General features: G+C 45.0%; 3 protein-coding genes across 4 annotated transcripts in view; 1 reads left to right on the top strand and 2 right to left on the bottom strand.

The window, feature by feature from the left end:
* The window catches only part of LOC139409560 (activating transcription factor 6), a 112,398-nt gene extending 79,991 nt beyond the window's left edge, over window positions 1–32,407 (top strand). The window contains exons 15-16 of the mRNA XM_071154892.1: window positions 14,703–14,787; window positions 29,773–32,407. Coding sequence (XP_071010993.1) covers window positions 14,703–14,787; window positions 29,773–29,969 — 282 coding nt within the window. The 3' untranslated portion in view covers window positions 29,970–32,407. The remainder of the gene's footprint in view (window positions 1–14,702; window positions 14,788–29,772) is intronic.
* A 6,185-nt stretch (window positions 32,408–38,592) lies between these two features.
* LOC139409559 (olfactomedin-like 2Ba) lies at window positions 38,593–54,847 on the bottom strand. The gene is made up of 8 exons (XM_071154891.1): window positions 54,392–54,847; window positions 53,799–54,062; window positions 53,397–53,504; window positions 52,210–52,377; window positions 43,285–43,549; window positions 40,425–41,366; window positions 39,987–40,163; window positions 38,593–39,772 (listed from the first exon to the last, which is right to left on the bottom strand). The coding sequence occupies exons 1-8, from the start codon at window positions 54,590–54,592 to the stop codon at window positions 39,156–39,158; spliced, it is 2,742 nt and encodes a 913-aa protein (XP_071010992.1). The 5' UTR covers window positions 54,593–54,847; the 3' UTR covers window positions 38,593–39,155.
* A 406-nt stretch (window positions 54,848–55,253) lies between these two features.
* On the bottom strand, window positions 55,254–67,946 carry LOC139409558 (torsin-1A-interacting protein 2-like). 2 transcript variants are annotated; one of them, XM_071154888.1, is made up of 5 exons: window positions 67,629–67,946; window positions 62,274–62,528; window positions 60,163–60,417; window positions 56,751–56,951; window positions 55,254–56,557 (listed from the first exon to the last, which is right to left on the bottom strand). In XM_071154888.1, the coding sequence occupies exons 2-5, from the start codon at window positions 62,488–62,490 to the stop codon at window positions 55,782–55,784; spliced, it is 1,449 nt and encodes a 482-aa protein (XP_071010989.1). In that variant the 5' UTR covers window positions 62,491–62,528; window positions 67,629–67,946; the 3' UTR covers window positions 55,254–55,781. The 2 variants fall into 2 exon arrangements, with proteins under 2 accessions (XP_071010989.1, XP_071010990.1); XM_071154889.1 differs by lacking the exon at window positions 62,274–62,528 and having other exon boundaries at window positions 55,535–56,557; window positions 67,629–67,725.
* Between the last annotated feature and the right edge of the window lie 4,143 nt (window positions 67,947–72,089).

Raw genomic sequence — 72,089 nt, 5'->3', positions numbered from 1 at the left:
CTACCACCACCATCATCATCATTACTACTACCACCACCATCATCATCATTACTACTACCACCACCATCATCATCATTACTACTACCACCACCATCATCATCATTACTACTACCACCATCATCATCATCATTACTACTACTACTACTACCACCACCATCATCATCATTACTACTACCACCACCATCATCATTACTACTACTACTCCCACCACTACCACCACCATCATCATTACTACTACCACCATCATCATCATCATTACTACTACTACTACCACCACCATCATCATTACTACTACTACCACCACCATCATCATTACTACTACCACCACCACCATCATCATTACTACTACCACCACCATCATCATTACTACTACTACTGCCACCATCATTACTACTACTACTACCACCACTACCACCACCATCATCATTACTACTACTACTACCACCACTACCACCACCATCATCATTACTACTACTACCACCACCATCATCATTACTACTACTACCACCACCATCATCATTACTACTACCACCACCACCATCATCATTACTACTACTACTGCCACCATCATTACTACTACCACTACTACCACCACTACCACCACCATCATTACTACTACTACTACCACCACTACCACCACCATCATCATTACTACTACCACCACCACCATCATCATTACTACTACCACCACCACCACCACCATCATTACTACTACTACTACCACCATCATCATTACTACTACCACCACCACCATCATTACTACTACTACTACCACCATCATCATTACTACTACCACCACCACCATCATTACTACTACTACTACTACCACCATCATCATTACTACTACTACTATTACTCCCACCACTACCACCACCATTACTACTACTACTACTACTACTACTACTACTACTACCACCATCACTACTACTACTACATCATTACTACTACTACCACTACCACCACCATCACTACTACTACTACCACCACCACCACCACCACCATCATCATTACTGCTACTACCACCACCATCATCATTACTACTACTACTACTACTACTACTACCACCATCACTACTACTACTACATCATTACTACTACTACCACTACCACCACCATCACTACTACTACTACCACCACCACCACCATCATCATTACTGCTACTACCACCACCATCATCATTACTACTACTACTACTTCTACTACTACTACTACCACCATCACTACTACTACTACATCATTACTACTACTACCACTACCATCACCATCACTACTACTACTACCACCACCACCACCATCATCATTACTGCTACTACCACCACCATCATCATCATTACTACTACTACTACTACTACTACTACTACTACCACCATCACTACTACTACTACATCATTACTACTACTACCACTACCACCACCATCATTACTGCTACTACCACCACCACCATCATCATCATTACTACTACCACCACCATCATCATCATTACTACTACCACCACCATCATCATCATTACTACTACCACCATCATCATCATCATTACTACTACTACTACCACCACCATCATCATCATTACTACTACCACCACCATCATCATCATTACTACTACTACTACCACCATCATCATTACTACTACTACTACTACTATTACTCCCACCACCACCACCATCATCATTACTACTACCACCACCATCATCATCATTACTACTACCACCACCATCATCATCATTACTACTACCACCACCACCACCATCATCATCATTACTACTACCACCACCATCATCATCATTACTACTACCACCACCATCATCATCATTACTACTACCACCACCATCATCATCATTACTACTACCACCACCATCATCATCATTACTACTACCACCACCATCATCATCATTACTACTACCACCACCATCATCATCATTACTACTACCACCACCATCATCATCATCATTACTACTACCACCACCATCATCATCATCATTACTACTACCACCACCACCATCATTACTACTACTACTACTACCACCATCATCATTACTACTACTACTACTACTATTACTCCCACCACTACCACCACCATTACTACTACCACCACCATCATCATTACTACTACTACTACTACCACCATCATCATCATCATCATTACTACTACCACCACCATCATCATTACTACTACCACCATCATCATCATCATTACTACTACTACTACTACCACCACCATCATCATCATTACTACTACCACCACCATCATCATTACTACTACTACTCCCACCACTACCACCACCATCATCATTACTGCTACCACCATCATCATCATCATTACTACTACTACGACCACCACCATCATCATTACTACTACTACCACCACCATCATCACTACTACTACCACCACCATCATCATTACTACTACCACCATCATCATCATTACTACTACTACTGCCACCATCATTACTACTACTACTACCACCACTACCACCACCATCATCATTACTACTACTACTACCACCACTACCACCACCATCATCATTACTACTACCACCACCACCATCATCATTACTACTACCACCACCATCATCATTACTACTACTACTGCCACCATCATTACTACTACTACTACCACCACTACCACCACCATCATTACTACTACTACTACCACCACTACCACCACCATCATCATTACTACTACCACCACCACCATCATCATTACTACTACCACCACCACCACCACCATCATTACTACTACTACTACCACCATCATCATTACTACTACCACCACCACCATCATTACTACTACTACTACCACCATCATCATTACTACTACTACTATTACTCCCACCACTACCACCACCATTACTACTACTACTACTACTACTACTACTACTACCACCATCACTACTACTACTACATCATTACTACTACTACCACTACCACCACCATCACTACTACTACTACCACCACCACCACCACCACCATCATCATTACTGCTACTACCACCACCATCATCATTACTACTACTACTACTACTACTACTACTACGTTACCATCACCTCGTACCACTACTATTTGGAGTAATAATCACAACAATAATAATGATTATGATGATAATAATGACACTAATAATAAGTAAGTTACTTCTTACTGTGCAGACATTATTATTCAGTGTCCCTCAGGCTTTGGCAGGCATCCAATGATTGCCAAGGTCAGGGGTCATGTCATGAACTCTTGTCACAAAGGAAATCACAAACAAACCCCCGTTGAGGAATTGTTGACATGGCGACGACAGAAACCATGACGACAGTCGTGTTCTCTTTGGTAATTACATGTTGTTGGTGGGAAGGAGGTCTTCTGACCTCAGTGAGACTCCCTTTTTAAATAAAAGTTAAGGGCTTGATTCAATCAGTAGAACAAAAGATCAGCATTATTGCGCGATTGACATTTAAAGGCAATGTTTCCGAGTTTGCTCAGACTGCATTCACGGTAAACGCTGCATATGTCGGCACAATCTAAAAATACTTTTACATTTAAACTGCGCTACTACAAAGCAGATTTTCTACGCCACGGATTGAAACAAACCCTGATTTGTAAAAAAAAATTATAATAATCTGAAGGTCAAGTGCCAATCTATCTGGTTAGAGAAGTAACTGAGCAGGACTGGACAGTGTAGTCTGGCCAGGGAAAGACCACTAACCTCTGCCCTGTCTAACCTTTGACCTCAGTGCTCACTCGTCAATAGTCTTAAGACTTTAAACCATACTTGATCTGTGTTGAGACACAGTCATATTGGATGTCTCTTCCTCCATGATCTCTGTTGAGACACAGCCATATTGAATGTGCCTTCTTCCATGATCTCTGTTGAGAGACAGCCATATTGGATGTCTCTTCCTCCATGATCTCTGTTGAGACACAGCCATATTGGATGTCTCTTCCTCCATGATCTCTGTTTATACACAGCCATATTGGATGTCTCTTCCTCCGTGATCTCTGTTGAGACACAGCCATATTGGATGTCTCTTCCTCTGTGATCTCTGTTGAGACACAGCCATATTGGATGTCTCTTCCGCCATGATCTCTGAGACACAGCCATATTGGATGTCCCTTCCTCCATGATCTCTGAGACACAGCCATATTGGATGTCCCTTCCTCCATGATCTCTGAGACACAGCCATATTGGATGTCTCTTCCTCCATGATCTCTGAGACACAGCCATATTGGATGTCCCTTCCGCCATGATCTCTGAGACACAGCCATATTGGATGTCCCTTCCTCCATGATCTCTGAGACACAGCCATATTGGATGTCCCTTCCTCCATGATCTCTGAGACACAGCCATATCGAATGAGCCTTCTTCCATGAATTCTGTTGAGACACAGCCATATTGGATGTCTCTTCCTCCATGATCTCTGTTGAGACACAGCCATATTGGATGTCTCTTCCTCCATGATCTCTGTTGAGACACAGCCATATTGGATGTCTCTTCCTCCATGATCTCTGATGAGACACAGCCATATTGGATGTCTCTTCCTCCATGATCTCTGTTGAGACACAGCCATATTGGATGTCTCTTCCTCCATGATCTCTGTTGAGACACAGCCATATTGGATGTCTCTTCCTCCATGATCTCTGATGAGACACAGCCATATTGGATGTCTCTTCCTCCATGATCTCTGATGAGACACAGCCATATTGGATGTCCCTTCCTCCATGATCTCTGTTGAGACACAGCCAATTTGGATGTCCCTTCCTCCATGATCTCTGTTGAGACACAGCCATATTGGATGTCTCTTCCTCCATGATCTCTGTTGAGACACAGCCATATTGGATGTCTCTTCCTCCATGATCTCTGTTGAGACACAGCCATATTGGATGTCTCTTCCTCCATGATCTCTGTTGAGACACAGCCATATTGGATGTCTCTTCCTCCATGATCTCTGAGACACAGCCATATTGGATGTCCCTTCCTCCATGATCTCTGAGACACAGCCATATTGGATGTCCCTTCCTCCATGATCTCTGAGACACAGCCATATTGGATGTCTCTTCCTCCATGGTCTCTGTTGAGACACAGCCATATTGGATGTCTCTTCCTCCATGATCTCTGTTGAGACACAGCCATATTGGATGTCTCTTCCTCCATGATCTCTGTTGAGACACAGCCATATTGAATGTGCCTTCTTCCATGATCTCTGTTGAGAGACAGCCATATTGGATGTCTCTTCCTCCATGATCTCTGTTGAGACACAGCCATATTGGATGTCTCTTCCGCCATGATCTCTGTTGAGACACAGCCATATTGGATGTCTCTTCCGCCATGATCTCTGTTGAGACACACCCATATTGAATGTGCCTTCTTCCATCATCTCTGTTGAGACACAGCCATATCGGATGTCTCTTCCTCCATGATCTCTGAGACACAGCCATATTGGATGTCTTTTCCTCCATGATCTCTGAGACACAGCCATATTCCTCATGGTCTCTGAGGGAAAAGGTGGATCAGAAGTCTTTATATTGGTATAGTTAATGGCTGACTTTTCCACCCTTGTTCAACAGCATCACGAGAGGCTTAAAAGGGATCAATTCTCTAATGATTTTATGAGAGAGGTGATGAAGGTAGAGATTGACGGAGGGAGTCTGAAACGGAGAAAGATGGAGAGACCGCTAAAGGAGAGAGGAAGGGAACTCCTCCAGCTCTGTAACGTGCAGAGCCCACAGCTCGTCACCCCGTTGCCCACGGTGATAGTTTAAGTTTTTTACAGTCCTTTATTAGCTCTGCTGATTTATTATTTGCTTGTGTTTTGTTTCCTGGGTTTCAGCAGGGTGTTTCCTGGGTTTCAGAAGGGTGTTTCCTGGGTTTCAGCGGGGTGTTTCCCTGAGAGGGGGTGTGGCTTTTGTTTTTGTTCCCCTTCGTGTGATGGTGATGTGACTGTAAGTCTGCCAAGGCTCTGGACTTCATTTGAGATTCGATTTAAATCCAACATTTTCTATAGCAGACTAACTAGAGGCACTAATTCTTGCCTTCCTGTACTGTAGTCTGCTGTGACAGTGGTCAGTCTCTGCACCCTGTATCCACTCTGACCGTGTGGACTGTAACATTCAGAGCTGCCACATTTAGGGTAGCCTAGTGGTTAGAGTGTTGGACTAATAACCGAAAGGTCAGCTCGGGGATTTTAACTTGCAACAAGGTACAAATCTGTCGTTCTGCCCCTGAACAGGCAGTTAACCCACTGTTCCCTAGGCCGTCATTGAAAATAAGAATCTTAACTGACTTGCCTAGTTTAAATAAAGGTAAAATAAAAATTTATAGCTTTACATTACCTGTGGTTTTGTGGCAGTGTGAAATGAGACTGAGGTGACGGAAAGAATAGATCTGGACAAAACCCAGTCATGTTTAGGTCATTTTGCGGACTTGCCGCGGTCACCATCATCTCAGTATGCTGTACCTGTGGCTTTACTGGCTTTGTGGAAGTGTGAGCTGAGGTCAGCGGTTCCTGTGACCGGCGTCCAGCAACGTTCCAGCAACCTGCTCTGACCGTCGCCATGGTAGCAGCAGCCATGTCAGATTGGCAGGCAGCCTCTGCAGCAGGAAGGGCTCTGATGAGAAGAGCAGCAGGACTGGGGTCCTGATTTTCCATAATGATATAAGTGAAACGTAGACCTGGGCCCAAATCCACAAAACTCTGAGTAAGAATGCTGATCTGGGATCAGTTTTGCCTTTTAGATCATAATGAATAAGATTAGCCCCTCCCACTATGCTTTGGCGGTATCCAGATTTTCATATCGTCATATTGTCCTTCTCTCATCCTGGGATTTAGGGTATTACCCTCTTAGTACACAAGGGGGCACTAAAACGCAATAAAACCCCATTGGGCCCCTATTACCAGAATACTAGCAACATTTGCAAAACATTATAGCGAAATCAGATAGACGTTGTTAGCTGAATGCTGCGAGTGAAAAGTAATATAAACTAATTAGAAAGACAGGCAAATACCAGCTTATAAAGTTATGCACGCAATACTTGGTAGCTACCGAATGTCATTTTCGGTGAGTGTGGACATTTACAGGTGAAAGCGAATGAGAGAAAATGTTGCGATGCATGCTTGTCTGAAGGAAGAGCAGCATGTTTACACGGAGCAGAGGGGAGAAGAACGGAGGAGGAGGTTAAAAAAACGCTAGCAGAAAGCACAGGGACAAAATGGCAGCTCTACAGATAACTCATCCAGAGATCTTTTGAAGCAGCGTTACCCATGCAGAGCAAGGGGAACAACTACTCGAAGTCTCAGAGCTAGTGATGTTTGAAATGCTATTAGCGCGCACCCTGCTAACTAGCTAGCCATTTCACATCACATCGTTACACCAGCCTAATCTCGGGAGTTGATAGGCTTGAAGTCATAAACAGCAGAGCTGCTGGCAAAACGCACAAAAGTGCTGTTTGAATGAATGCTTATGAGCCTGCTGGTGCCTACCATCAATCAGTCAGACTGCTCTATCAAATCATACTTAATTATAACATAATAACACACAGAAATGTGAGCCTTAGGTCATTAATATGGTCAAATCCGGAAACTATCATCTCGAAAACAAGACATTTATTCTTTCAGTGAAATACGGAACCGTTCCGTATTTGATCTAACGGGTGGCATCCATAAGTCTAAATATTCCTGTTACATTGCACAACCTTCAATGTTATGTCATAATTATGTACAATTCTGGCAAATTAGTTCGCAACGAGCCAGGCGGCCAAAACTGTTGCATATACCCTGACTCTGCGTGCAATGAACGCAAGCGAAAGGACACAATTTCACCTGGTTAATATTGCTTAATAACCTGGATTTCTTTTAGCTAAATATACAGGTTTTAAAATATATACTTCTGTGTATTGATTTTAAGAAAGGCATTGATGTTTATGGTTAGGTACACGTTGGAGCAACGACAGTCCTTTTTCACGAATGCGCACTGCATCGATTATATGCAACGCAGGACACGCTAGATAAACTAGTAATATCATCAACAATGTGTAGTTATAACTAGTGATTATGATTGATTAATTTTAATGCTAGCTAGCAACTTACCTTGGCTTCTTACTGCATTCGCGTAACAGGTGGGCTCCTCGTGAGGCAGGTGGTTCGAGCGTTGGACTAGTTAACCGTAAGGTTGCAAGATTGAATCCCCCGAGATGACAAGGTAAAAAATCTGTCGTTCTGCCCCTGAACGAGGCAGTTAACCCACCGTTCCTAGGCCGTCATTGAAAATAAGAATGTGTTCTTTACTGACTTGACTAGTTAAATAAAGATTAAATAAAGGTGTTAATTTTTTTTTAAAAAAAGCTAAATCGGCGTCCAAAATTACTGATTTCCGATTGTTATGAAAACGTGAAATCAGCCCTAATTAATCGGCCATTCCGATGAATCGGTCGACCTCTAGTATGTATGTATAACAACACTATGGACTCACCAGCTCCCACAGTTTTGTGCTATTTACAAATCAACACGTGACTGGCTCAACTGTTCTGGGGAACTACAGTTAACTTCATAATATATCAAATAATGTGACAGGTGAAATGAATAACACAATCTGCTTTATCTCATCATGTATTGCACAAGTTGACTGCAGGTATTAACTTAGAAATGAGCTACAAATATTCAGATTTGTTGAAAAAACATTCCGTGGCCTCCTATTTCCAGATTATACGGTTTACCTCGAAAGCCGAACTCTGACGTTGTGGATACGGACCCTGTTCATTCTCTCAAGCTTTTCATTCTTTGTAGTGATCGACCATTTTGTAGTGATCGACCATTTTGTAGTGATCGACCATTTTGTAGTGATCGACCATTTTGTAGTGATCGACCATTTTGTAGTGATCGACCATTTTGTAGTGATCAACCATTTTGCCGAAACGTTGTCAATGTTGGTGCAAGAATAAACCCCAGAGCAGCAGAACTATAGATGAATTAAAGGGGGCTATCTGGAGTTAAGTAAAAAGTCAGAGAGGGAAACCGTAACAGCCATTAAGCACGGGGGGGGGGGGGAGAGAAAGAGAGAGATGGACAGACGGAGGAGTGAAAGAGTTCTCTTCATTGAATCTAAGGCCCTGAGTTTATGTGATGCCAAGTTTGAGCCATGTAGGCCTTATGCAGAGCAGGTTGATAGTGACAGAAGTGGTGCCACAATATGTAGGCATTCTCAAGAGAGACCGGCTGGGTCACACATGTCAGCTATGTATGTCTGTATCTAAACAACATTCAGCCTCTGTCATTTCATCTAGATGAGAACCACTTCTTTCTCTATCTCTCTCTAGGTCTCTCTCTCTTTTAGGTCTCTCTCTCTCTAATCCATTATTTATTTTAGACAGGTCTAAAGAAACATGATATGAAGAAAATGTATTTCAGAAGAATGGAATATTCTGAGATGTCCTAATGTTAGGCCCTGATCTTGCTATGCCATATGGCTGCGGGCCACGCTAGTTCATTTAGCAGACAAGATTTAAAGCAGTTTAATGTGCTTCTTGCCTTACTGCACACAATCTGGGCATCATTCACAAGTAATAATATACAGTTGAAGTCGGAAGTTTACATAGACCTTAGCCAAATACATTTAAACTCAGTTTTTTACCATTCCTGACATTTAATCCTAGTAAAAAATTCCCTGTTTTAGGTCAGTTAGGATCACCACTTTATTTTAAGAATGTGAAATAATAATAATAGTAGAGAATTATTTATTTCAGCTTTTATTTCTTTCATCACATTCCCAGTGGGTCAGAAGTTTACATACACTCTATTATTTGATAGCATTGCCTTTAAATTGTTTAACTTGGGTTAAATGTTTCGGGTAGCCTTCCACAAGCTTCCCTCAGTAAGTTAGGTGAATTTTGTCCCATTCCTCCTGACAGAGCTGGTGTAACTGAGTCAGGTTTGTAGGCCTCCTTGCTCGCACACGCTTTTTCAGTTTTGCCCACAAATTTTCTATAGGCATGAGGTCAGAGCTTTGTGATGGCCACTCCAATACCTTGACTTTGTTGTCCTTAAGCCATTTTGCCACAACTTTGGAAGCATGCTTGTGGCCATTGTCCATTTGGAAGACCCATTTGCGACCAAGCTTTAACTTTAACTGATGTCTTGAGATGTTGCTTCAATATATCCTCATAATTGTCCTTCCTCATGATGCCATGTATTTTGTGAAGTGCACCAATCCCTAATGCAGCAAAGCACCGCCACAACATGATGCTGCCACCCCCGTGCTTCATGGTTGGGATGGTGTTCTTCAGCTTGCAAGCCTCCCCCTTTTTCCTCCAAACATAACGATGGTCATTATGGCCAAACAGTTCTATTTTTGTTTCATCAGACAAGAGGACATTTCTCCAAATAGTACGATCTTTGTCCCCATGTGCAGTTGCAAACCGTAGTCTGGCTTTTTTATGGCGGTTTTGGAGCAGAGGTTTCTTCCTTGCTGAGCGGCCTTTCAGGTTATGTTGATATTGGACTCGTTTTACTGTGGATATAGATACTTTTGTACCTGTTTCCTCCAGCATCTTCACAAGGTCCTTTGCTGTTGTTCTGGGATTGATTTGCACTTTTCGCACCAAAGTACGTTCATCTCTAGGAGACAGAACACGTCTCTTTCCTGAGCGGTATGACGGTCCCACGTGGTCCCATGGTGTTTATACTTGCGTACTATTGTTTGTACAGATGAACGTGGTACCTTCAGGCGTTTGGAAGTTGCTCCCAAGGATGAACCAGACTTGTGGAGGTCTACAATTTTTTTTCTGGTGTCTTGGCTGATTTCTTTTGATTTTCTCATGATGTCAAGCAAAGAGGCACTGAGTTTGAAGGTAGGCCTTGAAATACATCCATCATGTACACCTCCAATTGACTCAAATTATGTCAATCAGCCTATCAGAAGCTTCTAAAGCCATGACATAATTTTCTGTAATTTTCCAAGCTGTTTAAAGGCACAGTCAACTTAAACTTCTGACCCACTGGAATTGTGATACAGTGAATTATAAGTGAAACAATCTGTTGTTTGAAAAATTACATGTCATGCACAAAGTAGATGTCCTAACCGACTTGCCAAAACTATAGTTTGTTAACAAGAAATGTGTGGAGTGGTTGAAAAACGAGTTTTAATGACTCCAACATAAGTGTTTGTAAACTTCCAACTTCAACTGTATGTGGGCTGTACTTGTAATGGTGTTTGTTCTTCACTGGTTGCCCTTTTCTTGTGGCAACACGTCATAAATCTTGCTGCTGTGATTGCACACTGTGGTATTTCACCAAATATACATGGGAGTTTATAAAAATTGGGTTTGTTTTCAAATTATTTGTGGTGTGTAATCTGAGGGAAATTTGTGTCTCTAATATGGTCATACATTTGGCTGGAGGTTAGGAAGTGCAGCTCAGTTTCCACCTCATTTTGTGGGCAGTGTGCACACACACTTCTCTTGAGAGCCACGTCTGCCTACGGTATTCAGGTATTCTGCCACTGTTTACTCTCTAGGGCCAAATAGCATTCTAGTTTGCTCTGTTTTTAAAAAATTATTTCCAATGTGTCAAGTAATTATCTTTTAGTTTTCTCATGATTTGGGGTCTAATTGTGTTGCTATCCTGGGGCTCTGTGTGTGTGAACATAGCCCCAGGACCAGCTTGCTTCGGGGACTCTTCTCCAGGTTCATCTCTCCGTAGGTGATGACGATTGGCGGGTATCGGCCTAGTTCTGCTCTGCATGCATTATCTGGTGTTTTGCCTTGTACACAGAGGATACTTTTGCAGAGTCTCAATTTGGCATTTGTCCCATTTTGTGAATTCTTGGTTGGTGAGCGGACCCTCATCCCTCAAAACCATAAAGGGCGATGGTGCTCTCTCTGTGTTTGCTGTCTCATTTATTACAAATTGAGTTCCACATTTCAGTTGTCACTTCAAGATGGATACCATGTTCGGGTTATAATCCTTGCCTTTATGTAATTGTAATCGTCTCAGAGACCAATGGTTGTTAATCTCCCTAAACATCTAAAGGCAGAGCCAGACATTAATATTAAGAGTTTTGGTGAGGTTATTTCACCTCTGAAGTAGTATTTATCTACTCTTGAAGCCGTGGGGGGAGAGAGACCGTTGACAGAGACTATCCCATATGGTAGCCATCTGATTTGTGATTAGCATGTTTATGACGAGAGATGTGAGATGCTTTCATGTTGCTTGTGGCCTTTGGCTGTGACTTCCTGAACTCACTGTAAACTCTGGATTATGGTTGGATTGTCTGTACTGGCGCCTCACTGTCCTGTAGTGTGATGACACTATAGATGTACTGTAGGGTTTAGTGGAGCATTAGAGATACTGTCCTGTAGTGTGATGACACTATAGATGTACTGTAGGGTTTAGTGGAGCATTAGAGATACTGTCCTGTAGTGTGATGACACTATAGATGTACTGTAGGGTTTAGTGGAGCATTAGAGATACTGTCCTGTAGTGTGATGACACTATAGATGTACTATAGGGTTTAGTGGAGCATTAGAGATACTGTCCTGTAGTGTGATGACACTATAGATGTACTGTAGGGTTTAGTGGAGCATTAGAGATACTGTCCTGTAGTGTGATGACACTATAGATGTACTGTAGGGTTTAGTGGAGCATTAGAGATACTGTCCTGTAGTGTGATGACACTATAGATGTACTGTAGGGTTTAGTGGAGCATTAGAGATACTGTCCTGTAGTGTGATGACACTATAGATGTACTGTAGGGTTTAGTGGAGCATTAGAGATACTGTCCTGTAGTGTGATGACACTATAGATGTACTGTAGGGTTTAGTGGAGCATTAGAGATACTGTCCTGTAGTGTGATGACACTATAGATGTACTGTAGGGTTTAGTGGAGCATTAGAGATACTGTCCTGTAGTGTGATGACACTATAGATGTACTGTAGGGTTTAGTGGAGCATTAGAGATACTGTCCTGTAGTGTGATGACACTATAGATGTACTATAGGGTTTAGTGGAGCATTAGAGATACTGTCCTGTAGTGTGATGACACTATAGATGTACTGTAGGGTTTAGTGGAGCATTAGAGATACTGTCCTGTAGTGTGATGTCACTATAGATGTACTGTAGGGTTTAGTGGAGCATTAGAGATACTGTCCTGTAGTGTGATGACACTATAGATGTACTATAGGGTTTAGTGGAGCATTAGAGATACTGTCCTGTAGTGTGATGACACTATAGATGTACTGTAGGGTTTAGTGGAGCATTAGAGATACTGTCCTGTAGTGTGATGACACTATAGATGTACTATAGGGTTTAGTGGAGCAGTAGAGAGATATTGTTGCTTTCTACAGTTAGCAGTTAGTCAGTAGCTCATCCACTGACTGACTGGATTGAATTTGGTCAAACTGTCCTCGAGACACGCTACAGACAGACAGACAGATTGACGTCATACAGACAGAGCTGTGGGTCGATGGGGTTTTTCTCTTTGATTAACAAATAGCAACCACGGGGTTCCTTTCACACCTTCACTACAAAGCCGTCTTGTCTGATGAACATCAGTGTGTTTTTCAGTTTCTATGACTACCGTGTGGTTATTACTAAAAAGTTGTAGTCTGATGTTAGGTGGTATTTGATGTGTGGGGTCAAGATGTGCTCCATGCTTCTGACCTTTAACCCTTCATTATTAAGCCAGCTATCTGATAAACATACAGCCTGATGTTAGGTGGTATTTGATGTGTGGGTCAAGATGTGCTCCATGCTTCTGACCTTTAACCCTTCATTATTAAGCCAGCTATCTGATAAACATACAGCCTGATGTTATGTGGTATTTGATGTGTGGGGTCAAGGTGTGCTTCATGCTTCTGACCTTTAACCCTAATCCTTCATTATTAAGCCAGCTATCTGATAAACATACAGCCTGATGTTAGGTGGTATATGATGTGTGGGGTCAAGGTGTGCTTCATGCTTCTGACCTTTAACCCTTCATTATAAAGCCAGCTATCTGATAAACATACAGCCTGATGTTATGTGGTATTTGATGTGTGGGGTCAAGGTGTGCTTCATGCTTCTGACCTTTAACCCTAATCCTTCATTATTAAGCCAGCTATCTGATAAACATACAGCCTGATGTTAGGTGGTATTTGATGTGTGGGGTCAAGGTGTGCTTCATGCTTCTGACCTTTAACCCTAATCCTTCATTATTAAGCCAGCTATCTGATAAACATACAGCCTGATGTTAGGTGGTATTTGATGTGTGGGGTCAAGGTGTGCTTCATGCTTCTGACCTTTAACCCTAATCCTTCATTATTAAGCCAGCTATCTGATAAACATACAGCCTGATGTTATGTGGTATTTGATGTGTGGGGTCAAGGTGTGCTTCATGCTTCTGACCTTTAACCCTAATCCTTCATTATTAAGCCAGCTATCTGATAAACATACAGCCTGATGTTAGGTGGTATATGATGTGTGGGGTCAAGGTGTGCTTCATGCTTCTGACCTTTAACCCTTCATTATAAAGCCAGCTATCTGATAAACATACAGCCTGATGTTAGGTGGTATTTGATGTGTGGGTCAAGGTGTGCTTCATGCTTCTGACCTTTAACCCTTCATTGTAAAGCCTAAGTGCTACGATTTGAACTCCAGTTTGACATCCGTTGATCTGGTGTGTTGAAGTCTTCGCTAAGGTCAAAGTGTGCTTCATTAAGTTAGACCTTTGACCTTTTTTGATTGTTCCTTGTTCTCAGGATCACCTTTTACTTCCCGCTACCAGCCACAACAAAGGAAGTAGGCCCAAGATGTCCGTGGTGTTGCCAGCCATGAACATTAATGGTGAGTCAACTCTACTACAGATCTGTCACCATACACTGTACATTTAATGGTGAGTCAACTCTACTACAGATCTGTCACCATACACTGTACATTTAATGGTGAGTCAACTCTACTACAGATCTGTCACCATACACTGTACATTTAATGGTGAGTCAACTCTACTACAGATCTGTCACCATACACTGTACATTTAATGGTAAGTCAACTCTACTACAGATCTGTCACCATACACTGTACAATTAATGGTGAGTCAACTCTACTACAGATCTGTCACCATACACTGTACATTTAATGGTAAGTCAACTCTACTACAGATCTGTCATCATACACTGTACATTTAATGGTAAGTCAACTCTACTACAGATCTGTCACCATACACTGTACATTTAATGGCTTCGCTCTCTTCTCTTCTTCCTGTCCTCTGGGTTTCTTCACAAATTGATTGATGTATACAACTGGCCTTCTTTAGACTAGTTGAGTATCTGGAACATCAGCATTACAGACTCAAAATGGCCAGAAACAAAGACCTTTTTCTTCTGAAACTCGTCAGTCTATTCTTGTTCTGAGAAGTGAAGGCTATTCCATGTGAGAAATTGCCAAGAAACTGAAGATCTCGTACAACGCTGTGTACTACTCCCTTCACAGAACAGTGCAAACTGGCTCTAACCAGAATAGAAAGAGGAGTGGGAGGCTCCGGTTTACAACTGAGCAAGATGACAAGTACATTAGAGTGTCTAGTTTGAGAAACAGACACCTCACATGTCCTCAACTGGCAGCTTCATTAAATAGTACCCGCAAAACACCAGTCTCAACGTCAACAGTGAAGAGTCGACTCCGGGATGCTGGCCTGCTAGGCAGAGTTCCTCTGTCCAGTCTCAACGTCAACAGTGAAGAGTCGACTCCGGGATGCTGGCCTGCTAGGCAGAGTTCCTCTGTCCAGTCTCAACGTCAACAGTGAAGAGTCGACTCCGGGATGCTGGCCTTCTAGACAGAGTTCCTCTGTCCAGTCTCAACGTCAACAGTGAAGAGTCGACTCCGGGATGCTGGCCTGCTAGGCAGAGTTCCTCTGTCCAGTCTCAACGTCAACAGTGAAGAGTCGACTCCGGGATGCTGGCCTTCTAGACAGAGTTCCTCTGTCCAGTCTCAACGTCAACAGTGAAGAGTCGACTCCGGGATGCTGGCCTGCTAGACAGAGTTCCTCTGTCCAGTCTCAACGTCAACAGTGAAGAGGCGACTCCGGGATGCTGGCCTTCTAGACAGAGTTCCTCTGTCCAGTCTCAACGTCAACAGTGAAGAGGCGACTCCGGGATGCTGGCCTTCTAGGCAGAGTTCCTCTGTCCAGTCTCAACGTCAACAGTGAAGAGGCGACTCCGGGATGCTGGCCTGCTAGGCAGAGTTCCTCTGTCCAGTCTCAACGTCAACAGTGAAGAGGCGACTCCGGGATGCTGGCCTTCTAGGCAGAGTTCCTCTGTCCAGTCTCAACGTCAACAGTGAAGAGGCGACTCCGGGATGCTGGCCTTCTAGACAGAGTTCCTCTGTCCAGTCTCAACGTCAACAGTGAAGAGTCGACTCCGGGATGCTGGCCTGCTAGGCAGAGTTCCTCTGTCCAGTCTCAACGTCAACAGTGAAGAGTCGACTCCGGGATGCTGGCCTTCTAGGCAGAGTTCCTCTGTCCAGTCTCAACGTCAACAGTGAAGAGTCGACTCCGGGATGCTGGCCTTCTAGGCAGAGTTCCTCTGTCCAGTCTCAACGTCAACAGTGAAGAGGTGACTCCGGGATGCTGGCCTGCTAGGCAGAGTTCCTCTGTCCAGTCTCAACGTCAACAGTGAAGAGGCGACTCCGGGATGCTGGCCTGCTAGGCAGAGTTCCTCTGTCCAGTCTCAACGTCAACAGTGAAGAGTCGACTCCGGGATGCTGGCCTGCTAGACAGAGTTCCTCTGTCCAGTCTCAACGTCAACAGTGAAGAGTCGACTCCGGGATGCTGGCCTGCTAGACAGAGTTCCTCTGTCCAGTCTCAACGTCAACAGTGAAGAGTCGACTCCGGGATGCTGGCCTGCTAGACAGAGTTCCTCTGTCCAGTCTCAACGTCAACAGTGAAGAGTCGACTCCGGGATGCTGGCCTGCTAGACAGAGTTCCTCTGTCCAGTCTCAACGTCAACAGTGAAGAGTCGACTCCGGGATGCTGGCCTGCTAGACAGAGTTCCTCTGTCCAGTCTCAACGTCAACAGTGAAGAGTCGACTCCGGGATGCTGGCCTTCTAGACAGAGTTCCTCTGTCCAGTCTCAACGTCAACAGTGAAGAGTCGACTCCGGGATGCTGGCCTGCTAGGCAGAGTTCCTCTGTCCAGTCTCAACGTCAACAGTGAAGAGTCGACTCCGGGATGCTGGCCTTCTAGACAGAGTTCCTCTGTCCAGTCTCAACGTCAACAGTGAAGAGTCGACTCCGGGATGCTGGCCTGCTAGACAGAGTTCCTCTGTCCAGTCTCAACGTCAACAGTGAAGAGTCGACTCCGGGATGCTGGCCTTCTAGACAGAGTTCCTCTGTCCAGTCTCAACGTCAACAGTGAAGAGTCGACTCCGGGATGCTGGCCTGCTAGACAGAGTTCCTCTGTCCAGTCTCAACGTCAACAGTGAAGAGGCGACTCCGGGATGCTGGCCTTCTAGACAGAGTTCCTCTGTCCAGTCTCAACGTCAACAGTGAAGAGTCGACTCCGGGATGCTGGCCTGCTAGACAGAGTTCCTCTGTCCAGTCTCAACGTCAACAGTGAAGAGTCGACTCCGGGATGCTGGCCTTCTAGACAGAGTTCCTCTGTCCAGTCTCAACGTCAACAGTGAAGAGTCGACTCCGGGATGCTGGCCTGCTAGGCAGAGTTCCTCTGTCCAGTCTCAACGTCAACAGTGAAGAGTCGACTCCGGGATGCTGGCCTTCTAGACAGAGTTCCTCTGTCCAGTCTCAACGTCAACAGTGAAGAGTCGACTCCGGGATGCTGGCCTGCTAGACAGAGTTCCTCTGTCCAGTCTCAACGTCAACAGTGAAGAGTCGACTCCGGGATGCTGGCCTTCTAGACAGAGTTCCTCTGTCCAGTCTCAACGTCAACAGTGAAGAGTCGACTCCGGGATGCTGGCCTGCTAGACAGAGTTCCTCTGTCCAGTCTCAACGTCAACAGTGAAGAGGCGACTCCGGGATGCTGGCCTTCTAGACAGAGTTCCTCTGTCCAGTCTCAACGTCAACAGTGAAGAGTCGACTCCGGGATGCTGGCCTGCTAGGCAGAGTTCCTCTGTCCAGTCTCAACGTCAACAGTGAAGAGGCGACTCCGGGATGCTGGCCTTCTAGGCAGAGTTCCTCTGTCCAGTCTCAACGTCAACAGTGAAGAGGCGACTCCGGGATGCTGGCCTTCTAGACAGAGTTCCTCTGTCCAGTCTCAACGTCAACAGTGAAGAGGCGACTCCGGGATGCTGGCCTTCTAGGCAGAGTTCCTCTGTCCAGTCTCAACGTCAACAGTGAAGAGGCGACTCCGGGATGCTGGCCTTCTAGACAGAGTTCCTCTGTCCAGTCTCAACGTCAACAGTGAAGAGGCGACTCCGGGATGCTGGCCTTCTAGACAGAGTTCCTCTGTCCAGTCTCAACGTCAACAGTGAAGAGGCGACTCCGGGATGCTGGCCTTCTAGACAGAGTTCCTCTGTCCAGTCTCAACGTCAACAGTGAAGAGGCGACTCCGGGATGCTGGCCTTCTAGACAGAGTTGCAAAGAAAAAGCCATGAAAAAGAAAAGATTAAGATGGGCAGAAGAACACAGACACTGGACAGAGGAACTCTGCCTAGAAGGGAAGGGACCAGTACGAAAAAGCACAAGAATTGATGCACTCAGTATTTTAAGTCGCTTTGGATAAAAGTGTAAAACCGGCTTTAAAGCTCTCAGATGACAGCTGCCATGTTAGAGAGTTGGCACTGGTGCTGTAAGACCTCAATCAGGCTGTTGATTGGCTAGTTGAACAGTATGGTACTGTAAGACCTCAATCAGGCCATTGATTGGCTAACTCAAATAAAAAAATGTATTGGTCACATACACAGGTTTAGCAGATATTATTGTGAGTGTAGCGAAATGCTTGTGCTTCTAAACTCAGCAAAAAAAGAAACGTCCCTTTTTCAGGACCCTGTCTTTCAAAGATCATTTGTAAAAATCTAAAATAACTTCACAGATATTTATTGTAAAGGGTTTTAACACTGTTTCCCATGCTTGTTCAACGAACCATAAACAATTAATGAACATGCACCTGGGGAACGGTCGTTAAGACACTAACAGCTTACAGACGGTAGGCAATTAAGGTCACAGTTATGAAAACTTAGAACACTAAAGAGGCCTTTCTACTGACTCTAAAAAACACCAAAAGAAAGATGCCCAGGGTCCCTGCTCATCTGCGTGAACGCGCCTTAGGTGTATACTGCAAGGAGGCATGGGACTGCAGACATCAAATCAAATCAAATTTTATTTGTCACATACACATGGTTAGCAGATGTTAATGCGAGTGTAGCGAAATGCTTGTGGAATTCTAAATCAGGTGAACAGAAGGATTTGAGTTCCTGTATGTTTCTTTCATCACACCATGTCACGTTAGCCATAAGGCATACGCCCCCGCCCCTCTTCTTACCAGAAAGATGTTTGTTTCTGTTGGCGCGATGCGTGGAGAAACCCGTTGGCTGCACCGCCTCGGATAGCGTCTCTCCAGTGAGCCATGATTCCGTGAAGCAAAGAACGTTACAGTCTCTGATGTCCCTCTGGAATGCTACCCTTGCTCGGATTTCATCAACCTTGTTGTCAAGAGACTGGACATTGGCAAGAAGAATGCTAGGGAGTGGTGCACTGTGTGCCCGTCTCCGGAGTCTGACCAGAAGACCGCCTCGTTTCCCTCTTTTTCGGAGTCGTTTTTTTGGGTCGCTGCATGGGATCCACTCCGTTGTCCTGTTTGTAAGGCAGAACACAGGATCCGCGTTGCGAAAAACATATTCTTGGTCGTACTGATGGTGAGTTGACGCTGATCTTATATTCAGTAGTTCTTCTCGACTGTATGTAATGAAACCTAAGATGACCTGGGGTACCAATGTAAGAAATAACACGTAAAAAAAACAAAACTGCATAGTTTCCTAGGAACGCAAAGCGAGGCGGCCATCTCTGTCGGCGCGCATTAGTGATCATCACACCTGTGGGAAAGATACAGGATGGCAACATCTGCCTGGGTTACACCAGGAATGCACAATCCCTCCATCAGTGCTCAGACTGTCCACAATTGGCTGAGAGAGGCTGGACTGAGGGCTTGTAGGCCTGTTGTAAGGCAGGTCCTCACCAGACATTACCGGCAACAACGTCGCCTATGGGCACAAACCCACCATCGCTGGACCAGACAGGACTTGTTGAGTTTAGTTCCGACAGTGCAGCAGTATCTAACAAGTAATCTAAGAATTCCACAACAACTACCTAATACACTCAAATCTAAGTAAAGTAATCTCTAACTCAACAGTATTGTACTGCTAGACCTCAATCAGGCCGTTGATTGGCTAATTTAACAGGAAGCAAGAAGTGTGAGTAGATACACATGAGCCAATCACGATCAGACCACATGGCTATATTTTCACATAGATCTGTATGTGTTAACCATTAGGAAGTGTGTTTTGAGCTATCAGCTCATTTGAAAAGCAGTCATCCAAGTCGTAGTTCACTATGCTAGGGTGTAAGGATGTCTCAGAAACCAGTCATTTATTACACAAAAACCACACTGTTGCTTTGGGCACCACAGGATCGGATCAGGTTCTCTTATCTCATCCACAAGCAAACCTGTTCACCTCAAGACCTGCGTGATCGGTTGATATTTCTGTCTGAACTAGTTGTTTATTATATTTGTCATTCTCGTGTGGCCCAAAGTATTTTCTGTGCTGTCCTAACTGAACATCTGTTTGTGTTTTGGCCTTGATTTCCATGACAACATTGTGGTCTTGTTTTCTCTATGGTCCTTCTCTTGGCTGGCTGGACCACTGATACTGATTTAATGGGAGAACAAAGGCCATAGAGATGACCCGACTCCATGTTTGGCATCCATGCTAGGCTACGTACTGTACCTTATCTCTGCAGTACTGTCTGGAGTGGGTTAGCATCATCCCCACACAATGAACAAGAACATTAAACTGACTTGGAAGGGTTTTGTCGTGTTGCAAAATACTGAAGCCAAAAGATGAGTGTGAATAATTAAATGAATGATTCTGTTGTTCTTGGCTTTTCAACTGGCCCTGTTATTACAGAATGATTCTTGCTCTCTCTTCTTCACATTTTTCTATTTTTTTTTTGTTGGCAAAATTGTGTTTATTGTCTTTCTCGATCTCTTTCTTTCCCTCTCTATTTATCCCTTCCTCCCTTCATTCTGGCTCTGTATGTAGCATCTGAATTGATTAGCGGTGAGCTAGCCCAGGGAGGGAGTGAGTCAGTCAGTGGAACATGATATTGTTACTCAGCAGGGAGGGAAGAGCACGGCATTATATTGGTAAAGACTCTCGCTCTCTCTCTCTCTCTCTCTGGAGCGTTGTTGTAGATGAATGAAGGTAAACATTGTTCTTGGTCCGTTTCGTCAGGGATGGAATGCTTAAGGCCACATTGGTCACTTGGTTTACCGAAGTCACGTAAATAGTGAAATCCGATTAGCCGTTTTCCCACTAAACGTCCTGAATCCCAACAATGATTGTAGTGGTATTCAAGGAGATTATACTGACTCTGTAAGATGTTAGTTTATTATACCGCACAGAAAAATATGTCCATTTGAATTCCAGGAAGTGTGGTAAATGCATGCCCACCTGCCAAATCAAAACTGTTTGAATGTACAGTGGGGCAAAAAAGTATTTAGTCAGCCACCAATTGTGCAAGTTCTCCCACTTAAAAAGATGAGGGAGGCCTGTAATTTTCATCATAGGTACACTTCAACTATGACAGACAAAATGGGGGAAAAAAATCCAGAAAATCACATTGTAGGATTTTTAAGGAATTTATTTGCAAATTATGGTGGAAAATAAGTATTTGGTCACCTACAAACAAGCAAGATTTCTGGCTCTTCAAGAGGCTCCTCTGTCCTCCACTCGTTACCTGTATTAATGGCACCTGTTTGAACCTCCATAATTTGCTATTAAATTCATTAAAAATCCTACAATCTGGACATGTTTCTACAACTCGATTGTTGTCCACCTGTGGTAAATTCAATTGATTGAACATGATTTAGAAAGGCACACACCTGTCTGTAGAAGGTACCACAGTTGCCAGTGCATGTCAGAGCAAAAATCCAACCATGAGGTCGAAGGAATTGTCAGTAGAGCTCCGAGACAGGATTGTGTCGAGATCCCCAAGAACACAGTACTTAGTACTTTGTTGAAGCACCTTTGGCAGCAATTATAGCCTTGAGTCTTCTACAAGCTTGACACACCTGCATTCTTCTCTGCAGATCCTCTCAAGCTCTGTCAGGTTGGATGGGGAGCGAGAGATCCTTGATGAAAACCTGCTGCAGAGCACTCAGGACCTCAGACTGGGGTTGAAGGTTCACCTTCTAACAGGACATTGACCCTGCACAGCTATTTTCAGGTCTCCAGAGATGTTCGATAGGGTTCAGGTTGGGCTCTGCATTGTCTTGGCTGTGTGCTTAAGGTCAATGTCCTGTTGGAAAGTGAACCTTTGCCCCCGTCTGAGGTCCTGAGCACCCTGGAGCAGGTTTCCATCAAGGATCTCTCGCTGCTTTGCTCCGTTAATCTTTCCCTCGATCCTGACTAGTCTTCCAGTCCCTGTCGCTGAAAAACATCCCTACAGCATGATACTGCTACCACCAGGCTTCACCTTACGGATGGTGCCATGTTTCCTCCAGGCGTGACGCTTGGCATTCAGGCCAAGAGTTCAATCTTGGTTTCATCAGACCAGAGAGACCATCTTGTTTCTCATGGTCTGAGAGTCTTTAGGGGCCTTTTGGCAAACTCCAAGTGAGCTATCATGTGCCTGAGGAGTGTCTTCCGTCTGGCCACTCTACCATAAAGGCCTGATTGGTGGAGTGCTGCAGAGATGGTTGTCCTTCTGGAAGGTTCTCCCATCTCCACAAAGGAACTCTGGAGCTCTGTCAGAGTGACCATTGGGTTCTTCATCACCTCCCTGACCAAGGCCCTTCTCCCCCGATTGCTCGGTTTGGCCTTGCGACCAGCTCTAGGAAGAGTTTTGGTGGTTCCAAACTTCTTCTATTTCAGAATGATGGAGACCACTGTGTTCTTGAGGCCCTTCAATGCTGCAGACATTTGTTGGTCCTCTTCCCCAGATCTGTGCCTCGACACAATCCTGTCTCGGAGCTGTACGGACAATTCCTTCGACCTCATGGCTTGGTTTTTGCTCTGACATCCACTGTCAACTGCAGGACCTTATATAGACAGGTGTGTGCCTTCCCAAATCATGTCCAATCAATTTAATTTACCACAGGTGGACTCCAATCAAGTTGTAGAAACATCTCATGGAAGATCAATGGAAACAGGATGCACCTGAGATCAACTTCGAGTCTCATAGCAAAGGGTCTGAATACTTATGTAAATAAGGTATTTCAACAACAACAAAAAAATTAAAAACCTGTTCGCTTTGCCATGAGGTGCGTAGGTTGATGAGCATTTTTTTTGTATTTAATCCTTTTTAGAATAAGTCTGAAACGAAATATGGAAAAAGTCAAGGGGTCTGAATACTTTCCGAATGCATCTTTAGTTGGGCCCAGACCCTTAGATAGAAAAAAATACCTCAATACCATTAGTGCTCCATGGCAGAGGAAGGGAGGGTAATTCTTTCCAGCTGTCTTGCTCTGCAGGAATGCCCCCCCCCCCCAGTCACCAAATGGCTTTCATCTGGAGGAAGGGGATCGGTTTTGCTAATAGGGAACCATCGTTTGGTCTGTCCTGGACAATAACATACAATTCGGGATTGGGACTTTGATGTCATTTTTCATAGCCACCGTGCTTCTACACCTGCATTGCTTGCTGTTTGGGGTTTTAGGCTGGCTTTCTGTACAGCACTTTGAGACATCAGCTGGGCTTTATAAATACATTGGATTGATGTAGGTCATTGGCTATTTCGGAACAGTGGTATGTCTATGCTTAATTGATTCTGTAAAAGTTCGTTGACGTTCTATGATTTTCCAAATATTTCTGGCTGAAGGGTTGGCTCCTTAAATGGAGAGAAGGACTCTCTCTCTCTCTCTCTGTTATGTTTAACGATCCCCTTCGTTTGAAAGGAGCTCAATCAATTGGAAGCGACGTGTTTAGAATCGAAGAATGTTTGGAAATTACTGACATCATTTTTTGATTACAGGTGTTTTTACTGGGGGCCATCGTCTCTGTCTCTCTCTCTCTCTCTCTCTCTCTCTCTCTCTCTCTCTCTCTGTCTCTCTGTCTGTCTCTGTCTCTCTCTCTCTCTCTCTCTCTCTCTCTCTCTCTCTCTCTCTCTCTCTCTCTCTCTATCTCTCCTCTATCTCTCCTCTCTATCTCTCCTCTCTATCTCTCCTCTCTCTCTCCTCTCTCTCTCCTCTCTCTCTCTGTCTCCTCTCTCTCTCTGTCTCCTCTCTCTCTCTGTCTCCTCTCTCTCTCTGTCTCCTCTCTCTCTGTCTCCTCTCTCTCTGTCTCACTCACTCACTCACTCACTCACTCACTCACTCACTCACATACACACCCTGCGGCGTCTTTCCAATTTTGAGGATTTTAGGTTCACTGCATAGTGGCAGAGTGTAACAGGAGGTTGAGCACAACAGTGCTGTCAGCAGTAGTTGTTTTCAAATGGTCCTACTCCTAACTCAACCTAACCACTGGGGACAGAAACCTAGCAGAGGAGCCCCCACCAGTTCTATAGACATCACTCTATATCAGGCCAGTTCTATAGACGTCACTCTATATCAGGCCAGTTCTGTAGACGTCACTCTATATCAGGCCAGTTCTGTAGACGTCACTCTATATCAGGCCAGTTCTATAGACGTCACTCTATATCAGGCCCGTTCTGTAGACGTCACTCTATATCAGGCCAGTTCTGTAGACGTCACTCTATATCAGGCCAGTTCTGTAGACGTCACTCTATATCAGGCCAGTTCTGTAGACGTCACTCTATATCAGGCCAGTTCTGTAGACGTCACTCTATATCAGGCCAGTTCTATAGACGTCACTCTATATCAGGCCAGTTCCATAGACGTCACTCTATATCAGGCCAGTTCTGTATCAGGCCAGTTCTATAGACGTCACTCTATATCAGGCCAGTTCTATAGACATTCGGGATGTGAAAAATGTAAAACGTTTTCTTAATGTTTAAACTGCCATTTTATTTATAGTTTAAACGACAAGGGGGGGAAATTATTTATATATATGTGAATTCACAGTGCAGATATGGTCCTGCGTATGACCGCTAGGGGGCAGTGCAGTTCCATCTACCACAGTCCTGGCAACCAGACAATGTTCACCTTACTGCTGTCCCCTACCCACTCAGCAACAATGGTAGTTAATACCGTTTCATGTTCTCTGCTGTGTTCCTCTCCTCCATGTTCTCAGTGGTCAGTACATGGGAGGGACTTCATGTCCCACTTCTCATCAATGTGATGACTCGTTGGGGTGATGTATGACAGCGTGTTCATAGACGTCGAACTATCTGTTTACTCCACCTATGGGGTTTTTGAGAGCTCGTTCTTTGTACTTTGTAGGGTTGAATACCGGGATACCGAGATTTCCCGCCCAAACCAAACTCACTTTTCCTGGGATAAATAACTGCCAGAAACTGGTCAATTCTAATAAACTCAGCAAAAAAAGAAACGTCCTCTCACTGTCAACTGCGTTTATTTTCAGCGAACTTAACATCTGTAAATATTTGTATGAACATAATAAGATTCAACAACTGAGACATAAACTGAACAAGTTCCACAGACATGTGACTAACAGAAATTGAATAATGTGCCCCAAATCAAAAGTAAGTCATTATTTGGTGTGGCCACCAGCTGCATTAACTACTGCAGTGCATCTCCTCCTCATGGACTGCACCAGATTTGCCAGTTCTTGCTGTGAGATGTTAGCCCACTCTTCCACCAAGGCACCTGCAAGTTCCTGGACATTTCTGGGAGGAATGGCCCTAGCCCTCACTCTCTGATCCAACAGGTCCCAGACGTGCTCAATGGGATTGAGATCCGGGCTCTTCGCTGGCCATGGCAGAACACTGACATTCCTGTCTTGCAGGAAATCACGCACAGAACGAGCAGTATGGCTGGTGGCATTTTCATGCTGGAGGGTCATGTCAGGATGAGCCTGCAGGAAGGGTACCACATGAGGGAGGAGGATGTCTTCTCTGTAACGCACAACGTTGAGATTGCCTGCAATGACAACAAGCTCAGTCTGCTGATGCTGTGACACACCGCCCCAGACAATGACGAACCCTCTACCTCCAAATCGATCCCGCTCCAGAGTACAGGCCTCGGTGTAATGCTCATTCCTTCAACGATAAACGCGAATCCGTAAACCATCACCCCTGGTGAGACAAAACCGCGACTCGTCAGTGAAGGGCACTTTTGCCAGTCCTGTCTGGTCCAGCAATGGTGGGTTTGTGCCCATAGGCAACGTTGTTGCCGGAGATGCCTACAAGCCCTGTCCAGCCTCTCTCAGCCTATTGCGGACCGTCTGAGCACTGATTGTGCACGTGCTTCTACACCTGCATTGCTTGCTGTTTGGGGTTTTAGGCTGGGTTTCTGTACAGCACTTTGAGATATCAGCTGATGTACGAAGGGCTATATAAATAAATTTGATTTGATTTGATTGAGGGATTGTGCATTCCTGGTGTAACTCGGGCAGTTGTTGTTGTTGCCATCCTGTACCTGTCCCGCAGGTGTGATGTTGGGATGTACCAATCCTGTGCAGGTGTTGTTACACGTGGTCTGCCACTGCGAGGACGATCAGCTGTCCATCCTGTCTCCCTGTAGTCTTAGGCGTCTCACAATACGGACATTGCAATTTATTGCCCTGGCCACATCTGCAGTCCTCATGCCTCCTTGCAGCATGCCTAAGGCACGTTCAAGCAGATGGGCAGGGACCCTGGGCATCTTTCTTTTGGTGTTTTTCAGAGTCAGTAGAAAGGCCTCTTTAGTGTCCTAAGTTTTCATAACTGTGACCTTAATTGCCTACCGTCTGTAAGCTGTTAGTGTCTTAACGACCGTTCCCCAGGTGCGTGTTCATTAATTGTTTATGGTTCGTTGAACAAGCATGGGAAACCGTGTTTAAACCCTTTACAATGAAGATCTGTGAAGTTATTTGGATTTTTACAAATTATCTTTGAAAGACAGGGTCCTGAAAAAGGGAAGTTTCTTTTTTTGCTGAGTTTAGAAGCACAAGCATTTCTCTACACTCACAATAATATCTGCTAAACCTGTGTATGTGACCAATAAAAATGTATTGCTGCTTTAATATTGAAGGAGAACTGGCTGGATTGGTAGCTCGGTTGGCTAGATTGGTAGCTAGGTTGGCTAGATTGGTAGCTCGGTTGGCTAGATTGGTAGCTAGGTTGGCTAGATTGGTAGCTAGGTTGGCTAGATTGGTAGCTAGGTTGGCTAGATTGGTAGCTAGGTTGGCTAGATTGGTAGCTAGGTTGGCTAGATTGGTAGCTAGGTTGGCTAGATTGGTAGCTAGGTTGGCTAGATTGGTAGCTCGGTTGGCTAGATTGGTAGCTCGGTTGGCTGGATTGGTAGCTAGGTTGGCTGGATTGGTAGCTAGGTTGGCTGGATTGGTAGCTCGGTTCGGCTGGATTGGTAGCTAGGTTGGCTGGATTGGTAGCTCGGTTGGCTGGATTGGTGGCTCGGTTGGCTGGATTGGTGGCTCGGTTGGCTGGATTGGTGGCTCGGTTGGCTGGATTGGTGGCTCGGTTGGCTGGATTGGTGGCTCGGTTGGCTGGATTGGTGGCTCGGTTGGCTGGATTGGTGGCTCGGTTGGCTGGATTGGTGGCTCGGTTGGCTGGATTGGTAGCTCGGTTGGCTGGATTGGTAGCTCGGTTGGCTGGATTGGTAGCACGGTTGGCTGGATTGGTAGCACGGTTGGCTGGATTGGTAGCACGGTTGGCTGGATTGGTAGTACGGTTGTTAGAAGCATTTTAAACGGCCCACTGACTGACTGTCTTATTAGAACATAATTTGTTTTTGTTGACTGAAATTGCCTCTAACAAAAAACCCAATTCCAAACTGTGCCCAGTGCCCACTCTTATCTCCATAATCTTTATCAAGCTGGCTGACCACTGAATCACAAATGCCCTCTTGAGTTTCCACTAATGTTGTTTTGTCAGACCCAGAGGCTTAATCAAAACAAAAGGGAGTGACGCACACACACACACACACACACACACTGGCACACAGCAGACTATCCTGCCAGACTGCCACTGACAGTCCGTGTGGGAAGGAAGGAGCTTTCTGGAAGGCTTCCAGGTGGCACTAGTAAAAGGGGAAAGGAGAGACCTGACACACACACACACACACACACACAGACCTGGCAGACACAAACAAAGACCTGGGGGGCTTTTGGTAGGTACCTCAAAGTCATGCTGTTTGAAGTGGGCCCCTCTGTGTGTGTATATGCGTGCGTGTTTGTGCGTGTGCTTGTGTGTCCTGGCTGTCTGTGTTTTGGCCACTCAGTCAGCGGGCTAAGGAGAGTTGGGACGTTTGGTAATTTGTTAGAAATGTTTGCCAACAGTGTGCAGAAACCCAGTTTTAGGAATAGCTTATATATCATGATGTTTCTCTAGCCCACACATGCTGTAATGCCAACGGTGTTGGGTTTCTCACGGCCTAGCCTCTCATACCTCTCCTCTCTACCTCTCATACCTCTCCTCTCTACCTCTCATACCCCCAAATGTAGCTGGCTGTCCAGAACCCTCTCTCTAATGTGACTTTCTGCATTGCCTGTAAACTACTGTACCCCCCCCCCCCCCATGCAGCTGGAGATAGAGACATCATATAGGGACCCCTCCCCGCCCCTCCCCATGCAGCTGGAGATAGAGACATCATATAGGGACCCCCCCTCCCCTCCCCATGCAGCTGGAGATGGAGACATCATAGGGAGCCCCCCCCCCCCATGCAGCTGGAGATAGAAACATCATATAGGGATCCCCCCACCCCCTCTCTCTCACCACAGACCCACCACCACCAGTCCTATAGACAGACAAAGCCATAGTAAGAGATATGAAGTGTCAGTGGTTTGGTAATGTAAACCTGCTTGCAGGGATCCGTTCAGACATACTCTCCATGCTCCATCTTCCCCTCTCTCCTCTTCATCTCTTCCTCTCTCCTCCTCTTCCTCTCTCCTCCTCTTCCTCTCTCCTCCTCTTCCTCTCTACCTCTCTTCCTCTCTCTTCCTCTTCCTCTCTACCTCTCTTCCCCTCTTCCTCTCTCCTCCTCTTCCTCTCTACCTCTCTCCCTCTCTTCCTCTCCCTCTTCGTATCTCCATCTTCCTCTCTACCTCTCTCCCCCTCTCTTCCCCTCTTCCTCTCTCTTCCTCTCTCCCCCTCTCTCTCTTTCTCTCTCTCTCTCTCCCCCTCTCTCTCTCCCTCTTTCTCTCTCTCTATCCCTCTCTCTCCCTCTTCCTCTCTCTCCCTCTATCTCACACACCAGGGAACTTCTTTATGTTCTCTCTGTCTGGTTTGCATGTCTGTCTTTGTTTAGAGCTGTTGTGTTTCTCTCTACAGGAGAGAGTGCCAGTGGGTGACTCACCTCTCTCCTCTGTTTATCTCTCCTTCATCCCTCTCTCTGGCTCTTAACCCCTAACTAACCGCCCACTCCACTCTACTACTATTGATAGAGGTATCTACTCCCTCTCTCTCTGTCATAGGGAGGGGGGGAGGAGGGAAGGTATAGCCAGGCCCAGCTGGGTTTCAACTGAGGAAGCTTACTTGTTTTTTTTTCTTCTAATGCATTGATTCTCCCTGTCTCGTTAACAGATCGTGTGATCAAGGACCAGGAGTTTGAGGTGATGATGCAGATTGACTGTGAGGTCACAGACACCAGGATTCTCCACATCAAGTCCTCCAGTATCCCACCATTCCTGCGTGTCAACCGCACCGACACCCTGTACCCGCCTTCACCTGCGGACAGCAAGGCCACGTCTCCTGTCCAGGTGCTCATGGGTTCCGCGTAACCTCTATCAACCAATCGAATTGACGCACAAACCCGTAACTCCCACCAACCAATTGAACAGTGAAATTGAAAAGATGGAACAACAACAAACATCTGTTCTCCTCCACCAGTTTAAAAGATGGTGACAACAGAAGGTGACAACAGGTCACATGTTTCTATTTACCTTGTGTTCTTTTTTTAATTTTCTACAGATCTGAGATCATTTTTAAATGATTATATACAAATGTATTTGACTGAACTCTGGTATCAGGTTTTCTCCCTTATCCTTGATTTGGATTATGCAATACCAAGCTAGCTCAAATGGTCAGTGTGAGTTAGCCATTCTGTTTTCAGCTCTGATATCCGTCATGGTTGTTGAAGGTCAAAGACCAGAGCCAGGCTCTGTGTGTGTCTGGACTGACCAGGACCAGGCTCTGTGTGTGTCTGGACTGACCAGGACCAGGCTCTGTGTGTGTCTGGACTGACCAGGACCAGGCTCTGTGTGTGTCTGGACTGATTGACTGTGGCCCTACGCCCCTCTTACCAGGGTAATTGCTGAGCAACAGCAGGGGGCCGAGCATTGAACCCTGAGTCACCCCAACATAACTCAAATACTTTCACCCCATGGCTGCCATGTTGTTCTCTCCCTCCCTTTCTCTTCGTCAGTCTCCATCCCTCACATCTCTTTTGTTTTCTTGAGGCTTTATATAGAAGTATTTCATGCTGATTCAAGCTTTCATCACCCTCGTCTGTGATACCATTGAAATGATCACAGCAATAGTGGCAATACACTCAGGAAGTAATTTCAACGTGTTAAAGCTAAAGCAGTCCAACCACTAAAAGTATTGGTCACTGTTGTTTCTCTGTTTTTAGGTTTTGTTTTCAATATAGTGTAGCTACGATGAAGAATTCCTATTGGATGTTGTTTTTGTTTTCACTTCTGTTTGCACTGTGCTAATATACGTTTGGGGAGTGTTATACTCTACAGAAAATGTTATTTGTTGAAGTCCTCTGTTCTGAATAGAGACCACATCTCTACTGACATGTTGTCATACCTATGAAAGTATATCATTTACATACTGTATATTTCATTGATCTGAAAAGTTATTATTTCCCAAATATGTTCCATTTGGGGATACATCATATTGTATAGTGTGACTATGTTATTGTAGAGGTTTCCTTTGGAGAGAGTGGATTGTAGTGTGGGTAGGGGAGAGAAGGGATTGTAGTATGGGTAGGGGAGAGAGTGGGTAGAAGTGTGGGGAGTGGGTAGAAGTGTGGATAGTGGAGAGAGTGGGTAGAAGTGTGGATAGTATGGTGTTGGCTATTGGAAGGTCATTGTTTTTTATATAAGCCCCAGGACTTTCAATTTCCATGGACACATAGGAAACATACTTACACATTGATGAATGGACGGTTAGCAGCTGAAATATCAGATACGAGATGAGACATTATCTCTATGAAATATCAATGTGTCACAGTCTTAAACGCTCGTCTTTGAAAAATCCAACCGTTTCTTTTTTTTTTAAAGTCATTTAGATTCAACAGGTTGGCAAGGAACAGCAACGTTTGTCAGACCTAATCCTAGTGAGTAAAGAGGAGTTCATGTTGACCCATGTCGGTTGTCATAGTGACCCGAGATGTTAACCCGAACCCGTCTGTCCACTTGGCCTGATTGCACTTTAACAAACAGAAATATTTTCTGATGGCGGAGGATCCCTGTACTCAGAATATGGATGCACGTATGACTAAGTCGTTTGGATAAAAGCGTATGTGTATTATAATATTTAGCTTACTGAAAAGAGCATTTAAAAAATTTAAAAAAGAAGAAAGAAAAAATTATTAGTTGCCACGGGAACGTTTTGTGAAATGATGGGGCATAATGCTTTTTGTTTTAAACATTAAATAGTTTTGCACCATTGCTAGGCAACCTGCTTGTCTCAAACGTCTAGATCTTGATTCACTCACTTGATTCACTCACTTGATTCACTCACTTCCCAACTGCATTTGATAACGTTAAAGTAGTTTTTATTTGTAATACTATTGTGACTTGTTCAGTTTGGTGTATACATGCTCGCTGTTCTCTGGCTGGGAGTCCTGATTATAATATCCTGTGTACGATTGTTGTTTCATTTCAGAAAGCAATAGGATGATTTTTCTCCCCCAAATATTGTAGTTTATAAGCGTTTTGTTTGAACGAGTGTACTGATTAGCGCAACAGCATTTCAACCTTTTAAATGTGACCCTCTATCCACTCATGTCTGTGTGTGTATGACACCAGCAGTTATATTGTGCATTTATTTGCTTGAAAAACGCGTTTTATTCAGAGTAATGTCATTTTGACTATGTACCCATGATTATTCAGGGAGCTGAGAGGAAAATTATGACAGTTTCCACCTGATGAAGATTTTTGTATAATATTGCTAAATGCAAATAAATAAAACACTGGATGAAACTTTGGATGTGTGTGTGTTGTCATGGTGAGGATCACAATGGGTCGGATCAGCTTGGCAATCGCTGACAATAACCATACCTTCTCTCACCCGCAGAGGGGATGAGGGAACTGGTGTGGGGGTTTTGACACCTACACACCCGGTCGTAAATTAAGCAGGAGAGGACTCTCTCTCTCTCTACCCTCCAGTATTGGCTAAAGGAATGTATTTTGTCTCCAGAGACTTTTGCCCGCCCAAAACTCTTAACGTTCAAAAAGTGAATACCGGAACAATATTTCTAACATCACGTGGGGAATGGTCAGTGGGGAACTATGGAAAATAAAGGTAATATTGGTTTTCATTTTGTGATGTCATTAAAACTTGTATAACGTAAATATTGTAACTTGAAAAGTATATCCTCTTTATCTGTCAAGTTTTCACCCAATATGTTGTGCATATAATATGAAACATGATTCAAGTATTTTTGTTAAGATAGGGATGTGATTTTAGTTTTCTAATAAGATAATTGTTTTTGATAATACTTTGCACAGTAACTAGCCACGCCGCGAGTGAGGTCAGAGAGCTTGTCAGCATGACGGAACACCCTTTTGACCAAGAGTGCATAAAAGCTTGGAAGAGAAATCAACCTGTAGACCAGGAAACATGAGGCGTTACCTAAATGTTTGTAATGGTTGAAACTTTTAACCTCAACACGAGGTGAAGAAATAAACGCACCTTCCCCTGAATAATCAACACGGGGAGTATGATTGTGACAAATTCTCCTCTCAAACAATCACTTGTACAGCTGATTAGCTGTCCTGAGTCAAATATCTCAAACTCTTAACCATCCGATCCTACTACGAGTCTCAAATCACCGTACGCTACTCTCATCACCCCACTGGAACCATCTGGCTGGCTTATCTTCAAATAAGCAACTTCAGGAGTGAATGGAAGAGTGAACTCTGTAGTTCTGTTCAGGACAACATGACGGACAAGGGCACCCACACGTAAATACTTTTCATGATTTCTTATTCCAAACGTGGGGCGGTTCGTGTGCAAACTATATGATTGTGAGAATAGTTATCGAATGTGTCTACGATAAGTCTCTCTTTCTCTCACTCTCTTTCTCTGGGAAAACATGCGATAATGTGTCAGTCCGCTAGGGAGCTTTGTTCCATGTAGTAAGTGTGTGTATTCGGTCTTATTATTTGGTTAGTTAGTAAATAAATAATTAAACCAATTGGTGTAGTACTGAATAATGAGCAAGGCTGGGGTTTTTTGCAGATTCAATAAGGTTACGACTGTTCAGAATGATGATATTAATCATTACCTCTTATCATCCTTCTGACCAGTCATCTGATTAATCATTACCTCTTATCATAAGATGACTGTTCAGAATGATGATATAAGAGGTCATGATTAATCAGATGACTGTTTATTGATGAAATAGATATGCACCTTTATAGAGTTTAATTCAGGAGATGGCAACTCTTTAAACAACCACTTCCGTGGTACCCCAAATCTTAATGAGTTAATTGTTACACGATTCATTTAATTAATTAATTAATAATAATTAATAATTAAACATAGTGGATGAAATGACAGTCATCAGATGAATGAAAGTAAAGTCACGACATCTGTTTACTTTTCAAGTCACTCCAAAAATGTAATTATTGAGAAATAAGGGTTTAAAATGGGTTATCTTCAGATTGACCTCTTGTGTGTTACAGTAGCTCCATGGATTTAAATCCGAGACCAGGGAGATTAGCCAAATGCTCCTTCCTTCTGCACTTTGTAGACTTGTGGGTCTCTGAGTCTTGTCTGGTGTGTTTCTGTTTTTAGCTGGTCGTTTTCCATCCTGACAGTTCAGATTAGATTGCTGCTTTACGTGAGCTAATTATGGCCACTTGGACTTTAACCATAAATTAAAGCCTACAGTGGAGACATTTTTTTTTTGTTTTTTGTGTCGTTTCACTTCTTTATTGCAGTCTCTACAAACAGTACAATCTGATAGTCTTGTGGAATGCACGTATTCTTTTCCTAAGGGAAACTTCTATGTAAAGTATATGTACAGAGATTCAAAGGTACTGTAGATATACATTGAGTGAACAAAACATTAAGAACACCTGCTCTTTCCTTGACATTGACTGACCAGGTGAATCCAGGTGACTGACCAGGTGAATCCAGGTGACTGACCAGGTGAATCCAGGTGAAAGATATTATTCTTTTGATGTTGCCTGTTAAATCCAATTCAATCAGTGTAGATGAAAGGTAGGATACAGGTTTAAAAAAAACAAAGTCTAGAGACAATTGAGACATGGATTGTGTATGTGTGCCATTGAGGGTGAATGGGCAAGACAAAATATTTAAATGCCTTTAGACGGGGTATGGTAGTAGGTGCCAGGCACACCGGTTCGAGTGTGTCAAGAACTGCAACGCTGCTGGATTTTTCACACTCAACAGTTTCCCGTGTGTATCAAGAATGGTCCACCACCCAAAAGGACATCCAGCCAACTTGACACAATTATGGGAAGCATTGGAGTCAACATGGGCCAGCATCCTTGTGGAATGCTTTCGACGCCTTGTAGAGTCCATGCCTGAGGAATTAAGGCTGTTCTGAGGGCCAAAGGGGGGTGCAACTCAAGGTTAGGAAGGTGTTCTTAATGTTTTGTACACTCAGGGCCTTCAAAAAGTGTTCACACTCTTTGACTTTTTCCACATTTTGTTTTTTCAGATTTTTACAAATGTATTAAAAATGAAAAGCTTTAATGTCAATAAGTCAAGTATTCCGGCCCTTTGTTATGGCAAGCCTATATAAGTTTAGGAGTAAACATTTGCTTAAATGAATCACATACATTGCATGGACTCACTCTGTGTACAATCATTTTTGAATGACTACCTCATTGACTACCTCATCTCAGCCCACACATACAATTTTCTGTAAGGTCCCTCAGTCGAGCAGTGAATTTCAAACACCGATTCAACCACAAAGACCAGGGCGGTTTCCCAATTCCTCGCAAAGAAGGACACCTGTTAGTAGATGGATAAAACAATTAAAAGCAGACATTGAATATCCTTTTGAGCATGGTGAAGTTATTAACAACACTTTGGATGGTGTATCAATACATCCAGTCACTACAAAGATACTCCTAACTGAGTTGCCGGAGAGGAAGAAAACCGCTCAGGGATTTCACCATGAGGCCAAAGGTGACTTTACAACAGTTATAGAGATTAATGGCTGTGGTAGAACTGAGGATGGAACAACATGGTACTTACTCAACAATACTAACCTAATTGACAGTGGAAAAAAGGAAGAATACAAATATTCCGTAACATGCATCCTGTTTGCAACAAAGCAAACTACGGTCTACGGTGACGTAGACCACCAGTTCCGGAGGTCTACGTCACCGGGTTTCTAGGCTTCACTGAACGGGATTCATTATCATCAACCCCGGACTGTCTTGTCTGATTAGACACCCCTGGTTCCCATTTCCCCTGATTAGTATGTTATACATGTGCCCCCTGGTTCCCATTTCCCCGGATTAGTATGTTATACTTGTGCCCCCTGGTTCCCATTTCCCCTGATTAGTATGTTATATACAGTGCCTTGCGAAAGTATTCGGCCCCCTTGAACTTTGCGACCTTTTGCCACATTTCAGGCTTCAAACATAAAGATATAAAACTGTATTTTTTTGTGAAGAATCAACAACAAGTGGGACACAATCATGAAGTGGAACGACATTTATTGGATATTTCAAACTTTTTTAACAAATCAAAAACTGAAAAATTGGGCGTGCAAAATTATTCAGCCCCTTTACTTTCAGTGCAGCAAACTCTCTCCAGAAGTTCAGTGAGGATCTCTGAATGATCCAATGTTGACCTAAATGACTAATGATGATAAATACAATCCACCTGTGTGTAATCAAGCCTCCGTATAAATGCACCTGCACTGTGATAGTCTCAGAGGTCCGTTAAAAGCGCAGAGAGCATCATGAAGAACAAGGAACACACCAGGCAGGTCCGAGATACTGTTGTGAAGAAGTTTAAAGCCGGATTTGGATACAAAAAGATTTCCCAAGCTTTAAACATCCCAAGGAGCACTGTGCAAGCGATTAATATTGAAATGGAAGGAGTATCAGACCACTGCAAATCTACCAAGACCTGGCCGTCCCTCTAAACTTTCAGCTCATACAAGGAGAAGACTGATCAGAGATGCAGCCAAGAGGCCCATGATCACTCTGGATGAACTGCAGAGATCTACAGCTGAGGTGGGAGACTCTGTCCATAGGACAACAATCAGTCGTATATTGCACAAATCTAGCCTTTATGGAAGAGTGGCAAGAAGAAAGCCATTTCTTAAAGATATCCATAAAAAGTGTTGTTTAAAGTTTGCCACAAGCCACCTGGGAGACACACCAAACATGTGGAAGAAGGTGCTCTGGTCAGATGAAACCAAAATTGAACTTTTTGGCAACAATGCAAAACGTTATGTTTGGCGTAAAAGCAACACAGCTGAACACACCATCCCCACTGTCAAACATGGTGGTGACAGCATCATGGTTTGGGCCTGCTTTTCTTCAGCAGGGACAGGGAAGATGGTTAAAATTGTTGGGAAGATGGATGGAGCCAAATACAGGACCATTCTGGAAAAAAACCTGATGGAGTCTGCAAAAGACCTGAGACTGGGACGGAGATTTGTCTTCCAACAAGACAATGATCCAAAACATAAAGCAAAATCTACAATGGAATGGTTCAAAAAGAAACATATCCAGGTGTTAGAATGGCCAAGTCAAAGTCCAGACCTGAATCCAATCGAGAATCTGTGGAAAGAACTGAAAACTGCTGTTCACAAATGCTCTCCATCCAACCTCACTGAGCTCGAGCTGTTTTGCAAGGAGGAATGGGAAAAAATGTCAGTCTCTCGATGTGCAAAACTGATAGAGACATACCCCAAGCGACTTACAGCTGTAATCGCAGCAAAAGGTGGCGCTACAAAGTATTAACTTAAGGGGGCTGAATAATTTTGCACGCCCAATTTTTCAGTTTTTGATTTGTTAAAAAAGTTTGAAATATCCAATAAATGTCGTTCCACTTCATGATTGTGTCCCACTTGCTGTTGATTCTTCACAAAAAAATACAGTTTTATATCTTTATGTTTGAAGCCTGAAATGTTGGAAAAGGTCGCAAAGTTCAAGGGGGCCGAATACTTTCGCAAGGCACTGTGTGTGCCCCCTGTTCCCTCTGTCTTTTGTCGGTTATTGTTTCCATGTCCGTTGGTGGTGTGAGTACCTATGTGTTGGTGGTGTGAGTACCTCTGCATTGGTGGTGTGAGTACCTATGCGTTGGTGGTGTGAGTACCTATGCGTTGGTGGTGTGAGTACCTATGTGTTGGTGGTGTGAGTACCTATGCGTTGGTGGTGTGAGTACCTATGCGTTGGTGGTGTGAGTACCTATGCGTTGGTGGTGTGAGTACCTATGTGTTGGTGGTGTGAGTACCTATGCGTTGGTGGTGTGAGTACCTATGCGTTGGTGGTGTGAGCACCTATGTGTTGGTGGTGTGAGTACCTATGCATTGGTGGTGTGAGTACCTATGCGTTGGTGGTGTGAGCACCTATGTGTTGGTGGTGTGAGTACCTATGCGTTGGTGGTGTGAGCACCTATGTGTTGGTGGTGTGAGTACCTATGTGTTGGTGGTGTGAGTACCTATGTGTTGGTGGTGTGAGTACCTATGTGTTGGTGGTGTGAGTACCTATGCGTTGGTGGTGTGAGTACCTATGCGTTGGTGGTGTGAGCACCTATGTGTTGGTGGTGTGAGTACCTATGCGTTGGTGGTGTGAGCACCTATGTGTTGGTGGTGTGAGTACCTATGCGTTGGTGGTGTGAGCACCTATGTGTTGGTGGTGTGAGTACCTATGCATTGGTGCAGCTGTTATGCTGCATGCTATATATTACGGGTATCGTCCCGTGGCATTCAATGAGGTTTACCCTCGCTCTTTTGTTTGGGTACAGCCCAGTGTTTTTGTATAGGTGTTTGTTTTGGGTGTATTTAAATAATTAAATAAACCCTATTGTGTATTCCTGTGCCTCCACAGTATTCCTCTGCCTCCTGTGTCTCCAAATCCTTTATACCAGCGTGACAGTATTGACTCAACAGTGTGAATACTTATGTAAATGAGATATTTCTGTATTTCATTTTCAATAAATCTACAAAAATTTCTAAAAACATGTTTTTATTTAGTCAATATCAGGTATTTTGTGTAGATGGGTAAGAAACCAAATATATTTAATCCATGTTGAATTCAGGCTGTAACACAACAACGTGTGGAATAAGTCCAGGGGTGTGAATACTTTCTGGAGGCACTGAAGGTATACAAATGAGTATAAAACAAAATATCTAGTGACATTTTAACCCACACTCGTCATGGTTGGGAACTAACTGTTTTGGTGAAGTAATGTCTTCGTCTATAGCCCAAGTCTTGAGTGCAATGTTGTATTCCTCTACAGTACATTCATTTCTCTCACAATGGTTTATATTACAGTATATACAACATATGTTCTTTAGACTACGGCAACACTTTTGCATATTGTAGCTTCTCTACTGTTTAAACAAATTGTCAGGTCAATAAAAACAAACACGGTGACAGAACAGCAAGCTTTATAAAAGGCTGACATGAGTGGCCAGGAGGACTGGTCTACAATCCACTTCAACTCATAGAATCTCTTTTCACTTCCGGTAATTCTTTTATACAAAAACAAAGTGACCTTTTCCCGACCTCTTACAAGGGGTAAACGTAGGCGAAGTCGACGTTGTACGTGACCTGGTGTCCGTTGTCCCAGGCGTACAACTTTCCCTCCTTGGGGTTGTAGTCGATCTGTGTGGTGTAGGTGTAGTTGTTGGTGAAGGGCATCCTGGGAACCATCTGGGTGTTGGTGTGCGTGTCGAAGGCGTACGACAGGTTGGCGTCCTTCTCGTTGTAGCTGTCGACGGCGTACAGGACGCCACACACGATAAAGCAGTTCCCATAGCGGTTCCTCCTGAGGCCCGTCCTCCAGGTAGTCTCCCTCTGGGTGCTGAGGTCAGAGGGGTTCAGCCGCGTCAGGACGATCACTTCCTGTAGGAAGCCCTCATCGTCCAGTGCAGGGTAGATGACCCACAGGCCACTCTCGTCCACTGCGAAGTCGACGTCGGAGTGACCTCGCCATTGCCATGGTGTGGAGACCTCGTGGAACACGGCGTCGTGCAGCGTGGTCCAGGCCGCCACGTAGCGCAGACGCAGGTCGAACTTGATGACGTCACGGGAGAAGGCTCGGTTGTAGTAGAAGGCTCCATCGTAGACCACATGGCCCGTTCCGATCCAGTTGTAGGAAAGCTTGTAGGAGTTGGTGAAGCGGCCTTGTGGAGAAAGAAAACAAAGATAATGTATGGCCACAGTCAGAATCAAGATAATCATCTGAAAATAAAACCATTTAAAAAAACATCTGAATCTGGCCTCCGTATAACACTATTATAACAATCTAATGACAAGTTCCTCTCCGAGGAGGCAAGGAACATGAAGGATTGTGACATTTTTGCTGCGTTCGTAACTAATAAAAAAGTTGCTAAATACCTGATTTGAAGGTCTCCATGTTGCGGAACTCCAGCAGGTTGTTTCCGTAGTAGTAGTTAGTGACGTAGATCTTGTCGTTGTTGGCCAGAGGATCCTTCATCCAGGCCCCCTCGTTCCGGCCGTAGGTGTTATGGAGGACCGGCTCAGAGATGGTGGACAGTGTGTCCTTACACTCTCCTGTGGATACACAGATTGTCAGTTAGAGCAGTGTACCCAATCACAACCCTCTCCTGGGGAACACTACCCGGACAGTCCAATCCCAACCCTCTCCTGGGGGACTGCTACCCAGACAGTCCACGTTTTGGGTTCTAACCCTGTACTGATGCACCTGATTAAACTAAATAATCATAAATCCTTAATGAATGGCATTAACCTACCCTAGTAGTATTTTAATGTCGAAGGAAAAGCCATCCGGAGGAACTGGCAAGAAGAACCTACCAAGCTTCCTGTTGGATGTTTGTTGTCCTGGTTCCTTTGGGTCCTCAGGGGTCCCCTTCTCCTCCTCCCAACTGATGCTGTACCTGCGTCTGGCAGGCTGAGGCTGGCCGATGGTGGTGGTAGTAGAGGTGGTGGTAGTAGAGGTGGTGGTGGTGGCTGGTGGTCTAGTGGAGGAGGGGGTGGTCTGCCTCTGTGTTGTGGGAGACAAAGTCAGCCTAGAGCTTTCCATTGGCGATGCGGTAGTCGCTAGCAAGACCGTTGTTGTGGGCGTTTTAGGAGTTACTGTCATGGCAGCAGTTGTCGTGCCAACTGTAGTGGTCTTTGTGTTGATGGTCGAAGCCTCTGTAGTTATTGTTAGTCTTTGAGTGTTGAGCTTGTCGACTGTACTAGTGCTTGCAATGGTCTCTGATAGTCTTTTGTTTTTCACTTCCAAGGCCCTGAGTGATTCCAAACCAGTGCTTTCCAAGGCCATGACAGGTGTGTCAGTCGGTCTGACTGTTGTCCGCCTCATGGTCTCCTTGGATACCGGAGTGGTTGTTGTAGTGACTGGTCCCTCTGTGGTCTGAGTGATGCTGGCTGGTTTGACCATCATGGGGATGGGCCTCTCATTTCCTCTAGTGGTGGTCTGACCAGTGGTCTCAGCCATGGCTGAGTTAATATCAGCGTTCCTGGTGGCGGTGACTGTCTGGCTCTCTGCTGTATGTCCTATAGGCGATGCAGTCGTCTTAGAAGTCACTGTTGCTACAGTGTCGGGTTGCGTTTGGATGGGATGTGTTGATTGGCTGGTCTGCCTGGCCCCTCCCACTTGGTCTCTGCTCTTTGGCCGAGCAGCTCTTGGTCCCTCCTTCCCTTTGGCTCTTTGAGGGGGTCTGTGCTGAATAAGCTGCTCCTCGATGAGGTGGTTGACTGGGCCGTCGCCACTGAACGTATCATACTCAAAGACTGGTCAGAGAAAATAACACAAACAATAGTTTACACATCGGGACAAAATTGTCAGTTTAATGTTAAACAGGAGAGATGACGGGCCTGTAAGGTGGGCACTTCTGACTGACACCAAGACGAGTAATTCCAGCTCTCGCAAGAAATACAAAAACAGTATTAAAAAGGACAAATGACCCTGGCTGCTTGGGACTGAGGCTCTGTGGAAATGACCCTGGCTGCTTGGGGACTTAGGCTCTGTGGAAATGACCCTGGCTGCTTGGGACTGAGGCTCTGTGGAAATGACCCTGGCTGCTTGGGACTGAGGCTCTGTGGAAATGACCCTGGCTGCTTGGGACTGAGGCTCTGTGGAAATGACCCTGGCTGCTTGGGGACTTAGGCTCTGTGGAAATGACCCTGGCTGCTTGGGACTGAGGCTCTGTGGAAATGACCCTGGCTGCTTGGGGACTTAGGCTCTGTGGAAATGACCCTGGCTGCTTGGGACTGAGGCTCTGTGGAAATGACCCTGGCTGCTTGGGACTGAGGCTCTGTGGAAATGACCCTGGCAGCTTGGGACTGAGGCTCTGTGGAAATGACCCTGGCTGCTTGGGACTGAGGCTCTGTGGAAATGACCCTGGCTGCTTGGGACTGAGGCTCTGTGGAAATGACCCTGGCTGCTTGGGACTGAGGCTCTGTGGAAATGACCCTGGCTGCTTGGGACTGAGGCTATGTGGAAATGACCCTGGCTGCTTGGGACTGAGGCTATGTGGAAATGACCCTGGCTGCTTGGGACTGAGGCTCTGTGGAAATGACCCTGGCTGCTTGGGACTGAGGCTCTGTGGAAATGGGACTGAGGCTCTGTGGAAATGACCCTGGCTGTTTGGGACTGAGGCTCTGTGGAAATGACCCTGGCTGCTTGGGACTGAGGCTCTGTGGAAATGACCCTGGCTGCTTGGGACTGAGGCTCTGTGGAAATGACCCTGGCTGCTTGGGACCGAGGCTCTGTGGAAATTACCCTGGCTGCTTGGGACTGAGGCTCTGTGGAAATGACCCTGGCTGCTTGGGACTGAGGCTCTGTGGAAATGACCCTGGCTGCTTGGGACTGAGGCTCTGTGGAAATGACCCTGGCTGCTTCGGACTGAGGCTCTGTGGAAATGACCCTGGCTGCTTGGGACTGAGGCTCTGTGGAAATGACCCTGGCTGCTTGGGACTGAGGCTCTGTGGAAATGACCCTGGCTGCTTGGGACTGAGGCTCTGTGGAAATGACCCTGGCTGCTTGGGGACTTAGGCTCTGTGGAAATGACCCTGGCTGCTTGGGACTGAGGCTCTGTGGAAATGACCCTGGCTGCTTGGGACTGAGGCTCTGTGGAAATGACCCTGGCAGCTTGGGGACTTAGGCTCTGTGGAAATGACCCTGGCTGCTTGGGACTGAGGCTCTGTGGAAATGACCCTGGCTGCTTGGGGACTTAGGCTCTGTGGAAATGACCCTGGCTGCTTGGGGACTTAGGCTCTGTGGAAATGACCCTGGCTGCTTGGGACTGAGGCTCTGTGGAAATGACCCTGGCTGCTTGGGGACTTAGGCTCTGTGGAAATGACCCTGGCTGCTTGGGGACTTAGGCTCTGTGGAAATGACCCTGGCTGCTTGGGACTGAGACTCTGTGGAAATGACCCTGGCTGCTTGGGACTGAGGCTCTGTGGAAATGACCCTGGCTGCTTGGGACTGAGGCTCTGTGGAAATGACCCTGGCTGCGTGGGACTGAGGCTCTGTGGAAATGACCCTGGCTGCGTGGGACTTTACAGCTGCTGTTTCAGCATAGCCAGTGACCAGCCATTAGCCAGGGACCAGCCATTCTAAATAGCAGTTTGTGGAAAAGACAGAGATAGATATGTTGTCCGTCTGATGAGGTCTATAAGATCTGAGATCTCAAAAGTCAGAACTCACAATTCTCCCCTGGCTCCCCGTCATCAGCCACCATTTGGTCAAATTTGTAGAAGGTCATCCCCCTGATCACCATCCCTTTGGGGCCAGTCTTCACCCCCTGGGACACCCTCTGGCTCTCTTGGCTGGCCCCATCCTGGGGGGTCACCTCTGGGATCACCTGGGCAGTCACCTGAGGGGTGGGGCTGGGTCCTGGTTCTGAAGCATCCGTCTTAATTAAGGGTCTGGGGGACTCGTGGCCTCCGTCAAATCTCTCCTCGTGCCTCTCCTGTCAAGTGGATGAAACATACCCATTCTTATCAGTGGTGACAAAGAAACTGTCAGAAGTATCCTGATAAACAAGCACAATGATTACACAATACCTGGCAGAAGACAGACATTACAAATTGAGTTCTGTCCTGGGTATGTTTTCTTATTCTCATTCCCCTCAAGTTGTGCCATTATTGTCAGAGTATGTTTTGATAAGTGAAAACAAGAAACATTTGAAAGGAACTGAACACACTCTTGGGACAACATATCAATATACTGAATAATTTGATTGTAGGGTCCAGGTCCGCCCATCCCTGCTGGACCGTTTCCCTGGTTGCATCCCAAATGGCACCCTATTCCTGATATAGAGCACTACTTTTGGGGCGGCAGGGTAGCCTAGTGGTTAGAGCGTTGGACTAGTAACTGAAAGGTTGCAAGATCGAATCTCCGTCGTCGTTCTGCACCTGAACAAGTTAACCCACTGTTCCTAGGCCGTCATTGAACATAAGAATGTTACTTGCCTAGTAAAATAAAAAAATACTTTTGACCAGGGCTCTAATTTTATTTTACCTTTATTTAACTAGGCAAGTAAGTTAAGAACAAATTCTTATTTTCAATGACGGCCTAGGAACAGTGGGTTAACTGCCTGTTCAGGGGCAGAACGACAGAGTTACTAGTCCAACACTCTAACCACTAGGCTACCCCCTAATAGGACTAGGGCTCTTAACATGGCTATAATAGGGCTCTAATAGAGCTCACTACTCTAATAAAAAGTAGTGTCCTATAAAGAGGTCAGCGTTCGCCTGGCTGGATGCCTCTGTAATATCCACATCCACTCCTATACCGGATGAATAATCCACTGGACCTGCCAAACCACAAATTACTGTGTTTATTATCTGAAATATATAATGTGCCGTTATATAAAAGTCTCTGAGTTTATTGGGGAGAAAGGTGTGGAAAAAAACATGGCCGTTCTTGGTCGTTTTGTTGAAGGAAAAACGTGACATGGCTAATATCAACATCATTATTTGCAGCCTACTTGGTGTGGGAACTGTTTCCTGTCTTCCCAGCAGTCTACTTGGTGTGGGAACTGTTTCCTGTCTTCCCAGCAGCCTACTTGGTGTGGGAACTACTGCCTGTCTTCCCAGCAGCCTACTTGGTGTGTGAACTGTTTCCTGTCTTCCCAGCAGGCTACTTGGTGTGGGAACTACTGCCTGTCTTCCCAGCAGCCTACTTGGTGTGGGAACTACTGCCTGTCTTCCCAGCAGCCTACTTGGTGTGTGAACTGTTTCCTGTCTTCCCAGCAGCCTACTTGGTGTGGGAACTACTGCCTGTCTTCCCAGCAGCCTACTTGGTGTGGGAACTACTGCCTGTCTTCTCAGCAGCCTACTTGGTGTGGGAACTGTTTCCTGTCTTCCCAGCAGTCTACTTGGTGTGGGAACTACTGCTTGTCTTCTCAGCAGCCTACTTGGTGTGTGAACTGCTGACTGTCTTCCCAGCAGCCTACTTGGTGTGGGAATTACTGCCTGTCTTCCCAGCAGCCTACTTGGTGTGGGAACTACTGCCTGTCTTCCCAGCAGCCTACTTGGTGTGGGAACTACTGCCTGTCTTCCCAGCAGCCTAGTTGGTGTGTGAACTGTTGTCCGTCTTCCCAGCAGCCTACCTGGTGTGGGAACTACTGCCTGTCTTCTCAGCAGCCTACCTGGTGTGGGAACTACTGACTGTCTTCCCAGCAGTCTACTTGGTGTGGGAACTACTGCCTGTCTTCCCAGCAGCCTACCTGGTGTGGGAACTACTGACTGTCTTCCCAGCAGCCTACTTGGTGTGGGAACTACTGCCTGTCTTCCCAGCAGTCTACTTGGTGTGGGAACTACTGCCTGTCTTCCCAGCAGCCTAGTTGGTGTGTGAACTGTTGTCCGTCTTCCCAGCAGCCTACTTGGTGTGTGAACTGCTGACTGTCTTCCCAGCAGCCTTCTTGGTGTGGGAACTACTGCCTGTCTTCCCAACAGCCTAGTTGGTGTGTGAACTGTTGTCCGTCTTCCCAGCAGCCTACTTGGTGTGTGAACTGCTGACTGTCTTCCCAGCAGCCTTCTTGGTGTGGGAACTACTGCCTGTCTTCCCAGCAGCCTAGTTGGTGTGTGAACTGTTGTCCGTCTTCCCAGCAGCCTACCTGGTGTGGGAACTACTGACTGCTTATAAAACTTGCAGATGATTGTTGACACATCAACCAGGATTAAGGGGCAGATTAACGTAGGACTCTTGTCATTTTGGTAATCGGTGCCTGTATTGGAGGGGGAGTGGTTTCTCCTCTCCTAGGCAATCAGCAATTAGTACAAGGAGGTTGCTAGGCAACTGGCAAATAGTGTTAGTACTTCAGTCTTCCCTGGTTTTTCAGCGGGAGCTATAAGTGGCGGTCTCGTCTGCAAAAGTAAGACCGTCGCCAAAACTGGGATGGTTATGCCGCGTTGTTCTGCGGAGTTGTTCGAGGAAGGAACTAGAGGAAGGCTCCAGTCTCTCACTTGAGTATCTTACCTAGTTATTTTGTTTGTTTTCTATACCTGTTCTCTCCTCTTCCTGTGGGCTTTACAGACGCTGCAACTCTTCTAATTGAGTTTACCCTGAGCGCACAACCGATGTGGAGTTCCTGGTCTCTGGCGGCGTTTGGAACTGCCGATCTGCGGTCAAGAGTTCCTCTCAGCCTATTCTGCCATTCAGTCCCTGACGGAGACATGGATCACCTCAGAGAACACTGCTACTCCAGCTGCTCTCTCTACATCTGACTACGTTTTCTCTCATAGTCCGAGAGCATCTGGTCGTCACGGCTGCAGCACAGCCCTACTCATTTCTCCTAACTGGAGATTTTCATTTTTCTCACCTGTCCAGCTCCTCATTTGAATTCCATGCTGTCACTGTCACTTGTCCACTCAAGCATGACATTGTTGTAATCTATCATCCACCAGGTGCCTTTGAAGAGTTCCTTAATGAGTTTGACACCTTGAATGAGCTCATTTCCTGACGATGGCTCACCGCTCTTCGTACTTGGCAACTTCAACCTCCCGATGTCTGTCTTCGATCAATTTCTTTCAAACTCTCTCGTTCCCTTCCTTGCCTCTTTTGACCTCACCCTTTCACAGTCCCCTCCCACTTTCACAGTCCCCTCCCACGTTCACAGTCCCCGCCCACTTTCACAGTCCCCTCCCACTGACAAAGCAGGCAAGTCGATTGACATCTTTACTAGAGGCTGTTCTCCTACTAATCTCACTGCAACCGCCCTCCAGGTATATGATCACTATTTTGTTTCCTTTTCTCTCCCATCTCTCCTCCTACCCACGCAGCCCCTACCCATCTCTCCTCCTACCCACGCAGCCCCTACCCATCTCTCCTCCTACCCACGCAGCCCCTACCCATCTCTCCTCCTACCCACGCAGCCCCTACCCATCTCTCCTCCTACCCACGCAGCCCCTGCCATCTCTCCTCCAATCCTACCCATCTCTCCTCCAATCCTACCCATCTCTCCTCCAACCCACTCACTCCCTACCCATCTCTCCTCCAACCCTACCCATCTCTCCTCCAACCCTACCCTCTCAGCCCCTACCCATCTCTCCTCTAACCCTACCCTCTCAGCCCCTACCCATCTCTCCTCCAACACTACCCTCTCAGCCCCTACCCATCTCTCCTCCAATCCTACCCATCTCTCCTCCAATCCTACCCATCTCTCCTCCAATCCTACCCATCTCTCCTCCAACCCACTCAGCCCCTACCCATCTCTCCTCCAACCCTACCCTCTCAGCCCCTACCCATCTCTCCTCCAACCCTACCCTCTCAGCCCCTACCCATCTCTCCTCCAACCCTACCCTCTCAGCCCCTACCCATCTCTCCTCCAACCCTACCCTCTCAGCCCCTACCCATCTCTCCTCCAACCCTACCCACTCAGCCCCTACCCATCTCTCCTCCAACCCTACCCTCTCAGCCCCTACCCATCTCTCCTCCAACCCTACCCACTCAGCCCCTACCCATCTCTCCTCCAACCCTACCCTCTCAGCCCCTACCCATCTCTCCTCCAACCCTACCCTCTCAGCCCCTACCCATCTCTAGTCCAACCCTACCCATCTCTCCCTTCTGCTAAATCCTTCTCCCTCCTGATTACGCCTCTTCAAACCTACTCTCCTCCCTTTCCGCATCCTATGATTCGCACTGTCCCCGTACCTTCCCGGCCGGCTCGGCCCTCCCCTCATGCTCCGTGGCTGAGTTTCTCATTGCGAGCTCAGAACAGGGCTGCGGGCAGTTGAGCAAAAATGGAGGAAAACTAAACTTTCGGAGGACCTTCTTCCTCTCTACCTTCTCATCTGCTGCTGAAGCCACTTTCTATCACTTTACATTTTAAACTTCTGCCTCTAACCCTAGGAAACTCTTTAACACCTTCTCCTCCCTCCTCCACCCCCTCCCTCCTCCCTCTCTCTCTGCGGGAGACTTTGTCAACCACTTCGAAAAGAAAGTTGACGACATCCGCTCCTCATTCACTCAGCCTATTGAGTCCACATGGTCCCACTCACACAGAACTACCCTACGCCTCCACTTCTTTCTCACATCTCTCTCCAGATGTCATCCTGTGACTAGTGAGATCTGGCCACACAACAACCTGCCCACTCGACCCCCATCCCCTCCTCCCTTCTCCAGACCATCTCTGGAGACCTTATCCCATTCCACACTTCCCTCATCAACTCATCCCTGACCACTGGCTGTGTTCCATCCTCATTAACTCATCCCTGACCACTGGCTGTGTTCCATCCTCATTAACTCATCCCTGACCACTGGCTGTGTTCCATCCTCATCAACTCATCCCTGACCACTGGCTGTGTTCCATCCTCATCAACTCATCCCTGACCACTGGCTGTGTTCCATCCTCATCAACTCATCCCTGACCACTGGCTGTGTTCCATCCTCATCAACTCATCCCTGACCACTGGCTGTGTTCCATCCTCATCAACTCATCCCTGACCACTGGCTGTGTTCCATCCTCATCAACTCATCCCTGACCACTGGCTGTGTTCCATCCTCATCAACTCATCCCTGACCACTGGCTGTGTTCCATCCTCATCAACTCATCCCTGACCACTGGCTGTGTTCCATCCTCATCAACTCATCCCTGACCACTGGCTGTGTTCCATCCTCATCAACTCATCCCTGACCACTGGCTGTGTCCCATCCTCATCAACTCATCCCTGACCACTGGCTGTGTTCCATCCTCATCAACTCATCCCTGACCACTGGCTGTGTTCCATCCTCATCAACTCATCCCTGACCACTGGCTGTGTTCCATCCTCATCAACTCATCCCTGACCACTGACTGCGTCCCATCTGACTTCAAAATGTCCCGAGTCATTTCCCTCCTCAAGAAACTAACACTCGACTCATCTGATGTCAAAAACTACAGACCTGTATCCCTTCTTTCTTTTCTTTCCAAAACACTTGATCGTTCTGTCTCTGATCAACTCTCTCGTTATCTCTCCCAGAACGATCTTCTTGACCCTAACCAGCCAGGCTACAAGATGGGTCACTCAACCAAGACTGCTTTTCTCTGTGTCAAGACTGCCCTTCTCTGTGTCAAGACTGCCCTTCTCTGTGTCAAGACTGCCCTTCTCTGTGTCAAGACTGCCCTTCTCTGTGTCAAGACTGCCCTTCTCCGTGTTACGGAGGCTCTCTGCCAAAGCTGACTTTCTCTCGTCTGTTCTCATCCTTCTAGAGCTATCTGCTGCCTTCGACACCTGGGACCATCAGATCCTCTCCTTTCCACCCTCTCAGGGCTGGGCGTCTCAGGCTCTGCACACTCTTAGATTGCAACCTACCTTGCAGGCCGCTCCTACCAGGTGACGTAGAGAGGATATGTGTCTGCACTACATACACTGGTGTCCCCCAGGGCTCGGTTCTTGGCCCTCTCTTTTTCTCTCTATACACCAAGTCACTCGTCTCCATCATCTCCTCACATGGTTACACCTAGTATTGCTATGTGGATGGCACTCAACAATTTGTATCCTTTCCCTCTTCTGACACCCAGGTGGCGACATGCATCTCTGCGTGCCTGGCAGATATCTCAGCTTGGATGTTGGCCCACCACCTCAAGCTCAACCTCGACAAGACAGAGCTGCTCCTCCTCCCGGGGAAAGCCTGCCCGCTCAAAGACCTCTCCATCACGATTGATAACTCAACAGTGTCACCCTCCCAGAGTGCAAAGAACCTTGGTATGACCCTGGACTAAACCCTGTCGTTCTCTGCAAATATCAAAGCAGTGATTCGCTCCTGCAGGTTCATGCTCTACAACATCCGTATAGTACGACCCTACCTCACACAGGAAGCGGCACAGGTCCTAATCCAGGGACTTATCTCCCGTCTTGACTACTGCAACTCGCTGTTGGCTGGGCTCCCCGCTTGTGCCATCAAACCCCTGCGACTTATCCAGAACGCTGCAGCCCGCCTGGTGTTCAACCTTCCCAAGCTCTCCCATCCCACTCCTCCGCACTCTCTACTGGCTTCCAGTCGGAGCTTGCATCCACTATGGTGCTTGCCTACGGAACAGCAAGAGGAACTGCCCCTCCCTACCTTCAGGCTATGCTCAAACCCTACACCCCGAGCACTCCGTTCTGCCACCTCTGGTCTCTTGGCCTCCCACCCCTACGGGAGGGCAGCTCCTGCTCAGCCCAGTCCAAGCTCTTCTCTGTCCTGGCACCCCAATGGTGGAACCAGCTTACCCCTGAAGCTGGGACACTGCCCATCTCACAAATGTACCTAAACCCTACCTCTTCAAAGAGTATACACTTTCAAGGAGCGGGACACTAATCCGGACGATTCTAATAAATCCCGCTATGCCCTCAGACGAACCATCAAACAGGCAAAATGTCAATACACGACTAAGATTGAATCCTACTACACCGGCTCTGACGCTCATCGGATATGACAGGGCATTCAAACTATTACGGACTACAAAGGGAAACCCAGCCATGACGAGTGAAATGCCGTTTATGCTCGCTTCGAGGCAAGCAACACTGAAGCATGCATGAGAGCACCAGCTGTTCCGGACGACTGTGTGATCAAGCTCTCCATAGCTGATGTGAGCAAGACCTTGAAACAGGTCAACATTCACAAGGCCAGACGGATTACCAGTACATGTACTCAAAGCATGAGCAGACCAACTGGCAGGTGTCTTCACCGACATTTTCAACCTCTCTCTGACCGAGTCTGTAATACCGACAGACAAGCAGACATCCATAGTCCCTGTACCTAGGAAAGCGAAGGTAACCTGCCTAAATGACTACCGCCCCGTAGCACTCACGTCGGTAGCCATGGCTCACATCAACACCATCATCCCGGAAACCCTAGACCCAATCCAATTCGCATACCGCTCCAAAAGATCCACAGATGATGCAATATCAATCGCACTCCACACTGGAAGGAAGGAACCTAATGTGAGAATGCTGTTCATTGGCTACAGCTCAGCGTTCAACACCATAGTGCCCACAAAGCTCATCACTAAGCTAAGGACCCTGGGACTAAACACCTCTCTCTGCAACTGGATCCTGGACTTCCTGATGAACTGCCCCAAAGTGGTAAGGGTAGGCAACAACACATCTGCCACGCTGATCCTTAACACAGGGGCCCCTCAGGGGTGCGTGCTTAGTCCCCTCCTGTACTCCCTGTTCACCCACGACTGCGTGGCCAAGCACGACTCCAACACCATCATTAAGTTTGCTGACGACACAACAGTGGTAGGCCTGATCACTGACAACGATGAGACAGCCTATAGGGAGGAGGTCAGAGACCTGGCCATGTGATGCCAGGATAACAACCTCTCCCTCAAAATGATCAAGAAAAAGGAGCTGATCGTGGACTACAGGAAAAGGAGGGCCGAACACACCCCCATTGACGGGGCTGTAGTGGTGCGGGTCGAGAGTTTCAAGTTCCTTGGTGTCCACATCACCAACAAACTATCATGGCCCAAACACACCAAGACAGTCGTGAAGAGGGCATGACAGCACCTTTTCCCCCTCAGAAGACTTGGCATGGGTCCCCAGATCCTAAAAAGGTTCTACAGCTGCACCATCGAGAGCATCCTGACCGGTTTCAACACCGCCTGGTATGACAACTGCTCTGCATCCGACCGGAAGTCGCTACAGAGGGTAGTGCGTACTGCCCAGTACATCACTGGGACCAAGCTTCCTGCCATCCAGGACCTCTATACCAGTCGGTGTCATAGAAATTATCATGACTCCAGTCACAGACTGTTCTCACTGCTACCACAAATGATACCGGAGCACCAAGTCTAGGTCCAAAAGACTTCTTAACAGCTTCTACCCCCAAACCATAAGACTGCTGAACAATTAATCAAATAGCCACCTGGACTATTTACATTGACCCTGATCACTGCCCTGGGGAATTGGGATATTTTTTAGACCAGAGTTTCTCCTATTGGCCCTCCAACACCACTTCCAGCAGCATTTGGTCTCCCATTCAGGGACCAACCCTGCTTAGCTTCAGAGGCAAGCCAGCGGTGAATGCAGAGTGGTATGCTGCTGGCATGAAGAAAGTAATACAATGGGATCCCAATGTGTTGTTTTTTTGTAAAGCCACTCGAGATCATTGGTGCTGCAGTGTTACCAAACCTGATGACCCCCAGATCCTACCCACCTCTTTATTCTGATAGGCTGTAGCCACATCACTCAGTCTCTTCTTCTCCTGCATCAGGGGGAGTGAGGGGGATGGTGTCTCCTTCACCTGCTGTGGCTGGATAGAGGGTCTCCTCTCTTGGCCTGGACCAGCCTCATCCTGGCTGTGGTTCTGAGAGACTGCTTGGTTCTAGTTGGACACATATAGGATGTTTTCTTATGGTAAAATAATGATGACAATGTTTGTCAGTGCTTTATAATAGACTGTATCTCATTTACAAGCAGCTACATTTAAATAAATATCAGGCACTCAATAAGTGAGCATGTTTTCTGGGAAATGGGACCTTGGCCAAAGAAGGGTGTTTTTCAAGACATAAAATGTCTGTAACTCACTATTTGTATTTATTTCACCTTTATTTAACCAGGTAGGCAAGTTGAGAACAAGTTATCATTTACAATTGCGACCTGGCCAAGATAAAGCAAAGCAGTGCGACACATACAACAACACTGAGTTACATATGGAATGAACAAAACCAACAGTCAATTATACAGTAGGTAAATATATATACAGCAAGTGCAAATGAGGTAGGATAAGGCAATAAATAGGCCATGGTGGTGAAGTAATTACAATATAGCAATTAAACACGAATGGTAGGATGTGCAGAAGATGAATGTGCAAGTTCAGATACTGGGGTGCAAAGGAGCAAAATAAATAAATAAATACAGTATGGGGATGAGGTAGTTGGATGGGCTATTTACAGATGAGATATGTGCAGTGATCTGTGAGCTGCTCTGACAGCTGGTGCTTAAAGCTAGTGAGGGAGGTAAGAGTCTCTATCAAGAAAAGTTATGCTTCAGGCATAATTCATTTCTAATTTCCATCACTTAAATGGAGTGTGTTGGACACGACTTTCAGGTCCATAAAGGCCAGTCGCCTGTGGCATGCATCAGAACCACTAATAAAGCAGAGTAATGGCTCCTGGGAGACCCATTCTATTCTAAGTGATTGGTTTCCTTCCATTCAACTGGCCCGTCTGGTTGTTCTAATCTACAACATACAGTATACACCCAGTCTACTTACTGTTTCATATGGAGTTCTGTTTTCATTCAGTGTGTGGGCGTGCTGCTGTGCTCACCACATCTCAGATTCACTGTATGTGCCCGTCAGCCCATGATGTATATAGTCTACTCTTTACAGGCAGGACTTACCTTTTCAATGTTTTCCACACGGTCCAGGAGCTTAGTGGTGACGGAGTGGAGCTTCAGGAGATCCAGGCCATAGAAGGATCCCTCCAGCAATTCAGTAATCATGGAGAGCTAGAACGGATGAAGTCATTTCCATCAGACGGGTTTGCTCTCATTCTGAGCACAGCACAGGCATGCCACAATCAAACTATTTCCCACAGCCCATCCATAGAGATTACTCTCTCAGCACAGACATGCCATAAAACTCCATAGCCCATCCATGAGTATAAAATTCAAAATTGAACATCCAAATCGTCAAATGAATCCTAAAAAAGGTGTCAGAAGACAGAAGCTGCAGTGACACTGAGGAGGACACAGACAGAGCCACCGTTTGTAATATGATTGAGTGGATCCAGGCGAGATCACCTTGATGTTATCCTTCCCAGATTCCCGTAGCTGCTTCAACCTGAAGTCCCCCTCGCAGGGATTGACCGCCGACGGAGGAGCGATGCAGGCGCACTTGCACTCTGACCCCGAGGTGATAGTCTCTACGGTGTAGTAGTCCTGCGCCGTGCCGCTGCCCTCTTCTATCCGCCGACAGGCGCTCCTGCTCAGGGGTCTGACAACACATTTACAGCGACAGTCTGAGCCTTCGGAGAGGGCTTTCACTTTGTCATAATCACCCAGCAGCTACAAAGAGAAGAGGACGGACGCATTTTCCACCACGTATAATCAGAACACATTTTACTTGATACAAATGCATCTTGACCATATGTTCAGTATAGGTATGCTTTCAGTATAGGAATGCTTTCAATATTGCCCTGTTTTCAGCATAGGCATGTTTTTAGTATTGGCATGCATTCAGTAAAGGCATGTTTTCACTATAGGCATGCCTTCAGTGCCACCATATATTATCCATTTTAAAATACTGATTCAATATTGACTAATGCAAATAGATCTGTTGACATGAACAACTCTTCCAGTTGATTATAGGCTAGGTGATGTCACCATGGACCTACCTGAGTCAGAATGTTATGATGCGTGTCCATCTCTTCCTGTAGCGTGTCATTCTCATCTCCAAGGTCCTCTTTATGTTCGGGGTTAATCCCAGGATTAGTGTCCGCAGGTATGGCCGTGCCCGCGCACTCCTTTGGGGCAGCTGAACATAACGCCAAAAACACGCACCAAATTACGCACAGGAAAGCCCTTTCACGCATCATGTAGGCTAAGGCCCAGACGAAGGAAAAATCTGCATAAAAAATATTTTTTTAAACTGCCTTTCACTTTAAATTTGAGATTGTATTTTCATTTGATCCCAGACGAATTGCATCTTTCTATTTCATCAGCAAATCGCCTTTTCCTGCTTGGTAAGTGAATAGCAAGTGTTTTATGGTCCTCTGTGTGTGTGTGTAAGTGCATCTGCTGGGAGTGACTGCGGGGGATGAGAGGGACTGGGCTCAGTGCGCTGGAGTCCTAGGACGGACGAGAGAAAGGAGAGGACCTGAAAGAACCAGGGGCAAGGAGGAGTTTAACTGCTGCAAATGCCAAGTGGCACACACAATGAATACATAAAATGACGGCCATGTTGGAAATATTAGAATGAATACGAGTGTCCATTTAAAAATGGTTGAATCATGACAATGTCCGCCACATACATTTTGTGAGTAGTTTATCTTTAAACTAGTTTATGAAGCAACTTTCCTAGACAGAAGAGAATGAACCAAGCTACAGCCATGCGATATATGGTCTTTGGTGCCCTCTGGTGGTACGTCGCGAGGCAGACCAAACACTACTTTGTACCTGTCATTTAGCCATTTCTATATTTCTGGAGAACGAGCCAGCCCATGAAATACACACTCATTCTACGAAGAACACAATACACACATTCCCCATATTTTATTATTTCCATTTAAGGCACATTGTTCTCGCCAAAGTCCTTGACAGGTGAGGCAATCTGGGTAATCTTGACAAAGTAAACCCCTGGTTACATCAAAACACACACACACACACACACACACACACACACACACCTCTTCGATAGACATATATAGGATCATTAAAATATGAGCGTAAACAGACTCATAATAATCACATCCTTCATTATTAACCCAATATCATACATGCTGTACATACAATATACACCCTGCAGTGTCTCCCTGATCACTAATTACTACATTACTGCAATGTCTCTATGGGTGTGTTTTCTTGTCTCCTTCTTGTCTCTGCCTTTTGTAGTAGACTTATAAACTTATAAAGTGGCAAGTGGTCAACCATTGCTGTTCTATTCACGTCCCTGTGCGCTGTGACCATTAAAACATCACAACTGACGATGATGATAGAAGTTTCATATAGTTGATTGATTGGAGTATTAGAAGGTTTGTTTGGGTGCCAGTCTTCCTGCTCAACTCCCTATGGAACTGTGACACAGCCCCTCTGCTCTATCCTCTCCTCTGCTGCCACTGGCAGAACCAGGTGGGAGATGCGGCTCCACAGACCACTGAACTTGTCCAGGTCCATCAAGTCAAAGGCAGCCGGCTGGTCAGAGGAGAGGAACTTGTCCTGCAGGTGGTCATCCACCATCTCCTCCACAACACTCAGTCCCAGGCTGGCCGGCAGCTCCTCCTCACCCCCCAGCAGCACGGTGAAGATGAGCAAGGCCTCTTTGTAGGCTGCGTTCTCGTGGTCACAGTAGCGGTAGAATATGATCGTGGAACCCGGGGGCAGCTCCTCGAAGCGGTGGATGACGGCTACGGACCGGTTTCCCTCGAAGGCTTCCCCCAGCTGGGTGTCGATGTCCAGCTTGACCTGGTCACTGTCCTGGCCAGCCTTGCTGGCCCCGTCGATGTGGAGGATGGACGAGGTGTTGAAGGCAGAGGAGAAGGCGGAGGCCAGATGCAGGGCAAGGCAGTGCAGCGTCTTCTCCCCCCTGCGGCCTGCTGTCAGTATCAGGCTGACTGGCTCCGTGGGCCGGGCCGTCTGGAGGTGCCTCTCCAGGTGGATCTTGCTCCTCCTCCACAGCTCAGAGCGCTGCCCAGGGAAAGCCACCTCCACCTTCTTCAACGCTCTGTGGAAGGTCTCTGTTCGGTTGAACACTGTGTTCTCAGGGCGAGTCTCAGTGATGAAGCTCACAGCCACAGCCAGCAGCAACACTACAAGTACAATGAGCGTCGACATTGCTGGATAACCTGTAGAAAAAGCAGAAACAGGCTTGTTATTTGTGGTTCTGATTTCCATGGTTTAGAATTAGTCATGAGGGAGAATAAACATTTTAAAAACACTACAACCTATTTCCTTGAATTGCAAGTGCCACATCAAATCAGTCAGAGACTACCTAGTGTCTACTAACCAATGAAAACAGAAAGGAAGTGGCTGTCTTACGAGATGGGTATTCACGTTCTTTAGTAGCCCTCTGGTCTGTGAAGAGGTGTGGAATCTGGGGCTCTACAGCTCCATCCTTATCTTCCTCTTCAGAGCCTCTCTCACTGCTCTCCACTTGGGCAGTGGTGTTGTTCTCCTCTGGATCACGACCTGGCTGTTCCATCACTGCAGCAGAAGGCCCCGTCTCCTTTTTTACTAGAGCTACGGGAAACACAGAGGATGAACACAATAAGCAGTGCCTGGTGAAAGTATACACACCTCTTGCACCTCTCTGATTCAGAGGGGTTGGGTTAAATGTGGAAGATACACTTCAGTTGAATACATTCAGGTGACATTTACTTTTTGGCCTAAATTACAAACTAGATTGGGTCAAATCCAATACAACAGAGTAAAACCCTCTGCAAGTATTGTGATGGCAGCATCATGTTATGGGTATGCTTGTCACCAGCAGGGACTGGGGAGTTTGTCAGGATCAGAAGAAATATGAAAGGAACAAAGCCCAGGTAAAACGTTAAGAGAAAAACCCACCTCAGTCTTCTGAAAACTAAAACTATCCCAGGTTTAGAATTAAACTAAATACACTGCTCAAAAAAATAAAGGGAACACTAAAAAAACACATCCTAGATCTGAATGAACAAAATATTCTTATTAAATAATTTTCTCTTTACATAGTTGAATGTGCTGACAACAAAATCACACAAAAATGATCAATGGAAATCTAATTTATCAACCCATGGAGGTCTGGATTTGGAGTCACACTCAAAATTAAAGTGGAGAACCACACTACAGGCTGATCCAACTTTGATGTCATGTCCTTAAAACAAGTCAAAATGAGGCTCAGTAGTGTGTGTGGCCTCCACGTGCCTGTATGACCTCCCTACAACGCCTGGGCATGCTCCTGATGAGGTGGCGGATGGTCTCCTGAGGGATCTCCTCCCAGACCTGGACTAAAGCATCCGCCAACTCCAGGACAGTCTGTGGTGCAACGTGGCGTTGGTGGATGGAGCGAGACATGATGTCCCAGATGTGCTCAATTGGATTCAGGTCTGGGGAACGGGCGGGCCAGTCCATAGCAGCAATGCCTTCCTCTTGCAGGAACTGCTGACACACTCCAGCCACATGAGGTCTAGCATTGTCTTGCATTAGGAGGAACCCAGGGCCAACCGCACCAGCATATGGTCTCACAAGGGGTCTGAGGATCTCATCTCGGTACCTAATGGCAGTCAGGCTACCTCTGGCGAGCACATGGAGGGCTGTGCGGCCCCCCAAAGAAATGCCACCCCACACCATAACTGACCCTCCGCCAAACCGGTCATGCTGGAGGATGTTGCAGGCAGCAGAACGTTCTCCACGGCGTCTCCAGACTGTCACGTCTGTCACATGTGCTCAGTGTGAACCTGCTTTCATCTGTGAAGAGCACAGGGCGCCAGTGGCGAATTTGCCAATCTTGGTGTTCTCTGGCAAATGAAAAACGTCCTGCACGGTGTAGGGCTGTAAGCACAACCCCCACCTGTGGATGTCGGGCCCTCATGGAGTCTGCTCAAATGGTCAGAAACAGTTTGAGCAGACACATGCACATTTGTGGCCTGCTGGAGGTCATTTTGCAGGGCTCTGGCAGTGCTCCTCCTGCTACTCCTTGCACAAAGGCGGAGGTAGCGGTCCTGCTGCTGGGTTGTTGCCCTCCTACGGCCTCCTCCACGTCTCCTGATGTACTGGCCTGTCTCCTGGTAGCGCCTCCATGCTCTGGACACTACGCTGACAGACACAGCTAACCTTCTTGCCACAGCTCGCATTGATGTGCCATCCTGGATGAGCTGCACTATCTGAGCCACTTGTGTGGGTTGTAGACTCCGTCTCATGCTACCACTAGAGTGAAAGCACCGCCAGCATTCAAAAGTGACCAAAACATCAGCCAGGAAGCATAGGAACTGAGAAGTGGTCTGTGGTCCCCACCTGCAGAACCACTCCTTTATTGGGGGTGTCTTGCTAATTGCCTATAATTTCCACCTGTTGTCTATTCCATTTGCACAACAGCATGTGAAATTTATTGTCAATCAGTGTTGCTTCCTAAGTGGACAGTTTGATTTCACAGAAGTGTGATTGACTTGGAGTTACATTGTGTTGTTTAAGTGTTCCCTTTATTTTTTTGAGCAGTGTATATTGCTAAGGACACACCAGAATGGCTTTCCAGTAGGTTGAGTGTTCCGGTCTCAGTCCTGACTTAAAATTGCTTGAAAATCTGAGTTTTAATATTGCTGTCCTAACCAAGGACAGCAACATTGATTCCTAACCAAGGACAGCAACATTGATTCCTAACCAAGGACAGCAACATTGATTCCTAACCAAGGACAGCAACATTGATTCCTAACCAAGGACAGCAATAATGATTCCTAACCAAGGACAGCAACAATGATTCCTAACCAAGGACAGCAACAATGATTCCTAACCAAGGACAGCAACAATGATTCCTAACCAAGGACAGCAACAATGATTCCTAACCAAGGACAGCAATAATGATTCCTAACCAAATGAACTGAGCTGGAGCAAATTTGACAAAAACTATAGATATACACAGTGTAAAAAAAACATTAAGAACACCTGCTTTTTTCATGACAGACTGACCAGGTGAATCATTAGGAACACCTGCTCTTTTCATGACAGACTGACCAGGTGAATCATTAGGAACACCTGCTCTGTCCATGACAGACTGACCAGGTGAATCATTAAGAACACCTGCTCTTTTCATGACAGACTGACCAGGTGAATCATTAGGAACACCTGCTCTGTCCATGACAGACTGACCAGGTGAATCATTAGGAACACCTGCTCTTTTCATGACAGACTGACCAGGTGAATCATTAAGAACACCTGCTCTTTTCATGACAGACTGACTAGGTGAATCATTAAGAACACCTGCTCTTTTCATGACAGACTGACCAGGTGAATCATTAGGAACACCTGCTCTTTTCATGACAGACTGACCAGGTGAAGGCTTTGATCCCTTATTGATGTCACTTGTTAAATCCACTTCAATCAGTGTATCAATACTAGGAAGATGTTCTTAATGTTTTGTGCATCACTGGTTTGGACATGAGGCCGTAGCCAATATGCATATCACATACACTTTGTCATGTAGGATATTATTTTAAATGTAGGCTACATTAAACATGTATTTAAATATGATTCCAATGTTGGCCTCGCTGATCGTAGAAATCCCTTGAGATTGTGAAGTGTCAATTATATTATTATACATATGCATTTGGAAAACTGAAATCTATATTTTTTGGGTCCAACATTTTTTTTAACTTGGCCTGGAAAGAGGACAAGTGTTAATGTCAAGAGCTGCAATAAGACAGAATCAGGGAATTAGATGGTACCATTGTTTGGGGGAGAAACATTCCACTTTTCTCACCTTCGGTATCAAGATCCTCCAAGTTCTGGCTCCCCTGACCACTTGATGTATTTGGGGGTAAAGAGGAATCCTGGTTCTGGTTGCTCTGCTCTGCAGGAGTATCTATATCTGCGGTACTCTGCTCTACCTGAGCATCTTTCTCTGTAGAGCGGCTCTCACGGCGCTCCACTTGGGCAGTGGTGTTGTTCACCTCTGGATCACGGCCTGGCTGTTCCATCACTGCAGCAGAAGGCCCCGTCTCCTTTTTTACTAGAGCTACAGGAAACACAGAGGACGGACACAATAAGCAGTGCCTGGTGAAAGTATACACACCTCTTGCACCTCTCTGATTCAGAGGGGTTGGGTTAAATGTGGAAGATACACTTCAGTTGTACAACTGACTAGGTACCCCCCTTTCCCATTTTACTGCCATCAATTTAAATAACAAAAATATATGAAATTAGATGTTTTTCCTACCGATCTACACAACCTACTCCACATTTTCAAAGGTAAAGAAATGACAGATTTTAGATGGAGATGTCTTGATTGTGTCTGTCTTTATACCCCAGAGTTTATACTTGGTGGAAGCATCGTTGGCAGCCATTACAGAAGTAAATCATTTTGAATAAGATTCTACCAACCTCACACAACTATTAGGGCAACATGCAGTGTACAAAACATTACATCTAAAAAGGGACTACATTTGATTGTTTTACCCTACAGATCTACTCCACATTCACAAAGTGAAACAAAATCCACTCCAAATCATCCATTCTGTTTGCAACAAAGACGTAAAGTAATACTGCAAGACAACACTGTCAAATCCAATACAACACGAGTAAAACCCTCTGCATGTTCAAGTATTGTGTTGGCAGCAGTTATGGGTATGCTTGTCACCAGCAGGGACTGGGGTGTTTGTCAGGATCAGAAGAAATATGAAAGGAACAAAGCTCAGGTAAAACGTTAAGAGAAAAACCCACCTCAGTCTTCTGAAAACTGAAACTATCCCAGGTTTAGAATTAAACTAAATATATTGCCAAGGACACACCAGAGTGGCTTTCCAGTAGGTTTTGAGTGTTCCGGTCTCAGTCCTGACTTAAAATTGCTTGAAAATCAGAGAGTTTCAATATTGCTGTCCATCAATGATTCCTAACCAAATGAACTGAGCTGGAGCAAATTGGACAAAAACTATGGATATACACAGTGTAACAAAAAACATTAAGAACACCTGCTCTTTTCATGACAGACTGACCAGGTGAATCATTAAGAACACCTGCTCTTTTCATGACAGACTGACCAGGTGAATCATTAAGAACACCTGCTCTTTTCATGACAGACTGACCAGGTGAATCATTAAGAACACCTGCTCTTTTCATGACAGACTGACCAGGTGAATCATTAAGAACACCTGCTCTTTTCATGACAGACTGACCAGGTGAATCATTAAGAACACCTGCTCTTTTCATGACAGACTGACCAGGTGAATCATTAGGAACACCTGCTCTGTCCATGACAGACTGACCAGGTGAATCATTAGGAACACCTGCTCTTTTCATGACAGACTGACCAGGTGAATCATTAAGAACACCTGCTCTTTTCATGACAGACTGACTAGGTGAATCATTAAGAACACCTGCTCTTTTCATGACAGACTGACCAGGTGAATCATTAGGAACACCTGCTCTTTTCATGACAGACTGACCAGGTGAAGGCTTTGATCCCTTATTGATGTCACTTGTTAAATCCACTTCAATCAGTGTATCAATACTAGGAAGATGTTCTTAATGTTTTGTGCATCACTGGTTTGGACATGAGGCCGTAGCCAATATGCATATCACATACACTTTGTCATGTAGGATATTATTTTAAATGTAGGCTACATTAAACATGTATTTAAATATGATTCCAATGTTGGCCTCGCTGATCGTAGAAATCCCTTGAGATTGTGAAGTGTCAATTATATTATTATACATATGCATTTGGAAAACTGAAATCTATATTTTTTGGGTCCAACATTTTTTTTAACTTGGCCTGGAAAGAGGACAAGTGTTAATGTCAAGAGCTGCAATAAGACAGAATCAGGGAATTAGATGGTACCATTGTTTGGGGGAGAAACATTCCACTTTTCTCACCTTCGGTATCAAGATCCTCCAAGTTCTGGCTCCCCTGACCACTTGATGTATTTGGGGGTAAAGAGGAATCCTGGTTCTGGTTGCTCTGCTCTGCAGGAGTATCTATATCTGCGGTTCTCTGCTCTGCCTGAGCATCTTTCTCTGTAGAGCGGCTCTCACTGCTCTCCACTTGGGCAGTGGTGTTGTTCACCTCTGGATCACGACCTGGCTGTTCCATCACTGCAGCAGAAGGCCCCGTCTCCTTTTTTACTAGAGCTACGGGAAACACAGAGGATGAACACAATAAGCAGTGCCTGGTGAAAGTATACACACCTCTTGCACCTCTCTGATTCAGAGGGGTTGGGTTAAATGTGGAAGATACACTTCAGTTGTACAACTGACTAGGTACCCCCCTTTCCCATTTTACTGCCATCAATTTAAATAACAAAAATATATGAAATTAGATGTTTTTCCTACCGATCTACACAACCTACTCCACATTTTCAAAGGTAAAGAAATGATAGATTTTAGATGGAGCTGTCTTGATTGTGTCTGTCTTTATACCCCAGAGTTTATACTTGGCGGAGGCATCGTTGGCAGCCATTACAGAAGTAAATCATTTTGAATAAGATTCTACCAACCTCGCACAACTATTAGGGCAACATGCAGTGTACAAAACATGACATATAAAAAGGGATTTGATGTGCCCCTGGTGACTCGTTGGGCAGGCCGCACCACCCTCTGGAGAGCCCTGCGGTTGTGAACGGTGCAGTTGTCGTACCAGGCAGTGATACAGCACGACACATTGGTGCGGCCTGCCCAATGAGTCACCAGGGGCACAATGCCTGCCCTCCAGAACAACTACAGCGCCCGGTGTCACAGGAAGGCCAAGAAGATCAAGGACCCCTGCTACCCGAGCCACAGCCTGTTCATCCCACCACCATACAGAAGGCAAGGTAAGTACAGGTGCATCAATACTGGGACAGAGAGACTGAAAAACAGCTTCTATCTCAAGGCCATCAGACTGTTAAATAGTCCGCCCAGTACCTTGCCCTGAACTTTAGTCCCTGTCATTAGCCGGCTATCAACCGGTTACTCAATCCTGCACCTTAAAACGCTGCCGTCTTATTTACAGACATGGAACACTGGTCAACTTTAATAATGTTGACATATTGTTTTAGCCACTTCATATGTACATACTGTATTCTAGCTCATTCTACTTAACTTTTGCTGTCCATATACTATTCTGTGTTTTTCCAGATTTACTACATATTCAATCCACATACTGTCTATAAATCATCCCCCACACACACACACACACACACACCGACATTGCTCGTTCTTAATTACATTCTTTGACTTTTTAGATTCATGTGTTTGTTGTGAATTGTTAGATATTAGTTGACTTTTGGAGCTAGAAACACAAGCATTTTGCTACACCCACAATAACATCTGCTAACCGTGTGTATGCGACCAATAACATCTGCTAAATGTGTGTGCGACCAATAACATCTGCTAAATGTGTATGCGACCAATAACATCTGCTAAATGTGTATGCGACCAATAACATCTGCTAAATGTGTATGCGACCAATAACATCTGCTAAATGTGTGTGCGACCAATAACATCTGCTAAATGTGTGTGCGACCAATAACATCTGCTGAATGTGTATGCGACCAATAACATCTGCTAAATGTGTATGCGACCAATAACATCTGCTGAATGTGTATGTGACCAATAACATCTGCTAAATGTGTATGTGACCAATAACATCTGCTAAATGTGTATGCGACCAATAACATCTGCTGAATGTGTATGCGACCAATAACATCTGCTAAATGTGTATGCGACCAATAACATCTGCTAAATGTGTATGCGACCAATAACATCTGCTGAATGTGTATGCGACCAATAACATCTGCTAAATGTGTATGCGACCAATAACATCTGCTGAATGTGTATGCGACCAATAACATCTGCTAAATGTGTATGCGACCAATAACATCTGCTGAATGTGTATGTGACCAATAACATCTGCTGAATGTGTATGTGACCAATAACATCTGCTAAATGTGTATGCGACCAATAACATCTGCTGAATGTGTATGCGACCAATAACATCTGCTGAATGTGTATGCGACCAATAACATCTGCTAAATGTGTATGCGACCAATAACATCTGCTAAATGTGTATGCGACCAATAACATCTGCTAAATGTGTATGCGACCAATAACATCTGCTGAATGTGTATGCGACCAATAACATCTGCTAAATGTGTATGCGACCAATAACATCTGCTAAATGTGTATGTGACCAATAACATCTGCTAAATGTGTATGCGACCAATAACATCTGCTGAATGTGTATGCGACCAATAACATCTGCTAAATGTGTATGTGACCAATAACATCTGCTCAATGTGTATGCGACCAATAACATCTGCTAAATGTGTATGCGACCAATAACATCTGCTGAATGTGTATGTGACCAATAACATCTGCTGAATGTGTATGTGACCAATAACATCTGCTAAATGTGTATGCGACCAATAACATCTGCTGAATGTGTATGCGACCAATAACATCTGCTGAATGTGTATGCGACCAATAACATCTGCTAAATGTGTATGCGACCAATAACATCTGCTAAATGTGTATGTGACCAATAACATCTGCTAAATGTGTATGCGACCAATAACATCTGCTGAATGTGTATGCGACCAATAACATCTGCTAAATGTGTATGCGACCAATAACATCTGCTAAATGTGTATGTGACCAATAACATCTGCTAAATGTGTATGCGACCAATAACATCTGCTAAATGTGTATGTGACCAATAACATCTGCTAAATGTGTATGTGACCAATAACATCTGCTCAATGTGTATGTGACCAATAACATCTGCTAAATGTGTATGCGACCAATAACATCTGCTCAATGTGTATGTGACCAATAACATCTGCTAAATGTGTATGCGACCAATAACATCTGCTAAATGTGTATGTGACCAATAACATCTGCTAAATGTGTATGTGACCAATGTGTATGTGACCAATAACATCTGCTAAATGTGTATGTGACCAATAACATCTGCTAAATGTGTATGTGACCAATAACATCTGCTAAATGTGTATGTGACCAATAACATCTGCTGAATGTGTATGTGACCAATAACATCTGCTAAATGTGTATGTGACCAATAACATCTGCTGAATGTGTATGTGACCAATAACATCTGCTAAATGTGTATGTGACCAATAACATCTGCTGAATGTGTATGTGACCAATAACATCTGCTGAATGTGTATGTGACCAATACAATTGATTTTGGAAATCATGATCGATAAGAAACGGGTCAATTTAGAACTGAACAAAAATATAAAAAAACGCAACATGCATCAATTTCTAAGATTTGACTGAGTTACAATTCATGAGGAAATCAGTCCATTTGAAATAAATCGGTTGTGGAAATCATTAGGCCCTAATCTGTGGAGTTCAAATGACGGGGAATACAGATTCGCAACAGATGGTCACAGATACCTTACAAAAAAAAGGTAGGGGTACCACTTGCCAGGTGGTAGCAGAGAGAACAGTCTATGACTTGGCTGGCTGGAGTCTGACCATTTGTAAGGCCTTCCTGTGACACCGCCTGGTATAGAGGTCCTGGATGGCAGGAAGTGCCTTGCGGTTGGATGCAGAGCAGTTGCTATACCAAACGGTGATGCAGCCAGTCAAGATGCTCTCAATGGTGCAGCTGTAGAACTTTGAGGATCTGAGTGCCCACGCCAAATCTTGTCAGCCTCCTCAGGCTTGTTAAGTTAGGTAATTGGCACCAGGCGTGTCCATACAGCCTTTCCCTAGATAAAGTTCACCCCATTCATAGTGCCTATGATGAAGGCATCTTCTTCCCGAGTTCTGTTAACAGCCCCAACGCTCGGTCTGAATGTTAACACACATTGCTTGAGGTACAGTTTTGGAAACATATATGTTTGTGTGAGAGAGAGAGAAAGAGAGAAAGAGAGAGAGAGAGAGACACACACACACACATCTTTCATATCAGCATTTAACCAAGGTTAAATTACGACACCATATCTCCATGTTACAGTGTGTATACAGAAGACAGGCAGAAGACAGAGGCAACCACCTGTGCTAATTAGCTCTCTAGAATGCTCCTGTGCTAATTAGCTCTCTAGAATGCTCCTGTGCTAATTAGCTCTCTAGAATGCTCCTGTGCTAATTAGCTCTCTAGAATGCTCCTGTGCTAATTAGCTCTCTAGAATGCTCCTGTGCTAATTAGCTCTCTAGAATGCTCCTGTGCTAATTAGCTCTCTAGAATGCTCCTGTGCTAATTAGCTCTCTAGAATGCTCCTGTGCTAATTAGCTCTCTAGAATGCTCCTGTGCTAATTAGTTATCTAGAATGCTCCTGTGTGTAATGAAAAGATGCCAGAAATATGTAATAAAAACTGTCAGCTGCAACTGTGTTAAAGATTAGACTTGATTTGTTTAATTCGTTTAAGCCTGTTAAAACAGTGTACAGTAAGTGTATATTTAGCATTTGTGAAATTATTTTGATGTGATATGAAAGTAAAGGGCTTCATGTTTCTAGAACCGTATCACAATTGAGAATCGATTTACGTTTAGATAGAGTCATTGTATTTTGCCAGAGCTAATCTACCTCTGAAAATAACAAAATGTCCTTGGACCAAGGAGTAACGCAGTAGGCACGCCTATACTCTGGTTTAAAGATTTAATGTCACTTTTTGGACGACCCAATAAAATACACATAGAAGTGTGTTATAGATCTGTCAGTCATTGAACGCAAGTTTAGGAAGCGGTATATCTGTTCTATGCTTCCCCGTTCTTAGAGATTCTTCGGGATTTTGACAATAAAGCCCTTTATCTACTTCCTCATAAGATGAACCATGGATTCCGTTTGCTGTTTGAAGGTAGTTGTTAACTAGCTTCCTTCATACTGGATGCAGACACAAAAGTGGTAACCATAAATTCATCTGACATTAGGGAAGTAGATAAAGGCCTTAATGGCCAAAGTCCCGAAGGGTCCCTTTAATTTTTGTTTTGCTCTTCTACTTTAGGTTTTGTACACCAGCTTCAAAAAGCTGAAAATACAATGTTTTTGGATACATATTTCACAGCGGTTTAGATGGTGCGATGATTCTGTACACTTAGTGCTTGTTCTGTCACATAAACTTAAATTAGGCAAACTGTTAGAATTTTAGCAAACAGAAAATGGCGGAACGATTTCTGTTTACCTGAAGTGATATTAAGTTAGTGTTGCTAACTATTAGTATAAACACTGTTGTGGTTATTTAACATAATTGTTTGCATTTCTATAGTGTTATGAGTATACTTACCCACTGTATCGCCTTCCTCAGATAAATATCCGCTTTAAATTTGCCTCTTGGTACAGAGGAGCAATAGGAAATGTCGCAGAATGACCGCTTATAGCCGGAACATAGATTCGTTAGCTATTTTATTCCAACGAAATGTATGGAACGTGTCACTTATTTCCGGTGTTCTGTCGAAACGGCCCCTCCTAGAAAACGCTTCTGAGAACTATGTAGCTAGCTAGTCTAAATATTTCATTTGCGCTATACGGTATAATTTATAGTGGAACCATGGATCCTAAGATTTTACTAAACAACCCTACTCAACCAGCGAGGAGGTCGGGTCGACAAAAACAATTGACGAATGTTTTGTCAAACAGGCAGCTATACCTAATTCCATCTACACTGAGCAAAAATATAAACGCAACATGCAACAATTTCAAAGATTTTATAGAGTTACAGTTCAAATGAGTAAATCAGACACTTGAAATAAATTCATTAGGGCCTATTCTATAGATTTCAAATGCCTGGGAATATACAGATATGCATCTGTTGGTCACAGATTGATAGTAAAAAAAAATAAGTAGGGATGTATATCAGAAAACCAGTCAGTATCTGGTGTGACCAACATTTGCCTCATGCAGCGCCACATCCGGTTGTTGATTGTTGCCTGTGGAATGTTGTCCCACTCCTCTTCAATGGATGTGCAAAGTTGCTGGATATTGGCGGGAACTGTAGCACACTGTTGTACACGATGATCCAGAGCATCCCAAACATGTTTAATGTGTGACTGCGAGTATGCAAGGCATGGAAGAACTGGGACATTTTAAGCTTCCAGGAATTGTGTACAGATCCTTGCGACATGGGGCTGTGCATTATCATGCTGAAACATGAGGATGTCGGTGGATGAATTGCACGACAATGGGCCTCAGGATCGTGTCACGGTATCTCTGTGCCATCGATAAAATGCAATTGTGTTTGTTGTCCGTAGGTTATGCTTACCCATACCATAACCCCACCATTCCCCATGGAGCAGTCTGTTCACAATGTTGACATCAGCAAATCCACTCACCCACACGACACCATTCACACTGTCTGCCATATTCCCAGTACAATTGAAACTGGGATTCATCAGTGAAAAGCACACTTGTCCAGCAGGCCAGGAAGGTGAGCATTTGCCCACTGAAGTCGGTTAAGATGCTGATCGGCAGTCAGGTCAAGACCCTGGTGAGGACGATGAGCACGCAAATGAGCTTCCCTGAGACGGTTTTGTACAGAAATGAATTGGTTGTGGAAACCCAGAGTTTCATCATCTGTCCGTGTGTCCACCCCCCCCCCACCAAAAAAAATATATATATTTATTATTATTATATATATACAGTAATAGTCAAAAGTTTGGACACACCTACTCATTCAAGGGTTTTTCTTTATTTTTTACTATTTTCTACGTTGTAGACTAATAGCGAAGACATCAAAACTATGAAATCACACATATGTAATCATGTAGTAACCAAAAAAGTGTAAAACAAATCAAAATATGTTATTTGAGATTCTTCAAAGCAGCCACCCTTTGCCTTGAAAGCTTTGCACACTCTTGGCATTCTCTCAACCAGCTTCATGAGTAATGCTTTTCCCACAGTCTTGAAGGAGTTCCCACATATGCTGAGCATTTGGCTGCTTTTCCTTCACTCTGCGGTCCAACTCATCCCAAACCATCTTAGTTGGGTTGAGGTCGGATGATTGTGGAGGCCAGGTCATCTGACGCAGCACTCCATCACTCTCATTGGTCAAAAAGCCCTTACACAGCCTGGAGGTGTGTTATGAGTCATTGTCCTGTTAAAAAACAAATTATAGTCCCACTAAGCGCAAACCAGATGGGATGGCATATTGCTGCAGAATTCTGTGGTAGCCATGCTGGTTAAGGGTGCCTTGAATTCTAAATAAATCACAGACAGTGTCAGCAGCAAAGCAACATCACACCTCCTCCTCTATGCTTCACGGTGGGAACCACACATGCAGAGATCATCCGTTCACCTACTCTGTGTCTCAAAAACACGGTGGTTGGAACCAAAAATCTCACATTTGGACTCATCAGACCAAAGGACAGATTTCCTACCGGTCTAATGTCCGTTGCTCGTATTTCTTGGCCCAAGCAAGTCTCTTCTTTTATTGGTGTCCTATAGTAGTGGTTTCTTTGCAGAAATTCAACCATGAAGGAAAGATTCACACAGTCTCCTCTGAACAGTTGATGTTGAGATGCGTCTGTTACTTGAACTCTGTGAAGCATTTATTTGGGCTGCAATCTGAGGTGCAGTTAACTCTAATGCATTTATCCTCTGCGGCAGAGGTAACTCTGGGTCTTCTTTTCTTTTGGCCGTCCTCATGAGAGCCAGTTTCATCATAGCGCTTGATGGTTTTTGCAACTGCACTTGAAATAACTTTCAAAGTTCTTGAAATGTTCCGGATTGACTGACCTTCATGTCTTAAAGTAATGATGGACTGTTGTTTCTCTTTGCTTATTTGAGCTGTTCTTGCCATAATATGGACTTTGTCTTTTACCAAATAGGGCTATCTTCTGTATACCACCCCTACCTTGTTACAACACAACTGATTGGCTGAAACGCATTAAGAAGGAAAGAAATTCCACAAATTGACTTTTAACAAGGCACACCTGTTAATTGAAATGCATTCCAGGTGACTACCTCATGAAGCTGGTTGAGAGAATGCCAAGAGTGTGCAAAGCTGTCATCAAGGCAAAGGGTGGCTATTTGAAGAATCTCAAATATAAAATATATTTTGTTTTGTTTAACACTTTTTTTGGTTACTTTATGATTCCATATGTGTTATTTCATAGTTTTGTTGTCTTCACTATTATTCTACAATGTAGAAAATAGTAAAAAATAAAGAAAAAACCTTGAATGAGTAGGTGGGTCCAAACTTTTGACTTGTACTGTATATATTTTTTGAGCTCAATCCAGCTTTAAACTTACTTATGAAAGTTGTAATAGTAGAATGCATTGGGTATTGCGTCATCAGTTCTTCTTTCATGTTAGTCATTGCATACCTTAGAGAGCTATTTATAACTTGCCTGAAATATCCAGATCAACTAGCCCATTTCAGCTTATGTTTATTTAGGTTTTTTAGCCCATAGATATTGTTGTAATTTTTTTCTCTCTCACTCAAATAGCACATGAATACACATTACGCATGTATAGAACTGCAAGAAAATTTGCTTTAAAACTGCAACATTTTCTTTGCAGCCCATGACAAAATGTGTCAAATTGCAGGAAATAAGCTTTAAACCTGCAAAATTCTCTCCACCAACCAACAATAGGGGTGTGAACAGTTTGGGTCATGAACAGTGCTTGTGCCCATAGATGTAGCCGTGGCGCAGGGGGGATGTTCTCCATTGCTGGAATGAGGGCCCGAATTAAAGTTTGCATCCCCTGAGCTAACTGCACCCACAAGTCAAAAATTGATATATCGTAAAAACTCATGAAATCAAAAAATATGCTATCTCTTCATTAGCAGTCATTAAAAGTATTCACATGGTCCTCATTAATTAGCTTAACCCGGCGCTAACGTTACTCATTAATTAGCTTAACCCGCGGCTAACGTTACTCATTAATTAGCTTAACCCGGCGCTAACGTTACTCATGAATTAGCTTAACCCGGCGCTAACGTTTCTCATTAATTAGCTTAACCCGGAGCTAACGTTACTCATTAATTAGCTTAACCCGGCGCTAACGTTACTCATTAATTAGCTTAACCCGCCGCTAACGTTACTCATTAATTAGCTTAACCCGGCGCTAACGTTACTCATTAATTAGCTTAACCCGGCACTAACATTACTCATTAATTAGCTTAACCCGGCGCTAACGTTACTCATTAATTAGCTTAACCCGGCGCTAACGTTTCTCATTAATTAGCTTAACCCGGCGCTAATGTTACTCATTAATTAGCTTAACCCGCCGCTAACATTACTCATTAATTAGCTTAACCCGGCGCTAACGTTACTCATTAATTAGCTTTACCCGCCGCTAACGTTGCTCATTAATTAGCTTTACCTGCCGCTAACGTTACTCATTAATTAGCTTAACCCGGCGCTAACGTTACTCATTAATTAGCTTTACCCGCCGCTAACGTTACTCATTAATTAGCTTTACCTGCCGCTAACGTTACTCATTAATTAGCTTAACCCGCCGCTAACGTTACTCATTAATTAGCTTTACCCGCCGCTAACGTTACTCATTAATTAGCTTTACCTGCCGCTAACGTTACTCATTAATTAGCTTAACCCGCCGCTAACGTTACTCATTAATTAGCTTAACCCGGCGCTGTTACTCATTAATTAGCTTAACCCGGCGCTAACGTTACTCATTAATTAGCTTAACCCGGCGCTAACGTTACTCATTAATTAGCTTGTTGAAGCTACATACCTAGCTAAGAATTTAGTGTTTCAATTGAATTTGTTATGAGTTAGCTAGT

Source organism: Oncorhynchus clarkii, chromosome 5, assembly GCF_045791955.1.
Source record: "Oncorhynchus clarkii lewisi isolate Uvic-CL-2024 chromosome 5, UVic_Ocla_1.0, whole genome shotgun sequence".
Classification (NCBI taxonomy): Eukaryota; Metazoa; Chordata; class Actinopteri; order Salmoniformes; family Salmonidae; genus Oncorhynchus; species Oncorhynchus clarkii.
Note: the sequence above shows the minus strand (reverse complement) of the source record. Positions and strands in the feature narration are given on the sequence as shown.

Excerpts from the sequence above, each read along its gene's own strand:
- LOC139409559 (XM_071154891.1), bottom strand. The coding sequence starts at position 54,592 with ATGATGCGTGAAAGGGCTTTCCTGTGCGTAATTTGGTGCGTGTTTTTG. Across the intron at positions 54,063-54,391 it reads ATCATAACATTCTGACTCAG|CTGCTGGGTGATTATGACAA; the intron begins GTAGGTCCATGG and ends TTCTCTTTGTAG. Across the intron at positions 41,367-43,284 it reads CGGGGAGCCAGGGGAGAATT|TCTTTGAGTATGATACGTTC; the intron begins GTGAGTTCTGAC and ends TTCTCTGACCAG.
- LOC139409558 (XM_071154888.1), bottom strand. The coding sequence starts at position 62,490 with ATGGAACAGCCAGGTCGTGATCCAGAGGTGAACAACACCACTGCCCAA. Across the intron at positions 60,418-62,273 it reads GGAGGATCTTGATACCGAAG|CTCTAGTAAAAAAGGAGACG; the intron begins GTGAGAAAAGTG and ends TGTTTCCTGTAG. Across the intron at positions 56,558-56,750 it reads AGAACGTGAATACCCATCTC|GTTATCCAGCAATGTCGACG; the intron begins GTAAGACAGCCA and ends CTTTTTCTACAG.